We start from the raw sequence: 70,632 nt of genomic DNA, 5'->3' as shown, positions 1-70,632 counted from the left end.
TTTTGATTTTGTTTCTGGTGAAGCAGTGGCCCAAGTGGAGCCTGGGACACCAGCTAATCCTTTCAAATCATTGTGTGTTTCCTTGATTATGCGCATTGTAGCATAGACTCTTCCAACATCTGTCATAGAATTCAAAGTAAGGATCTTACTCAAAAATCTGGGTATGTAAAGTGAGTGCTCAGTGAACAAATGAGGTGTAAGCCCACTCTGCTCATTCAGCATCTGCACATTCTTTCAGAGGTGCCTTAGAAAGTTTCAGGGCTGAGCTTAAACAATATTATCAGCTTCAACTACATGTCTTTTTTCAGAATAGTTTTATTTCTCTTTACTTTCAATGATTTACTTTTATGGTTCTCATTCGCATTTTCAGTTCGTTTCCAAATCACTTTGGTCACTGTTGGCATTCTCTCCTTATCGTTGATGTACTTATGATATGCTGCTATCTTCAGTTTCAATTTTACTTTTCTGTTTGTGTTAGTTGATTTAGCCCAAGTGTGTTCAACTGTTTAATAAAGTCATAGCAGATCTACACCTTCACTCTACCCACTTGCCTTGACTCCCTAACCATCCATTGTGAATCATTATGGTCTAAACTGCTCTTGTTTTGTTCTGAGGAATCTATTTTCACTGGACTTTTTACTCTCCAGTCTATCTACATGGCTCACTTCCACAACAGACCTTGTCTCCAATTGCTGATGAAAGGCTTATGCCCGAAACGTTCGATTCTCTTGCTCTTCAGATGCTGTGCTTTTCCAGCACCACACTCTTGCCTATGACCAGGCCACTTTGTTTCCCTCTCCATGGGTTCTCACCTCCATTCCCCTATAATCCTCTCAGCCACCCCTCAGACTCCTTTCTATCATGACTCCCCATTCTAACCCCACGACCCCTGAACAGAAACTATTCTGCTGGCTCTACCTGGTATTGAAGCTATTTGCTCACTGACCAGCATCACTGGGAGCTGAGTGTGCAGCCTCTCAGTCACTCGGCCTTCTATAAAATGATAGTTTTGTGATACACGACAGTCCTCCCCGCTCCTATTGAAGGAGAGTCCAAAAGGACATTAGTTAAGCTGGATGGGTTTTACAACAATGGTTACAAATAGGTGGACCTTTATTTCCAGCTTTAATTGACTTCAAGCTTTCTATTAGCCATGGAGGGTTTTGAACTCAGGTCCCCAGAACGTTATACTAGGTTTCTGACTGCGAGATCACCCCGATATAGTCTGTCGGAGGGGAGGCAGTTTCCTTATTAATGTTCACTGCAGGGTCTGGAATAATGCAAGGTAGATTAACAGGTGGAGAATCTTTGGAATTCTTGGCCCCAGATTGTAATGAGCTCAGCCAAGTGGACTTCAGGGTCATACAGCATGGAAACAGAGTCTTCTGCCCAATGTGTCCACACCAACCACATTCCCAAACTAAACTAATCCCACCTGCCTGCTCCTGGTCCATATCCCTCCAAAACTTTCCTACTCATGTACTTAGCTCAATGGTGCAACCGCAGTCACATCCACCACTTCCTCAGGAAGTTCATTCCACCCATGAACAACCTTCTGTGTATAAAATTTGCCCATGTCCATTTTTAAAAATCTCCCACATCACCATAAAAATATGCCCGCCAGTCTTGAAATCCTTCAGCCTAGGGAAAAGACACCTATTAGCACGTTTTGAGAAGATTTGAAGCTATGGTTGAGGTTCTGGATCTAGGTTTGCTCGCTGAGCTGGAAGATTCATTTTCAGACGTTTCGTCACCATACTAGGTAACATCTTCAGTGAGCCTCTGGATGAAGCACTGCTGATGATTCCTGCTTTCTGTTTATATGTTTGGTTTTCTTTAAATTGGTGATGTCATTTCTTGTTCTTTTTCTCCAGGGGGTGGTAAGTCAGATCCAAGTCAATGTGTTTGTTCATAGAGTTCCAGTTGGAATGCCATGTTTCTAGGAATTCTTGTGCAGGTCTCTGTTTGGCTTGTCCTAGGATGGATGTGTTGTCCCAGTCGAAGTGATGCCCTTCCTTATCTGTGTGTAAGGATGTTTTAGAGAGAGAGAGTCATGTTGTTTTGGGGCTAGTTGATGTTAATGTATCCTGGTGGCTACTTTTCTCCTTTGTCCAATGTAGTGTTTGTTACAGTCCTTGTACAGTATTATGTAAATGACATTAGGTTTGCTTGTTGTCTGTATAGGGTCTTTCAAGTTCATTAGCTGCTGTTTTAGTGTGTTGGTGGGTTTGTGGGCTACCATGACGCTGAGAGGTCTGAGTAGTCTGGCAGCCATTTCCGAGATGTCTTTGATGTAGGGGAGGGTGGCTCAGGTTTCTGGATGTGTTTTGTCTGCTTGTTGGGTTTGTTGCTGAGAAATCAGCAGACTGTGTTCATTAGATACCCGTTTGTTTTGAATACACTGTACAGATGCTGTGTTCTGAGTAGTTCCTCTGCGCTGCAGTGTGCGGTGGCTCATTGGAATAATGTTCTGATGCAGCTTTGTGTGTGTTGGGATGATTGCTTCTGTAGTTCAGTATTTGGTCTGTATGTCTTGTTTTCCTGTAGACGCTGGTTTGAAGTTCCCCATTGGCTGTTCGCTCTACTGTGACATCTAGTTTGTTGTTGTTGTTGTTGTTTTCTCCCTCTTTAGTGAATTTTATGCCAGTGAGGGTATTATTGATGGTCTTGAAAGTTTTCTCTAATTTGTTTCATTTAGTGATGACAAAGGTGTCATCCATGTAGCAGACCCAAAGCTTGGGTTGGATGGTTGGCAGAGCTAGTTGTTCGAGTCTCTGCATTACTGCCTCTGCTAAGAACCCTGATATCGGAGATCCCATGGGCGTTCCATTGATTTGTCTGTAGGTTTTGTTGTTGAAGGTGAAGTGGGTGGTAAGACATAGGACCACCAGCTTGACGATACTGTCCTTGCTGATGAAGTTGGTGGTGTTTGGTGTATATTAGTGTCGTCAGTGTTTCCTTGGCCAGGTTAATGCTGATTGATGTGATAAGGGCTGTCACAAAGGTGACCATTATTTCATCTCTTCTTCTTGATGGTCTTCAGGAATTCGTGGCAGCAAACTGAAACTAGCAAACTCAAGACAGGTAGTCGCCCCAACATTAAGCAGAAAAACAGAAGAAAACACACTCAATACACAAGAAAGGAAAGCACTAGAAAGACTAAAAAAAATTTTAAAAACATTGTTATCCTACCTGCAGATCAAAGACACTTGACAGTCATTTTAAACCAGAGACTACATTGAAAAAGCGAATGCACTACTTGCAGATACCAACACTTACCAACAGGTGGCGATAGACCCGACCCCACAACAAGAGAACCGAATCACAGCCTTACTCAAAAAACTTCAGAAATCTGGAGAAATAAATAAGACAGACTTCCAAATACGTAACCAGAGGGGATTTGAAATCTCCTGTTTATATTTTTTGACAGTAGTAGCAGCAGGAACACACTGACTATGGTCCAGCCAGCCCCCTATACTGAGGCAATTCTAAATCTCCTGGTTATCTTTTTTCCCCTCCCCCACACTACCGCCTAACTGCGGTAGTGCTTATGTTTTCCCCAGTACCCAGGTTGTTTGCATATGCAGGTGCTAGACACAGTGAAAGACAACGGGTGTACAAGTCTTTGTTTATTTTTCTACCACTAGGAAGAAAGGGAACCCACGAGCGGCCAGTGACAAGCAGGGCTCTTCTCATCAAAGGGCAATGTTGCGTGAAGCTTCCCAGCTTATTTGGGGCGAGCTGAAATCTCCCATGATTGACTAGTTTGTTTTTACTTTCATATTCACCTCCCTGGTCCTCTAGTTGGTCTCCAAAACATTTGGCTGAAGTATTCCCTAGGGAACACCCACCACATGATGTATTTCTAGTTTCACGTTGGTGATGTTATTTATCCTCTTGCCATTTTATCGCAAATAATTACCTCAATCCCATAAGAAACAGAGGAGTTGGAGTACACCATTCTACCAGGGAACCTGCACCACCATTCAATACAGCTGAGCTTGGGCTTCAACTTCCCGGTCCACTCCCAATAGCCCTGCAGTCCCTGGGAAAATCCACTGCAGTCTTAAATCTATTCCATACTGGAGCATCTGCAATCCTCTGGTGGGAAGAATTCCAAAGATTCCCCACCCTCTGAGTGAAGGAACTCCTCATCTCTGACAGCCCATCCTTATCGGGAGACTGCATCCCCAACAACATCCTCGCTTCCCTAGCTCAGAGGAAAATTACCTGTGTAGACCCTTTCAGAATCATTAGCTTTTTCTAACCTGCCTCACTATATTGGGTGACACGGTGGCTCAGTGGTCAGCATTACTGCCTCACAGCACCAGGGACCTGGGTTCGATTCCAGCCTCAGGCAACTGTGGATGCCCCAGCTTCCTCCCACAATCCAAAAGATGCGTGTTAGGTGAATTGGCCAAGCTAAATTGCACAATGTGTAGATAAGGTGCATTAGTCAGAGGTAAATATAAAGTAGTAGGGGAATGGGTTACTCTCTGGAGGGTCAGTGTAGATTTGTTGGGCCAAGTGGCCTGTTTCCACACTGTAGGGATTCTATGATATTAAATCCTGCAATATTATTGACCCAGAAGTGAAACAGAGTTTCTCTCAGTACTTCATCATGAACACACTTGCTGGGGATGTTCCTCAGAGAGGCAGGTGACCAGTTACTGCCACACGGAGGCACCCCTTCCTTCCCAACATAATCACTTGCTTTGTGTGTTAATGGGATTTTCACAGAATCCCTACAGTGTGGGAAACCGGCCATTCAGCCCAACAAGGCCACACTGACCCTCTTGAAGAGTAACCCACCCCAGCCCTATTCCCCCTACCCTATTATTCTACATTTACTCCTGACTAAATGCACCAAACCTACACATCTCGTGGCCAATCCACCCTAACCTGCACATCTTTGATCTGTGGGAGGAAAATGGAGCATCTGGAGGAAACCCACACAGACGTGAGGAGAACGTACAAACTCTACACAGATAGCTGCCCGAGGCTGGAACTAAACTGGGGTACCTGGCACTGTGAGGCAGCAGTGCTGACCACTGAGCCACCGTTCCTTCTCCCTCTGTCCTTGCTTGGGACTCCTGTCAGAGTCATTCCTCAGCTTAGTATATCCTTACCCCAATCGATCTTCATTTCTTATCTGAGGTCCTCTGCCCTTCCAAAACATGAAACGATGCAACAGCATTGATCAACAAGTTACATGGTTTACAAGTGAGGCCCACCAATCTTCATGCAATCGGGATCGTCCGATGTTTGGTTAAACCATCGCCTCACACTGAGGTAAAATTTCCAAAGCGATACAGCCCAATGTGAACATCCCACTGGACTGTCTGCATCAGCAGCAGGCTGTGTTTCTCCATTGGAAGAGTCTCAGGGCAATTTGCCCTTGCCTTGGTGGGACCTTCTGCAGTCTGCTCCACAGGGCAGGGCAGAGCAGAGAAGGGGAGAAAACGACAAACTTCACCACACACGCCACGACCCAATGTCAGGAAAGGCTCGTGCATGCGGAGAAAAACAGGCAGCCTGATTTCCACTTGGATCCTGGGACGGAGCTGACACAGGAAACAATGCCACACTATTTCCCTCATTTCACACACACCAAACCATCAGACACCAAGTCCAAAGGTTTAAACTTTATTTCTACAAGAACTTACAGGGAGAAAGGAAAGAACAGAGAGAAGTGAAAGAAAATAATATATGCACCCAGTCAGAGGTGTACTTGTGGAAGGGGGAATTAACACAAATAAAGTTTTCACACTTCAGTCCCTGGTTAGAGATTAATCGCATTCAAAACCATGCCTGGGAATCAGACAGAATTTCAGAAACTAAGCTTTTCTTTGGGCGAAATAGAATGCCGGCAGCGAATCAATTCGAGTTCCTCAGCTGGGGGCAGGTCACAATCCTTTCCGTATTGAAGGTGGCAATACGTCATTCTGAGTGGGGAAGGAAGCCAGGGGAGACCAGTTCAAAGGCAGAACTGATTTCGAGGCTTTGTCCTCATTTTTTCTTGGGGCCCTTCTCCAGGGGTTGTCCGATATCCTTCCCTCGCAGCTTGAGACCTTTCAAACAAAAACAAAATAAAGCTGCTTCATACCAAGTAATTCCATCTGACACGTGCAAGTTTTTAAAAGGCAGGCTAGTGGGGTAGGTACCTCATAACACAGCATGGGGCCTTCACTGGCCCTTGAAACTGGTGGTGAAATGCCTTTTATTCCCCCGCATGAGTCACGCAAACACTCCGTATTGTTGAATCACAAATCACCACACCACACCACACACTTTTTCTTTAAAGATTAGATTAGATTCTCTACAGTGTGGAAACAGGCCCTTCGGCCCTACAAGTCTACACTGACCCTTTGAAGAGCAACCCACCTGGATCCATTCCCCTACATTCACCCCTGACACTATGGGCAATTTAACATGGCCAATTCAGCTAACCCGCACACCTTTGGACTGTGGGAAGAAACCCACGCAGACACGGGGAGAATGTGCAAACTCCACACAGACAGTCACCCAAGGTGGGAATTGAACCCAGGTCCCTGGCGCCCTAATTGGAGTGTTATCAGTTCAGTAGCTGAGCCAGTCCATGAACACTCTCATTCTGCAAACCACACACACATCTGTTTGGGGCTTCATTGTGTAGAATCCTTTATGGTTTTGTTTAACTTTTCGACATGATAACTTGCGTGAGTCATTCAAACACTCAGCATTGTTGAACCACAAACCACCAGCACTCCCCAGAAACTGAACTGGATCAGCTATTTAAATACTTAGGTGCGTGGCAGGGAACTCTGGCTGGCAGCTCCAACCCCTGATCCCCAATACCTGCTCATCATCATCCGGATTCCTCCCACAATCACAAATATGTGCAGATCAGGTGAACTGGCCATGTTAAATTGCCCAGATAGTGTTAGGTGCATTACTCAGGGATAGATGTAGGGTAAGGTAGGGGAATGGGTGTGGATGGGTTACTCTTCGGAGGGTTGGTATGGACTTGTTGGGCCGAAGGGCCTGTTTCCATACTGTTCGGGAGCTAATCTACTCAGGAGGAGAACAACGTCTGAACAGTTTTTCGTCAAATCGTGTCAAGAGAGGCAAATTCAGAAGAGAGCTGGTGGTCTTTCAGGCAAAATACAGATCTATTGAAATTAATCTGATCCAACATGTACAATAATCGTGCTACTTGAGATAATAGAGCTAGAGGATGTTGGAAAGACAACCAGACTATTTATATAGGAATCTTTGGAGCAGGAGGCTGAGGGAGCAACCAGGGAGCGAGCTCCAGAATCTCGTGCTAAGTTGCCAAGTGGAGGGACATTTCAAGTTTGGAATGGGAGGATTCTGTCAATCACTGTGTGGTCCATATTGGAAACAACATAAGGAAGAGCAGACAAGTGGTTCCATTTAGAATGTACCTGAATTAAGGAGCAAAGTTAACCCTCAGAGATATAGCCTTGTGCCAACTGGATGAAGGGAACATGATTAAATGAGTGATGTGGGAGCACAGGTACGCTTCCTGGCACAACAGGTACAGGGCTCCAACTGAACCAGGCTGGAATAATGAAAAGGATCAATATGATGATAAACAAGAACATTGAACTCCAAGATGTGGGGTGTGGCAGGCCTCAGGTGGAACAGGTAATCATTTACAAACAAACAACAAATACATCATAGAGGAACAGCCAGACATTATGCTGCAGGTAATGGATGCTGTGAAACATGAAAGGGTTCAGAAAAGATTTACAAGGATGTCGCCAGGGTTGGAGGATCTGAGCTACAGGGAGAGGCTGAACAGGCTGGGGCTGTTTTCCCTGGAGCGTCGGAGGCTGAGGGGTGACCTTATAGAGGTTTATAAAATTATGAGGGGCATGGATAGGATAAATAGACAAAGTCTTTTCTTTGGGGTCGGGGAGTCCAGAACCAGAGGGCATAGGTTTAGGGTGACAGGGGAATAATTTAAAAGAGACCTAAGGGGCAATTTTTTCATACAGAAGGTGGTACGTGTATGGAATGAGCTGCCAGAGGAAGTGGTGGAGGCTGGTACAATTGCAACATTTAAGAGGCATCTGGATGGGTATATGAATAGGAAGGGTTTGGAGGGATATGGGCCAAGTGCTGGCACGTGGGACTAGATTAAGTTAGATTATCTGATTGGTGTGGACGAGTTGGACAGAAGGGCCTGTTTCCATGCTGTACATCTCTAATGATTCTAAGAAGTAAAAATTATAAGATGCATAAACCGAGAGGGAGATAGAATTAAGAAGTGCAGGTAAAACATTCGACCAGAATGTCAGGCCCAGTAAACGTGCTTTGTTTAAGGACAGGATCAGGAGCAACAGAATGAGCTGCAGATATAATGTGGCAAGTATGACATGGTAATCATTGAGCTTCAAGACAATAAAAGGTGGGGTGCTCACAAACTCAAGATAAAACTATCCAAACAAGGGGTTCTAATCAGGGCTGAGCAGACCATGAAGATTTTATGGATACAATCAAACAATATTATGATAAAGGGATAGCCAGCTACATCAATCATCTTAATGAAAGTACAAATAGGAGGGTGGAGGCACATCCTGGCAGCAAATACAACTCCTAAGGGTGTGAACAGAGTTGTTAGAGGGGGAGAAAGGAAGGCAGAGAAATACTATTTGTGCAGAGTGAGTAAATAAGATTTGAGAGTACCAGGCACAGATTCTCATCTCGAAATACAATGCTATTGCAATAATGGAGATCTGGCTCAAAGAATGCAGAACTGTGTTCAATATTTCAGGATCAACATAGTCCTGAAAGATGAGTTTCACTCAGCAATACTCTGTCCTCACTCTTGTACAGGTAAACATTATGGCACAGTGGCTCAGTGGTTAGCACTGCTGCCTCACAGCACCAAGAATCCAGGTAGGATTCAAACCTCAGGTGACTGTCTGTGTGGAGTTTGCACCTTCTTCCCGCTGTCTGTGTGGGTTTCCTCCGGGTGCTCCGATTTCCCCTCACAGCCCAAAGCCGTGCAGGCTGGGTGGATTGGCCAGGCTAAATTGCCCTGTAGTGTCCAGGGTTGTGCAGGATAGGTGGGTTAGCCATGGGAAATGCAGGGTCACAGGGATAAGGTTTGGGGGATGGAGGTTTTGAGTCTGGGTGAGATGTTCTTTTGGGTGGAGGTAGGGGGTTGGTGCAGACTTGATGGGCTGAATGGCCACTTTCAGCACGGAAGGGATTCTGTAGAGACATTAACTCACCGAGTACTCTTTCAATCTTGCCAAGGACCTGGTTGTTAGGAATGGCTTTCCCACACTCATAATCAGCAATGACCTGGGGTTTCTCACTGATTCTCTGGAGAGTGGGAGAAAGGAAAGCAGCAAGTTAAGGCTAGACAGAGCTCTGCATTCGGAACAAAAAAAAAGAGTTCTCCTGTATTGAAATTACAGCTTCTATCCCCCTTTCCACAAGCCCAAAGTGGACTGTGCAGATTCCAATCTCCACACTCGGAAACCTGCACCTCTCATAGCCAGATGTTACCCTGACAGCCCTGTTGTGGAACACAATGTGACCAGCTCTCCCCTCCCCCTACAAACCCCTCTGCACCAACAGCACCATACAAAAGGAACGCCTGTAGGAACGCCTGTAGGAACGCCTGGGCACTCACCGTGGCCAGATCCTTCTGGTTCATCCCCAGGTTCTGTCGGCCCTGCTGGATCAACTTGCCGACTGTAAGGGAGACCCGCTCATGGTGCAGTTCCTCAGTTTCCCGGTCCAGCTTCGCGGTGTTCTTAGTGATGCTGTGTTGCTTATTTTGTCCTGCAGACCCTAAGCACAAACAAAAGTGCAAAGTCATCCCTCACCCTGATAGTTAGTGCTTGTTCAATTCTGAGCAGGACTTTACTAAGCAATGTTCAAGCAGGAGGGTTAGAGAACGCAGAGAAGGTTACTGCTGGAAATCCAGCAGGCACTCCGCAGGTAGGGATACTGTGCTTTAACTACTTAAAGTAAAGCTTCCTCTACACTATATTGGCCCATCAAACATATTCTGGGCAGACAAACTCAACTATTTACATCAACCAGTCTCTACAGTAAGGAAGTATTTGCTAACACTGATCCTTTCAGAGTACAGCATTCAGGAGGGACTGCTCTGTGCTCACAAGCCTTTGGTCTGGATTTCCTCTCGGGTGGAATCAACCTTGCTTCATCTTCTCCAAATCTTTCAATTGTTAAATATCTAAAAACAAGTTGTACTTTTGTTTGTACTCACTCATGGGATGAGGGCAGCATAGCTTCTCTCTTTCCAGGGAATACCGCAACCACATGTGAAGAGTTATTCAAGAGCAAATTTGAGAGGTTATGAGCATCACCCTTCTACATTAGCATTTGTGAAATATTACAGCAGCAAGTCTGGTCTCCACAAGATCTACAGAAGTTTAACATGGGTGCACTTAGGTACACTGAGGTCCATTTACACCTCTACCCCAGTTAATCCTTCCCAAACAGAATGTAGCCTCTTTGTTCTTCCTATCTTAATGCAGCATCTTACACTCATCCATATTATAGGTGATTTGACAATTAGACACCCACCCTCAAGCTAATTACTTGTTGCACTCTTGCTCATTATTAATTATTCCTCCAATTTGGGCTCATAATTTGATGTCGTACTTGGAATTTCCAACTCATTTCAGAGAGCAGTGTCCTCCCTGACACCAGCCGTAGAAAGACCAATCACCTCAGGATATCACTTCCCACCTTTTACCGGTCGGAGTTACTTACATTCATCTCTACTCTCCCACTATGTCAGACACTCCAATCTGTGCTATTGCTTTGTATCTCTCCTCATGAATTCCCTATGTACTCCTGCCTGACTGATTCCTCCCCTTCCCCACTTCTCCAGGCACCAGTCTGAATTCACCAACTTCAAAATCTCCCCAAGTTCCTACACCATCGCAGGTCCAGCCCTCCTTCTCTGCCCTGACCCCTTAACCTGACCTAATCTTCCTTCCCACCCATCCACTCCACCCATCCCACTGACCAATCACAATCACCTCCTACCTGCACCTACCGCCATCCTACCTACCTTTCCCCCCAGCCCCTCCCTCTATTTCTTTCTCAGTCCCCCTCCCCCTCATTTCTGATGAAGGGTCATGCCCGAAATGTCAAGCCTCCTGCTCCACTGATGCTGCTGACCAGCACCTGCAGTCCTCACTATCTCCAAATTGATTGTAAAGCCCTTTTGATGTCCAGTGATTATGAAAGTGGTAATATAAATGCTTTTAACTTTTGTCATGGAAATGGACTTCCAAAAGATTGCTGTTAAGTTGGATCTGGACTAAGTAATGGAGATTCATGATATATTTCAGAAAGTGTGAAGTTAAATATTCTGTGGTTCAAGAAAAATGCTGTAAAAATAGTAACTATCTGTTCTACGTCCACACTTTCAAATGTCAAGGTACTGCACAAAACACTACATAGGACAAACAGGAAGACAGCTAACGATCCGCATCCATGAACACCAACTAGCCACGAAACGACACGACCAGCTATCCTTAGTAGCCACACACGCAGGTGACAAGCAACATGAATTCGACTGGGACAACACTACTATGATAGGGCAAGCCAAACAGAGAACAGCCAGGGAATACCTAGAGGCATGGCACTCATCCACAGATTCAATCAATAAGCACATCGACCTGGACCCAATATACCGGCCACTGCAGCGGACAGCTGGAACTGACAACCGGAAGCGGCAGAGACAAACCACTATAAATGCCGGAGGAAACATCACAGAAGCGCTTCACAGGAGGCTCCCAAGCACTGAGGATGTCACCTAGACAGGGGACAAAACGTCTGCAACACAAATTCTCAGCTCAGCGAACACAACCACAACAACGAGCTACAAATCTTCTCACAAACTTTGAATTTCTATTCTTTGTTAGAACAGTACAGCACATACTGGCCCTTGTGCTGACCTTTTATTCTGCTCTAGGATCAAACTAATCTACATATCCTTCATTGTACTATCATCCATGTGCCTAGTCAATAGTCGCTTAAGTGTCCCTAATGTGTCTGACTCCATCACCACTAGCACCGCTTGCAGTGGATTCCACACACCCACAACTGTGGAAAGAACTAACCTCTGACATCTCCCCTAAACCCTCCTCCAATCACCTTAAAATTACACCCCCTCGTGACAGCCAAGTCTGCCTTGGGAAAAGGTTTCTGACTATTCCCTCTATCTATTCCTCCCATTATCTTCTATACCTCTATCAAAGCACCTCCCACCCTTCTTCACTCAAATGCCTTTGCTCCCTAACCTTTCTCCATAAGACATGCCCTCCACTCCAAGCAGCATCCTGGTAAATCTCCCCTGCATCCTCTCTAAGCTTCCATATCCTTCCTATAATGAGGCAACCAGAACTGAACACAATATTCCAAGAGTGGTCTAACCAGGACACTATAGAGTTACAGCATAATCTTGCAGCTCTAAAACTCAATCTCCCTGCTAATGAAAGCCAACACACCATAAACCTCTTTAACAAATCTATCAACTTTGAGGGATCTATGGACATGGACCCCAAGATCCCTCTGTTCCTCTGCACTGCCATGAATCCTGCCTTTAAAGTGTATTTGCATTCAAATTCGACCTTCAAAATTGAATCACTTCACACTTTTCCAGGTTGAACTCCATCTGCCACTTACCAGCCCAGCTCTGCATCCAATGCAGTCAATGTCCCACTGCAACCTACAACAGCCCTCCACACTATCCACAACTCCACCAGCCTTCGAGTCATCAGCATACTTACTAAACCACCCTTCCACTTCCTCAATCCAAGTCATTTATAAAAATTACAAAGAGCAGAGGTCCCAGAACACATCCCTGCGGAACACCACTGGTCACCGAGCTCTAGGCTGAATACTTTCCATCTACCACCACCCTCTGTCTCTATGGGCCAGCCAATGCTGTATCCAGAATGCCACATTTCCCCATATCCCATGCCTCCTTACTTTCTGAATGAAAGAGCCTACCATGAGGAACCTTATCAAACGCCTTGCTAACATCCATATACACCACAACCACTGCTCATCCTTCAATGTGTTTTGTCACATTCTCAAAAGAATTCAATAAGGTTTGAGGCATGACCTGACCCTCACAAAGCCATGCTGACTATCTCTAATCAAACAATGCTTTTCCAATTAATCATAAATCCTGTTGCTCAGAACCCTCTCCAATAATTTGCCCACCTCAGACATAAGAGCGACTCGTCTTTAATACCCAGGATTATCCCTATTCCCTTTCATGAACAAAGGAATAACATTTGCTACCCTCCAGTCATCTGGCACTACTCCAGTGGACACAGAGGATGCAAAGATCATTGCCAAAGGTGCAGCAATCTCTCCCCTCACTTCCTGGAGTAACCTAGGGTATACCCTGTCTTGCCCAGGGAACTTATTTTTCATAAGTTTCAAAATTTTCAACACAACTTCCTTCTCAACATCAACCTGTTCAAGCATATCAGCCTGTTTCACGCTGTCCTCCCAAACAACAAGGTCCTTCTCCCTCAGTAGTGAATACTGAATGTATGTATTAAGACCCTTAACAGGATGCAGAGCTTTTCTGACTTGAAACTAATGCCTTTAAATTTCCTTTTGCCACTCTCATTTACTGACTGTTTACTTAGTTGTGACCTTTTCCTTCAGTTCAACTTGTTCAGCCATTGGTTAGTGGGCACTTTTTCTTTAAAAACAGGGATATTTGTCTCAAACTATTTCTCAATGGTTTTTAATTTGAGATTTTTTCCTCCAGTTTATGTCTCCTAGTCCTAGCCTCATAAGTAGCTTTTTTTAAAAGTCTGATATATTATTACTTTGGTCTTTATCTAACTTACGTTTTTCAAAACTAAGACATTTTAAATCTGGTGATTGCTATTGCCGAACTGCTCCCTTCTGCTTACTTTTCCAATGGTTTCATTTTCCAGTCACTTTCCTTTCAGAGATCTCACTGCACTTTAACTCTTTATTACTGAGTTCCTTATTGTGTGGGTAGAAAGGACATGCCGAAACCTCTTTTCAACACCTCTTCTTGAAAGTTATTTAGCGTTAGAATAATAAATCATGGGAAATTTCAACTGTGTTTTGCACCCTATGGCACTCACACCAGGAGTGCAGCACACGTACCCAATAATGGCTGTACACTCCATATCGCCTCAAAAATAGGTGATGCAGTGAGGGGAGTAATAATCATAACTGGGAGAGATGAGGGAAGGCAGCCCTCAATGATAGCAAAGCCATTAGTTCCATCCAATAGTATTTCTGTAATCTCCAATCATTTCTGCTGATGCTCTTCATTTGTACACACATGTCCCTTCCTGCCACATACTGATTGGGCTTAATCGATGGGAGCTATAGCCTCTACAGTTTAATGTCTCACCCACAGGCAAGTGCCCAATAGCCCACCACAAGGAGTACTGGAGCGTTGGCCTGAAATTCCATCCTGGCCAACAGCTGGCTGACATTCCAGAGTCTAGGATCATAGACAAGGAACAGTAACCTTGATGGAGCAGCTCAGAGAGAAAGAAAAAGGGTAGCTATCACCTCTCAACTGTGCATCGAGTTTCCTTGAAGGATCATCAGCTACAGTAATAAGAAGATGCTTACACTTCTTTGTAGTCTCTACATCGTCTCCTCTGCGTTGGGCCAACGTGACTGCCTAGGAACAAGAGGGGAAAGGAAAGATCAACAGCTGGAAGAAAAACAACGTGAAATCCTCAGGTTACTAACTATCACTGAAATTAACGTACCTCTACCATGGGTTTACATTCAATGTCATGGAATCAGTGAATCTTAGAGACAATTCCTGTGTCTCTGACAGTGCTCCTTCTCACAATCTCACTCAGCATACCATTGAATATTCTTAACTTCTTAAATCATAAAAAATTCTCATCCACCAACCCACTCCTTGTTGAACTTGTTCTCAAATTGGAAACCCTTCCTTTTGCATCATTTGTTTTCTCCAGATCAGACGGTGTTGCCATAATCGTCTCTCCTTCCATTTTATGGTTGGGCAGATGGCTGTGCTCATCAAGTGACATGACAGAATAACACAGCTGCCTCACCCCACCACCTTCCCCAAACTGTTCTACAGCTGACCTCAGCTCCTGCTCCTCTTGTATATATCTATAAAGTCATTTCGGCTGTGCCTTTAAGCAAAAGTTGGAAGTAGATATTGGACCTGGAGCGTGCCCTCAGTCAGAAACACAAAATGGTTACAGAGCAGGAGGGCAGCCAGCAGCCCCTTGAATCAGTGCTAGCTCTCTGCAACAGCAACCTAACAGCCTACCCTTGCTCCTGTAACTGTTTCGGCAAGTGTTTGAATTCATCACATTTTCAATAGTTCCTTCCATAACACAGACACTAGCTGGCTAAAAAGGGGTTTCCATGCATTTTCATAGCTTTAATGCATTTGCAAATCACCTAAAATCTGAGCCTACTTGTCCTCCCCCCAGTGAGAACAGTTTCTCCCATTCCACTCTGTCCAGACCCCTCAATTTTGAAGATCTCAATCAAATCTCCTCTCAATGTTCCCTCCTAGGTAAATGCACAATTTCTCCCATTGATCTACGTTAGAGAAATTCCTCATCCCAGAGGATTCTTCTAATAAATATTTTCTGTGCCCTCTTTAAATTCAGAAACAATAGAAGTTGCAGCGTTGGTGAGTACAAGCTCCTCTGTGGAACACTGGGGCACAATATTGGAGGGAACAGGTCTGTCTCTGTGTAACACTGGGTTAGTGGCAGGCTCACGTCCATTACTGCAGAACTGATCGGATTGCACAGGCTTATGCATTAGGAAAAAATATCACCAAAGTTTCAGGAACCCTTCCTCAACAGTGACCAAGGTAAAAAATGAGCTAAAAATGTGTTGCTGGAAAAGCACTGCATGTCAGGCAGCATCCAAGGAGCAGGAGAATCGACGATTCGGGCATAAGCCCTTCTTCAGCCCAAAACATCGATTCTCCCGCTCCTTGGATGCTGCCTGACCTGCTGCGCCTTTCCAGCAACACACTTTTCGGCTCTGATCTCCAGTATCTGCTGTCCTCACTTTCTCCAAGGTACAAAATGAGACAATAAAGATATATTGCAGCATCCTTGAACACAGGTGAAGTTCCAGTGGACTGGAGAATTGCTACTGTTGTCCCCTTGTTTAAGAAGGGTAGCAGGGATAATCTAGGTAATTGACGTCAATGGTGGGAAGCTGCTGGAGAAGATACTGAGGGATAGGATATCCCTCAGTCTGGGTCCCTGGCGCTATGACATTTGGAAGAAAATGGGCTTATCAGTGATAGGCAGCATGGTTTTGTACAGGGAAGGTCAAGTCTTACAAACCGAATAGAATTCTTTGAAGAAGTGACAAAGCTGATTGATGAGGGAAGCGATGTAGATGTCACATACATGGACTTTAGGAAGGCATTTGATAAAGTTACCCATGGTAGGCTGATGGAGAAAGTGAAGTTCCATGGGGTCCAGGGTGTACTAGCTGATAGATCGAGAACTGGTCGGGCAACAGGAGACAGAGAGTAGTAGTGGAAGGGAGTTTCTCAAAGTGGAAAACTGTGACCAGTGGTGTTCCACAGGAATCCGTGCTGGGACCACTGTTGTTTGTGATATACAGAAATGATCTGGAGGAAGGTGTAGATGGCCTGATTAGCAAGTTTGCAGATAACACTAAGATTGGTGAGGTTTCAGATAGTGAAAGGGACTGTCAGAGAATACAGCGTAATATAGATAGATTGGAGATTTGGGCAGAGAAATGGCAGATGGAGTTCAATCCGGGCAAATGCAAGGTGATGCATTTTGGAAGATCCAATTCAAGAGCGAACCATACAGTAAGTGGAAAAGTCCTGGGGAGAATTGATGTACAGAGAGATTTGGGTGTTCAGGTCTATTGTTCTCTGAAGGTGGCAACGCAGGTCAGTAGAGTGGTCAACAAGGCATACAGCATGCTTTCCTTCATCGTACAGGGTACCGAGTACAAGAGTTGGCTGGTCCTGTTATAGTTGTATAGGACTTTGGTTCGGCCACATTGGGAATACTGCGTACCGTTCTGCTTACCACATTATCAAAAGGATGTGGATGCTTTGGAGAGGGTGCAGAGGAGGTTCACCAGGATGTAGCCTGGTATGGAGGGTGCTAGCTATGAGGACAGGTTGAGTAGATTAGGATTATTTTCATTGGAAAGAAGGAGGTTGAGGCCTACAAAAATCATAAGAAGTGTAGACAGGGTGGATAGCAAGAAACTTTTTTCCCCCAGAGTGGAGGACTCAATTAATAGGGGTCATGAGTTCAAAGTGATAGGGGAAAAGTTTAAGGGAGATATACATGGAAAATTCTTCACAGAGGGTGGTGGGTGCCTGGAATGCTTTGCCAGCAGAGGTGCTAGAGACGGGAATGATAGCATCATTTAAGGTGTATCTAGACAGATTCATGAATGGGCAGGGAGCAAAGGGATACAGATCCTCAGAAATAGGCAACAGGTTTGGATAGAGGATCTGGATCGGCACAGGCTTGGAGGGCTGAAGGGCGTGCTGTAATTTTCTTTGATCCATTAAACACTTGCTCGGCACAGACTGACCAAATAACGCCATCTTTAACAGTTAGGGGAATAAATGCACGATCTAGTAACTGGACAAAGGTACATTGTTGGGATAGCATCGAGTGAGCTTTGTTCTGTATCTAACCTACCCTGGTAGTGTTTGATGGGGACATTGTTGAGAGCTTTACTGTGTATCTATCACCATGATATAGCTCTTCTGGGAGTGTTTTTTGGGTACAATGTGAAGAAGCTTTACTCTCCATTTATGTGAACAATTACTTATACAGTATCTTTAACACTCTCAAACGCATTTCATAGAAATATCAAATAACATTTCTTGTCTTAGTAGTAATTATTAGGATAGGCTGCCAAATGTTTGGCCAGTGATGGAGTTTCTGAGCAGCAGTCTAAAGGAGGCGAAGTAAGCGCCAAGTTTAAGCATAAACAGTCAGCAATTTGGGCCTTGACAGCATATCATAGAGTCATCGAGTCCTACAGCATAGACACGCCCTGGTCCATCCCGACCAAAATCTCCATCATCACTAACCCCATTTCCCTGCACTTGGCCCATATCCTTCTAAACCTTCCTATCCACATATTTGTCCAAATGCCTTTAAATGTTGTAAGTGTTGTAAATGCTTCAACCACTTCCTCTGGCAGCTCATTCCATGTGCGTACCACCCTTTGTGTAAAAATGTTGCCCCTTAAGTTCCCTTTTATTCTTTCTCCTTTAAACTTAAACTAATGCCCCCTCGTCCTCAAATGCTCAACCCCGGGGAAAACAGCGTGCATTCACCCTATCTTATATACCTCTATAAGTTCACCCCTCAGTATCCTAAACTCTAAAGAAAAAAAGGTCCTAATTTAGAATTGAATAGAATTTCTATAAAAGTGTGGAAACAGGCCTTTTGCCCCAAGAAACCCACATCGACCCTCCAAAGCATTTCCCACATAGACCCATTCTCCTACCCTATTACGCTACATTTACCCCTGATTAATGTAAATAACCTACACATCCCTGAATACTATGGACAATTTAGCACAACCAATTCACCCAATCTGCACATCTTTGGAATGTGGGAGGAAACCAGATCACCCGGAGGAAACCCAAACAGACACGGTGAGAATGTGCAAACTCCACACAGACAGTCACCCAAGGCTGGGGTCGAACCCGGGTCCCTGGCGCTATGAGGCAGCAATGCTAACCATTGAGCCACCATTCTGCCAACCAACATTTCATAATGCAGATCATTGAGTCCAGGGAACATCCTTGTAAAATTTCTTCTCCACTCTTTAATACCATCCTTCCCCTAACAAGGTGACCAAAACTGAACACAATACTCCCAAGTGCGGCCTCAGCAATGTCCTATACAACTGCAACATAACTTCTGAACTTTGATACTCACTGGAGGAGAAAGTGAGGACTGCAGATGTAGGAATTCCTGAAGAAGGGCTTATGCCCGAAACATCGATTCTCCTGTTCCTTGGATGCTGCCTGACCTGCTGCGCTTTTCCAGCGACACATTTTCAGCTTGATACTCAATGCCCTGACTGATGAAAGCCAGTGTGCCAAAAACCCTCTTCACTGCCCTGTCTACCTGGGACTCCACTTTCAGAACTGTGAATCTGTCCCTCTGCTCCACTATCTCATTAAGGCCCTATCATTCACCATGAAACTCCTACCTTGACCTGACTTCACAAAATACAAGATCATCTGTACTGTAAATCTCCTGGAATTTTTTGCTTTGTATGACGGGGAAATAAATTTGCTCACACCAACAAACAGCACAAAAATTGAAAACTGACAAGTCTTGTGCTGGAATCAGGCACAGGAATCATAAACACAGTCACTGTGAGATGACAATATAAATAAACAAGACACAAACATCTGCAAATTCAGGGTCACTTAGGCCCAGATAATTCAATCTCAGTGTTGTCCCACATCAGTGTCTGAGAATGGGAGGGAGCACAAGGACTGGAGTGGGCAATACTGACGGGGACTTCAGGAGAAAGCAGCTGACAGTGAGGCAGCACCTCCATCACCTGGGGTGAGGGCCAGCGTCCTCTGGCCACAGTGCCCTCAGGGAGGGGCCCCGACACTGACCCCCAGCGCCCCGGGTGGGCGGGGCCCCGACACTGACCTCAGTGCCCCCGGGTGGGCGGGGCCCCGACACTGACCTCAGTGCCCCCGGGTGGGCGGGGCCCCGACACTGACCTCAGTGCCCCCGGGTGGGCGGGGCCCCGACACTGACCTCAGTGCCCCCGGGTGGGCGGGGCCCCGACACTGACCTCAGTGCCCCCGGGTGGGCGGGGCCCCGACACTGACCTCAGCGCCCCCGGGTGGGCGGGGCCCCGACACTGACCTCAGCGCCCCCGGGTGGGTGGAGCAGCCGCGGCTCCTACCGGAGCTACCCGTTCAGGCGGACATTCGGTGCCGGAGCCTAGGCCTCGGCCGCGGGTAAAGCTGCTCCGCCTGGTCAGTACCTGTTTGCTCTTGGCCTGCGCCGCACTCGGCCCCTTCTTCCTCAGCACCGTCACCGTGTCCCAGTCACTCTCCGCCATCTTCACTCCGCTCACTGCGCAGCCGCACAACAACCCTTCAACTAACTTTATTCAAACAATGGCCATCAGCCAATCAGACGCAAGGGTTGTGCAACCAATCAGAGACCGGGAAGCAGTTGTTTTGGACTGGGACTCCTTAGGCCATTCAGCCCCTCTAGCCAGCTCAGCCGTTCAATAAGATCATAGACAATAGGTGCAGGAGTAGGCCATTCTGCCCTTCGAGCCAGCACCGCCATTCAATATGATCATGGCTGATCATCCTTAATCAGTATCCTGTTCCTGCCGTATCTCCATAACCCTCGATTCCACTATCTTTGAGAGCTCTATCCAACTCTTTCTTAAATGAATCCAGAGACTGGGCCTCCACTGCCCTCTGGGGCAGAGCATTCCACACAGCCACCACTCTCTGAGTGAAGAAGTTTCTCCTCATCTCTGTCCTAAATGGCCTATCCCGTACTTTTAAGCTGTATCTTCTGGTTCGGCACTCACCCATCAGCGGAAACATATTTCCTGCCTCCAGAGTGGCCAATCCTTTAATAATCTTATATGTCTCAATCAGATCCCCTCTCAGTCTGCTAAACTCATGGCTGATCTCACATTCCTTACTTTTCTGTGTTTTTTTTCCCCATAACCCTTGATTCCCCAAGTGATCAAGAATCTCTCAGGCTGAAATAAAAAAACAAGGATTCTGCTCCCACAGCTCTTTGTGACAATGAGTTCTGAAGACTCAACACCAAGTGAAAAAAAATCCTTATCTCAGTCTTAAATTGGTGCCCCTTTATTCTGAGACTATGCCCTCTGGTCCTATACTGTCCTATGAGTGGAACCATCCTCTCAACATTTACCCTGTCAAGACCCTACAGAATTCTAAAGGTTTCAATGAAGTTCCCTCTCATTCTTCTAAACTCCAGTGAGTATAGTCATACAGTATGGAAACAGACGTTTTGGTCCAACCAGTCCATGCCAACCATAATCCCAAACAAATCTCGTCCCACCTGACTGCATTTGGCCCATGTCGGAGTATTTAAAACAGAAGTTGATAAGAGTTCAGGAGCGGCACATTTATGCAAGATAGGTTTGGCAAGCTACGTGAACGTTGGATGACCGAAGATGTTATGATCTTCGTCAGAAAGAAAAAAGGAAGCTAATGTATTTTCTAGGAGGATGGGAATTGATGAAGCCCTTGAAGTACATAAAGAAAGTGGGAAAGAATTTAAACAAGGAATTAGAAGGGCTAAAAACGGTCATGAAAAGTCATTAGCAAACAGGATTAAGGAGAATCCCAAGAATTTATATACATATATAAAAAGCAAGAGGGTAGCCAGGGAAAGGGTTGGCCCATTCAAGGACAAATGAGAGAATCCATGTATGGAGTCAGAAGATGTAGGTGAGGTCCTAAATGAATACTTCGTCTCGGTATTCACCAAAGCAAAGGAATTGGTAAAGGATGATCTCAGGGAAGGAAGCTTTGAGTTTCTAAGCCAGGTTGGTATTAAAAAGGAAGAGGTGTTGTACATCTTAAAAATTATTAAGGTAGATAAATCCCCGAATCTTGAGGGAATCTATCCCAGAATATTGAGGGTGACAAGACAACAAATTACTGGAGCATTGACAGACATCGTTGTATCCTCTTTGGCCACAGGTGAGGTCCCAGAGGACTGGAGAATAGCCAATGTTGTCCCATTGTTTAAGAAGTGTAGCAGGAATAATCCTGGAAATTTACAGGTCTATGGATCTCACTTTGGTGGTAAGGAAATTATTGGAAAAGATTCTCAGGGATAAGATCTATACACATTTAGAAGCATTTATCAGCGATAGACAGAATGGCTTTGTGCAGAGGAGGTCATGCCTCACTAACTTGAGTTTTTTGAGGAGATGACGAAGTTGATTGATGAGGGAAAAGCAGTTGATGTTGTCTGCATGGACTTCAATAAAGACTTTGACAATGTTCCTCATGGCAGACTGGCACAAAAGGTGAAGTCACATGGTGTCAGGGGTAAGCTGGCAAGGTGGATAAAGAACTGGCTTAGTCATCGGATGTGGAGGAGCCGGTGTTGGACAGGGTGGATAAAGTTATAGTACCTGGTGTTGTGTAATTCTTAACTTAGTCATAGGAGACAGAGGATAGCGGTGGAAGGATGCTTTTCAGAATGGAGTGGTGTGACTACTGGTGTACACAAGAATCAATGCTGGGACCTCTGCTATTTGTGATCTACATAATGATTTAGAGGAAAACATAGCTAGTCTAATTAGCAAGTTTGCAGATGATACAAAGATTGGTGGAGTTGCAGATAGTGACGAGGGTTGTCAGAGGATATAGCAAGATATAGATCGGTTGGAAGCATGGGCAGAAAAATGGCAGATGGAGGTTAATCTGGACAAATGTGAGGTGATGCATTTTGGAAGGTTAAGTACAGGTGGAAATTATACACTGAATGGCAGAATCCTTAGGAGTAATAGTATGCAGAGGGATCTGGGTGTGCAGATCCTAGATCACTGAAGATGGCAGCGCAGGTAGATAAGGTAGCATATGGCATGCTTGTTGTCATTGGAAGGGGCATTGAGTATGAGAACAGATAGGTTATGCTGCAGCTTTAGTTAGGCTACACTTGAAATATTGCTTACAGTTCTGCTCATCACACTACTAGAAGGATGTGGTTGCTTTGGAAAGGGTACAGAAAAGGTTTACCAGGACGTTTCCCAGTATGGGTAATTTTTGCTAAGAAGGAAGTTTGGTTAGACTGGGTTTGTTTTTACTGGAGGCATGACCTAATACAAGTTTATAAAATTGTGAATGACATGGATAGAGTGGGAAGTATGAGGCTTTTTCCCCCAGAGTGGAGGGGTCAATTACTAGGGGACACATGTTCAAGGTGTGAGGCAATGTTTTCACACAAAGGGTAGTGAGTGCCTGGAACGTATTGCCAGAGATGGTGGTGGAAGCAGACATGATAGCAGCATTCAAGAAGCATCTGGACGAATACATGAATAGGAAGGGAATAGATGGATACAGATCCTGTAAGTGAAGACAGTTTTAGAACAGAAAGGCAAAATCTGATGATGCCAGCTTGGTGGGACGAAAGGGCTGTTCCTGTGTTGTATTGGACTTTGTTCTTTATATCTCTCCATCATTTCTATGCATGTACTTATCCAAATATCTTTTAAATATTGTAACTATACCTGCATTCACCATTTCCTCTGGAAGTTCATTCCATACACGAACCACCCCGTGTAAAGAAAGTTGCCCCTCATGTCTTTTTTCAATCTTTCTCCTCTCACCTTAAAAAAAATTGCCCATAGTCTTGAAATCCCCTAGCCTAGGTAAGACATCTGCCATTCACCCTATCTATACCTCTCATGACTTTATAAATCAACCTCCTATGCTCTAGTAAAAAAAATCCCAACCTCTTCTTATAACTCAAACTTTCCATTCTCAGTGACATCCTGGTAAATCTTTCCCGAACCCTCTCCAGCTCAATAATATGCTTCTTATAGAAGGCCACGCGGATGAGGTCGTATGAGAGTTCTGGTCCGGAACTGAACACAATACTCCAGAAGAGGTCTCACCAATATCCTGTAAAGTTTCAACATGACATCCCAACCCCCATACTCAAAGGCATCAGCAATGAAGACAAGCCTATAAGACAATCCTTCCACACCAGGGATCATCCTTTTAAACTTTCTCTGAACTGCCTCCAATGAAATGATAGCATTCCTTGAAAAAAGGGACCAAAACCGTTCCCAGTCCTCCAGATATGGGTCATACCAGCACCTTGTACAGTTGCTGTAGGACTTCCCTACTCTTGTACTCCAACCTTGTTGAAATAAAGGCCAACATTCCGTGAACTTCCCGACTACCTGCTATATCTGTGTACTAGATTTCTGAGTTTCCTGCACAAGTACCACCAAGTCCCTTTGTGCTGCAGCTTTCTGTTCTTCTCCATTTAAATAAGACCATAACATAGGAGCAGACATCAGGCCATTCGACCCATCGAGTCTGCTCTGCCATTCAACCATGGCTGATAGGTTTTTCAACCCACTTTCTCCCCTTAGATATCCTTGACAATGAAGAACTTATCTATCTCTGTTTTAAGTATATTCAATGACCTGGTATCTATAGCCTTCTGAGGCAATGAATTCCACAGATTCACCTCTCTATGACTAAAGAATTTTCTCCTTATCTCTGTTCTAAAGGGTCTTCCCTTTACTCTAAGGCTGTGTCCTCAGGTCCTCCTCTCTCCTGCCAATGGAGACATCTTCCATGTCCACTCTGTCCAGGCTATTCAGTATTCTATAAGTTTCAATCAGATTCCCCCCATATCATCCTAAGCTCCATCGGGTATAGTTCCAGAGTCCTCAAATGTTCCTCATATGTTAAGCCTTTCATTCCTGGAATCATTCTTGTGAACTTCCTCTGGACCTGCTCCAGGGCCAGTACGTCTTTCCTGAGGTATGGAGCCTAAAATTGCTCACAATACTCTTAATGTGGTCTGACCAGAGCCTTATAAACTCTCAGTGGTTCATCCCTGCTTTTATATTCTAGTCCTCTCGAGATGCATGACAACATTGTATTTTCCTTCGTAACTACTGACTCAAGTTAATCTTCAGAAAATCCTGGACAAGGACTCCCAAGTCCCTTTGCACTTCAGATTTCTGAAATTTCTCCCCATTTAGAAAATAGTCCATGCCTCTATTCTTCCTAAGTGCATGACCTCACACTTTATCATAGAATCCCTACAGTGTGGAAACAAGCCATTAGGGCCCAACAAGTCCACACTGACCCTCTGAACATTAATCTATCCTGATCCATTCCTCTACCCTATTACTCTATATTTACCCCTGACCAATGCACCTAATCTACACATTATTGAACACTATGGGCAATTTAGCATGGCCAACTCACCCGCACACCTTTTGATTTTGGGAGGAAACTGGAACACCCGGCGGAAACCCACGCAGACATGGGGAGAATGTGCAAACTCCACATAGACAGTCGCCCGAGACTAGAATTGAACTGGGGTTCCTGGTGCTGTGAGGCAGCAGTGCTAACCACTGAGCCACTGTCTCACCCCTTTCCCACGCTGTATTTATTCTGCCACTTCTTTTGTTCTCCCTGCCTAAGTGGACAACTTGACGTTTTTCCATATTATATTCTATTTGCCAACATAGTACTTACTTACTAACCTATCAATCTCTCTCTCTAACTTGTTTGTATCCCTGTCACAACTTGCCTTCCCACCTATTTTTGTGTTATCTACAAATTTGGCTTCCTTCTTCCAAGTCATTAGTATATATTATAAACAGTTGTGGTCCCACAGCATTGATCACTGTGGAACCCTACTGGTTCCCAGGTCACCATCCTGAAAAATAACCCTTATGCCCACTTATCACAAAAGAACTGGTGGCCTGAGGTGCATATACTTTAACGCAAGTATAGTAGGTAAGGCAGATAAACTTAGGGCTTGGATTGGTGCCTGGGAGTATGACATTATTGCCATCACAGAGACTTGGTTGAAGGGCATGATGATTGGCAACTAAATGTTCCAGGATATACACGCTTCAGACAGGACAGGGAGGGAAATATAAGGCGGGGAGGAGGTACATTGTTGGTCAGGAATGATAGCACGGCTGTGCTAAAGGAGGACACTATAGAAGGCTTGAGCAGTGAGGCATTATGGGTGGAGCTGAGAAATAAGAAATGTGCAGTTACATTGTTGGGGCTGTATTCCAGGCCTCCCAACAGTGAGTGTGGGGTAGAAGAACAAATAGGTAAACAGATTATGGTAAGATGTAGAGGCAATAGGGTGGTGGTGATGGGAGATGTTAATTTTCCCAACATTGACTGGGATACACTTAGTGTCAGAGGTCTGGATGGGGCAGAATTTATAAGAAGTGTCCAGGAGAGCTTTCTAGAGCAGTATGTCAATAGTCTGACGAGGGAAGGGGCCATATTGGACCTGGCACTGGGGAACGAGCCAGGCCAGGTGGTAGTAGCTGCAGTGGGTGATTTCTTTGGGAACAGTGATCACAATTCTGTCAGTTTTAGAATACTCATAGACAAAGATGACAGTGGCCCTAGGGGAAGAGTACTAAACTGGGCCAAAGGCCAATTATATCAACATTAGGCAGGAGCTGGGAAATGTGGTTTGCTCACATTTGATATGTGGGAGACTTTTAAAGATTGTGCAGGATAGGCATGTCCCATTGAAATCAAAGGATAGGAAAGGCAAGATTCGTGAACCGTGGATGACAGGAGAAATTGTACGACTAGCCAAGAGGAAAAGCGAAGCGTACATAAGGTCCAGGCAGCTAAAAACAGAATAGGCCCTGGAGGAATATATCTGAACGAGGAATCAAGTGGGCTAAAGGGGATCATGAAATAGTTTTAACAAGCAGAATTAAGGAGAATCCCAAAGTCTCTTACTCTTATATAAGAAGCAAGCAGGTAACTAGAGAAAGGATTGGTCCACTAAAGGATAAGGAAGGAAGACTGTGTGTTGAAACAGATTCTGAATGATTACTTTGCATCAGTGTTCATTGAGGAGAGGGACATGATGAGTGTTGAGATTAGAGATAGACGTTTGATAACTCTGGATCACATTGACATAAGGAGGGAAGATGTGATGGGTAGGTGAGAGGTTATTAAGGTGGACAAATCCCCAGGACTGGATGGGATCTATCCCAGGTTGCTGAGGGAGGTGAGAGGAAATAGCTGGGGCCCTGACAGATATTTTTGTGGCATCCTTAAACACAGGTGAGGTGCCAGAGGACTGGAGGGTTGCTCATGTTGTCCCCCTATACAAGAAAGGTGGTAGGGATATTCTGGGTAACTACAGACCAGTGAGCCTAATGTCAGTGGTGGGAAAGTTGCTGGAGAAGGTACTGAGGGATAAAATCAATTTATATTTGGAAGAGAATGGGCTTATCAGTGGTAGGTAACATGGTTTTGTGCAGGTAGATCATGCCTTACCAACTTAATACAGGTATTTGAGGAAGTGACCAAGTTGATAGATGAAGGAAGGGCTGTAGACATCATATACATGGATTTTAGTAAGCCGTTTGCTAAAGTTCCCCATGGTAAACTAATAGAGAAAATGAAGTCACATGATGCACAGGGTGTTCTAGCTAGGTGGATAAATAACTGGTTGAGCAACAGGAGACAGAGAGTAAGTAGTTGAAGGGTGTTTCTCGAAATGGAGGAAGGTGACCAGTGGTGTTCCACAGGGGTCAGTATTGGGACCACTGTTGTTTGTGATATACATAAATGATCTGGAAGGGGGCACTGTTGGTATGATCAGCAAGTTTGCAGATGACACTAAGATTTGTGGAGTAGCAGAAAGCATAGGGGATTGTGAAGGAATACAGAAGAATATAGATAGGCTGCAGAGTTGGGCAGCGAAGTGGTAGATGGAGTTCTATCCAAGCAATTGTGATGGGATGCATTTTGGGAAGTCTAATTCTAAAGCGAATCATACAGTAAACGGAAGAGACTTGGGAAAAGTTGATGGGCAGAGAGATCTGGGAGTTCAGGTCCATTGTACCCTGAAGGTTGCTGCACAGGTGGATAGAGTGGTCAAGAAGGCATATAGTATGGTTGCCTTCATCAGACAGGGTATTGAGTATAAGAGCTGGTAGGTCATGTTAACATTATACAAGACATTGGTTCGGCCACACTTAGAATACTGTGTACAGTTCTAGGCGCCACATTACCAAAAGGATGTGGATGCTTTGGAGGGTGCAGAGAAGGTTTACGAGGATGTCGCCTGGTATGGAAGGTGCTAGCTATGAAGAAAGGTTGAGTAGGTTAGGATTGTTTTCATTAGAGAAAAGGAGATTGAGGGTGGCACCTGACTGAGGTTTACATCATCATGAAGGATATAGACAGGGTAGATAGAGATAAGCTTTTTCCCAGGTGAAGGATTCAATAACGCTTTCAAGGTGAGATGAAAAGTTTAAGGGGGATATACACAGCAAGTACTTCACACAGAGGGTGGTGGGTGTCTGGAACGCCTTGCCAGCAGAGGTGGTAGAGGCAGGCACGGTAGATTCATTTAAGGTGCATCTGGACAGATGCATGAGTAGGTGGGGAGCAGAGGGATACAGATGCTAAGGAAGTGGGCGACAGGTTTAGACAACGGATTTAGATCGGCTCAGGCTTGGAGGGCCTTACGATGGAGGGAAGGTCATTGATGAAGCAGCTGAAGATGGTTGTGCCTAAGACATTACCCTGAGGAACTGCTGCAGAGATCTCCTGGAGCTGAGATGACTGACCTCCAACAGCCAGAACCATCTTCCTATGTGACAGGAAAGATTCCAACCAGTGGAGTTTTTATTTTATTGACTCATGGGACGTGGGCAGGAACTCAGGTTCCTGAATGTTACATAGTTAAATGCTACCTTGGTGTCAAGAACAGTAACCCTCACCTTCCCACTTGTTTAGAGCTCCTTTAGACCAAGGCTGTAATGAGATCTGGGTCTGGCCAAAATCAAGCTGAGTGTCAGTGGACAGGTCATAGCTGAATAAGTATTATTTGATGGCAGTGTTACAAGACCTTGTTTTATTATATTATATATTTCCATCGTGTTGTAATGTAAAGCATTTGTATTTTAATATCTTTGTGAGCTCAAACTCAGCTGGTGGTAAGATGGAGCCACAAAGAAAAATAATTCTGTAGGAAGATGTCACCATGGGCCTCAAGAGGGAAAGTTTTAAATGAAGTGGGGACACAGACAGCAGAAACCCACCCAAACCCACACATATACACACCCACACGAACCCACACATATACACACCCACACGAACCCACACATATACACACCCACACGAACCCACACATATACACACCCACACGAACCCACACCCACACGAACCCACACATATACACACCCACACGAACCCACACAGAAACACACACCCACACGAACCCACACATATACACACCCACAGAAACACACACATATACACACCCACAGAAACACACCCACAGAAACAAACGCAAAGCTAAGGACACACACAAACCCACACAAACAAACACAAAACCAAGGAGACACACCCCCACAGGAACACACACAGCAAAAACACAATAGCATAGCCTTGTTAGAATATTTCTTTGAGGTGGTGTTCACTACCAGACATTGTGACCACAACAACTAGCCATGGAACTGCAAATGGCCCAGTGGGTATGTCTGGTTGGTATCTTCCTACTGCTGAGATCCACTGATCGTGTCGACCTTGCTGAGATCATTGCATTGACCACACCACTCCTGTTCAGATCCAGTGTTAAGAATCACACAACAGCAGGTGCACTGAGGCTACCTTACAAAAGGAGCAGCACTCAAAGTTTGTACTTCCAGATAAACTCATCGGGCTATAACCTGGTGTTGTGTGATTTTTAACTTTGTCCGTCCCAGTCCAACACGTTGAGATCCAGTGATCACACCCAGCTGCACCAGCAGCGGGCCCCTGCTGAAGGTTACATGAGGTGCAGCACACGGCAGTACAGCTGTGGCTGGTAGCCCAATCTGCTGACATAATTGTAAGGCATTGGCCTGTACGCGAAAGGTCCAAGTCAGACACTGGGCTGAAGCCTCAGTTCACAAAGACATCACCGCTGCAGCCGTGGGACAGAAAACAGAACTGTCGACGCTGGAAATCTGAAACAAAAACAAAGTGCTGGAGAAACTCCGGTCTGGCAGCATGTGTGGAGAGAAAGTAGAGTTAATGTTTTAGGTTTAAGAACTTTTCTTCAGAACTGTTCTCCATAGATGCTGCCAGACCTGCTGAGTTTCTCCAGCAGTTTCTGTTTTTGTCCTCCCTGAGAAACGGGTGGTGTGTACACGTGCTGTTCCTTAGAGAGTTCATAGAGGTTTACTTCATCAAATTACATCCAAACTTTGCTTTGTTCCTTTATTCAGAGAGTACAGGGTCACAGTGAGATGCTCTGGTTGAGAGGTTTACATTGTCAACAACACCTTCCATTGTTTTACTGATGATTGAGAGTAGACGGATTTGGATTTGTCTTGCTGCGTACAGGACATACCTGGGCGAGTTTCTGTCTTGCTGGGTAGATGCCAATATCGTAGCTGTACTGGAACAGCTTGGCCAGTTCTGCAGCACAGGTCTTCAGTACAACTGGAATGCTCTAAGGGCCAGTAGCCTTTGCAGTATCCAGTGTCTCCAATCATTTCTTGACATCATGTAGAGTGAATCGAAGTGGCTGAAGACTGGCATCTGTAATGTTGGGGACCACTGGAGGAGGCTGAGGTGGATCATCTGCTCGGCACTTCTGACTGAAGATTGCTGCAAAAGCTTCAGTCTTGTCTTTTACACTGAAGTGCTGGGCTCGTCTGTCGTTGAGGATGGGGATATTTATGGACCTCCTCCTTCAGGGAGTTGTTTAATTGTCCACCACCATTCACAAGTGGATGTGGCAGAACTGCAGAGTTCCAATCTGATCCATTGATTGTGGGAACGCTTAACTCCATTACTTGCAGCTCATTGCAGGCACGCAGGTACTCATGTTTGGTGGCTTCGCCAGGTTGACACCTCATCTTCAGGCATGTCTGGTGCTGCTCCTAACATGCTCTTCTGCACTCTCCAGCTCTTTATTCAAGGCTCCCTCCACTCAAAGTGAAAGTAAAGCTTGCTCTACACTGTCCTCATCAAACACTCTCAGGTCAGGTACAGCACAGGGTTAAACAAAGAGTGTGGCTTCCATCAAACTCTTCCAGGACAGGGACAGTATGGGAGTCTATCAGCGAATTTCAATCTGTGGTCTGTGCATTCATGTCTCACAGATGGATGGCAGACATGAGGCCCCACCATTAACTGTAAATGGTGTGTGAAGGTGTGCCCTTTCCCTGGCTCTGTGCTCCTGTTCTCCCCTCCTACTGGGGATCTGAAATGCCAAAGCAGGGATATATACGATCCTCGGTTGGGCGAAGAGCTCAAAGAGGAAAGAGGCACTGGTTTCAAAATGGGCGAAGGTCAGGTCTGAGATCACAAGCTAGGCCTAGAATAAGACTTTTTATTTAAATAATTGCGGTTAGCTGATTCGAAGTAGTACATATTGGACGTAGGAGACAAACATTAAAAAGCTGGTATGTCCATCATCCATCTCCAGAGTCTCAGAATGGTGACCATTTGAGAGATTGGAAAGACTGCAGGCAGAATCAGAGCTGGTCCCCTGGAGTGAAATTTGAAATAATGTCTAACAGCAGCAGTGATTTCTAAGGCACACTCGGTATCTGTGTGTCCCGTGGTATCTCTGGTGAAACATGGTCTCTCTCTGTTGCAATGATGCCTCCTCTTCACTGTCTGTAAATAACCAGATTTACAGAAATGGAGTTCATCAGCTAGGGATGACCCAGGGAATAGGGAGGTTGACATAAACCTCTTGCTAAGAGGGTTTGATGTTGTGGCTGGCCCCTCCGCGGGGATGGCTTATACAACAAAGATCGTCACAGGACATGTCGTGGGGAGTGGAGGCTCAGCGTTGAACATGTGAATTTCGCCACAGCATCTTTACATCATTCCTTCAGAGATTAACAACATCAAAGACAATGATCGATCCCGTTTTAAACTCCGATGGGGGGATTTGTTGGAAAACCAGCCAGAATCATTAGGATCGGAGGGGCAGGCTCAGAGGATCACATTCCCAACTCACGTTACTGCTACTTATGTTTGAGATGTGAACCACTATAGCTTCTTTTTGACCTGGATGGGACTTAGCAGAGTGAGATGTCCCATTGCCATAGGATGGTAATTTATCACAGTGACATGTCCCATTGCCCCTTGACTGGAGTGGGGCTTATCAGAGTGAGGTATCCCATTGACCAGCTATGGCCCTGTAAGTCCATGGTTGATGCAGTCTGAGTGAGACAGTGGCTGTGTTGTGTTGGCCCTCTCCAGGGCAAAACCTAGACTCCGGGAACACCCAGCCTCCTGTAGTGGATAAAACCCCAGCCGCTATTTCAAACTGTCGAGTAAAAATTTTTTTAAAAATCAGGAATCGGTTTTATAAATCAACAGTATAAAAGTAAAGGCACTTGATCCAGTTCTTGGTAGAAAATCCTTCTCTTGGCAATGAGCTCCTCCTGCTCACACAAGGCCATCACTGGTGCTGCCCCAGCGCAACCAGTGCGTCCCCAGTTAAAAGCAGTGGGGAATGGAACTCCCGATCCTTCAGATACTCCTCCAAACCCTGCAACCAAAACAAACCGAGATCAGCTTGTGTAGGAGTCATCAAGGGCACATGAACCTCTACCGGATCAAATCCAGTCCTTGGTGTCTTGCTGTACCTCAGCTGAAGCCATTCTTGATGGCACCCTACCCTTTCATCATTCACAGAAAGGATGTAGACAAGGCAAAGCATGAGCCTTACGCAGAGCCGGACAGCACAGAAGGCCATTCAGCCCATCATAAGACATAGGAGCAGAAATTAGGCCATTCAGCCCACAGAGTCTACTCCGCCATTCAATCATGGCTGATACGTTTCCCAACCCCATTCTCCTGCTTTGTCCCCATAACCCTTGATCCCCTTGACAATCAAGAACCTACCAATCTACCTCCATCCTAAATACATTCAATGGCCTGGCCTCCACAGCCTTCTGTGGCAGTGAATTCCATCGATTCCCCACTCTCTGGCTGAAGAGGTTTCTCCTTATCTCCGTTCTACAAGGTCTTCCCTTTACTCTAAGGCTGTGCCCTCGGGTCCCAGCCTCTCCATCAATGGAAACGTCTTCCCAACATCCACTCTGTCCGGGCCATCCAGTATTTTGTAAGTTTCTAATCGATCCCCCCATATCCTTCAAAACTCTGACTATAGACCCAGAGTCCTCAAACATATTAAGCTTTTCATTCCTAGGTCCATTCTTGTGAACCTTCTCTGACCATGCTCTAGGGCGAGTATACCCTTCCTCTGGTATGGGGCCCTAAGCTGTGTACTATACTCTAAAATGTGGTCTGACCAGAGCCTTACAGAGCCTCAGAAGCACATCCCTGTTTTTATATTCAAGTCCTCGCAAAATAAACACCATCATTACATTTGTCTTCCTAACTACTGACTGACCTGCAAGTTTACCTTCAGAAAATCCTGGACTAGAACTCCCAAGTATCTTTGTACTTCAGACGTCTGAAGTTTCTCTCCATTTAGAAAATAGTCCATGCCTCGATTCCTTCTACTGAACTGCATCACCTCACACTTTCCCACATTGTACTCCATCTGCCATTTCTTTACCCGTTCTCCTAACCCATCCAAATCCTTCTGCAGCCTCCCCACCTCCTCAGTGTTACCTGTCCCTCTGCCGATCTCTGCATTGTCTGCAAACTTAGTCAGAATGCCCTCGGTTCCTTTATCTTGATCATTATTATATAAAGTGAAAAGTTGTGGTCCCAACACTGAGCCTTGCAGAACACCACTTGTCACCAGCTGCCATCCTGAGAGAGACCCTTTTATCACCAATCTGTGCTTTTTGCCAGACAGCCAAGCTCCGATCATGCTAGCACCTTGCCTTTAATACCATGGACCCATATCTTACTCAGTAGCCTCCTATGCAGCACCTTGTCAAAAGCCTTCTGGAAGTCCAGGGTAGATAACATCCATTGGCTCCCCTTGATATAACTTGCTCATTACTTCCTCAAAGAATTCTAGCAGGTTTATCAGGCATGATCGCCCTTGGTGAAACCATGCTGACTTTGCCCTATTTCGCCATACACTTTCAAGTATTCAGAAATCTCATCCTTCACAATGGAGTCCAGGATCTTACCCGTGACCGAGGTCAGGCTGATCAGTCTGTAATCTTCTGTAATTAGGGTCCTGCAGCTTCTGTTAAAAAAAAAGCTCCCCAATTCTTCCCATTGTCGTACTCTTGCCCAACTTTCAAGTACTATCCCCTTCCCTTTTTGAAGGCTCTTACTGAAGCTGCTGCCTTCCTTTCAGGCAGTTTGTTTTGGATCATCACAAATCACCATGATCATGAAAACGTTTCCTTCCTCATGTTTGTTAGCTTCTCAACTCTTCAGCCAATGAAACATTTCTTCATTACTCGATCAAGACTGGCATCTAACAGTGTTTATTGAAGCTTCAGTCTATTTCCTTGCTTTTATACTCTGTCTGTATTCATGGCTCTATACTTTGTGAATGTCTACACTCTCTTTCAAATTCCATCAGTTACTTTGTATTGTTTCTGAGCTGTCCTCCTGCTAGACGAACCGTTTCTCACTGCTTGCCATTAAATGTCATGTGTCATATCTACCCGTTTCGCCACCCTCTCTATATCCTTCTAAGCTCCTTCTTCATTGTTTATTATTTTTCAATAAACTTTGTATCATCTCCAAGGTTTCCAATTATTCACTACGTACTCATGTCAGGGTTATTTGCTTTTAGCTGGGGCTCAAACAGTGCATACGTGCAGAAGATGGGACTCTCAAACCCAGAGTGGGCCATGCAGGGAGTTGGATGTTTGGGACTACTGGCTTCAAATGTGTTGCTGGAAAAGCGCAGCAGGTCAGGCAGCATCCAAGGAGCAGGAGAGTCGACATTTTGGGCATGAGCCCTTCTTCAGGAAACCTTCAGATTTCTGAAGAAGGGCTCATGCCCGAAACGTCGACTCTCCTGCTCCTTGGATGCTGCCTGACCTGCTGCGCTTTTCCAGCAACACATTTTCAGCTCTGATCTCCAGCATCTGCAGTCCTCACTTACTACTGGCTTCAACTCCATGAGTGTGTAAGTTTCACGTGTCCCTGATGAAATCACCATAATTCACAGCCAGCCACTTACCTCTCCTTCAGAAGAGACCAGCGGAGAGATCTCACAAACTGCAGGTAGTTCCTCAGCCTCCTGGAGCCTGCAGGAATACACAAGAGTTTTAGGAACGCCGCTGTTCACCTGTCTCCTCTCCATACTCGATTAAATTCTCCATTCTGGGTACAGTCACTTCATTAAAGCACACAAACTTCATTTCTGATTGCACCCTCCTTGAAAATTTGGAGAATTTACTATCAAGAATGGGACACGCATGGCAAAGGCCCAGGGGAAATGATCTGTGGAAGTGGGTTCAAATCCCACCATGGCGGTTGGGGAATTTAAATTAATGAATTAATCTGGAAACTGAAGCTCACCTCAGTAATGGCAACCATGAAATCATTGTTGTTTGTTGTGAGAACCCATTTGGTTTGCTAATGTCCTCTAGGCAGGGAAATCTGTCACCCTTCCCCTATCTGCCCTACATGTGGCTCCAGACAGCAGTGTGATTGACTCTTAATGTTCCCTGCCGTGATCTAGCAAGTTACTCAGTAGACAGACAATTAGGGAATAGGCAAATGCTGACCCAGTCAGTGACGCCAACACCCCACGAATGAACAAAACTTCTTAAAAAAACGTTTTGGAAAATTAGAATTTAAAAAGAACTTGAGAGTCTAAGTTAATGTGAATGACCCCTGTATGTACAGCGACTGCACTGTATTTTATAATTCTGGATCAGTGGTGCTGGAAGAGCACAGCAGTTCAGGCAGCATCCAAAGTGCAGCAAAATTGAGGTTTTGGGCAAAAGCCCTTCATCAGGAATAAGGGTTTTTGCCTGAAACGTCGATTTCGTGCACTTTGGATGCTGCCTGAACTGCTGTGCTCTTCCAGCACCACTGATCCAGAATCTGGTTTCCAGCATGTGCTGCCATTGTTTTTACCCCCGTACTTTATAATGCTTACACATGACAGTAAAAAATATTCTTATTTTACTGGAAGGAAACCTGCCAGCCTTACCTGTTTGGCCTACATGTGACTCCAGACCCCCATTAACATGGCTGATTCTCAACTACCCTCCAATACTAACAGACAAAATCCCAGCTGACCACATCCGGCCAGAGTCACCCAGGCCTCAAAGTAAAATGTTGAGCATGTAACCGTTGCCAATTGTGGCAAAAACCCATTTGGGTCACAAATGTCCTCTAGGCAGGGAAAACTGCCATCCTTCCCCTGTCTGCCCTACATGTGACTCCAGACAGCAGTGTGATTGACTCTTAATGTTCCCTGACATGATCTAGCAAGTTATTCAGTAGACGGGCAATTAAGGATTGGCAAATGCTGACCCAGTCAGTGACGCCAACATCCCATGAATGAACAAAACTTAAAAAATAACTACTTTTGAAAGCAAGGACTTATTCTTGGACTTATTTACGGGCGGCACGATGGCACAGTGGTTAGCACTGCTGCCTCACAGCGCCAGAGACCTAGGTTCAATTCCTGCCTCAGGTGACTGACTGTGTGGAGTTTGCACGTTCTCCCCGTGTCTGCTTGGGTTTCCTCCGGGTGCTCCGGTTTCCTCCCACAGTCCAAAGATGTGCGGGTCAGGTGAATTGGCCATGCTAAATTGCCCGTTAGGTAGGGGGTAAATGTAGGGGTATGGGTGGGTTGCGCTTCGGCGGGTCGGTGTGGACTTGTTGGGCCGAAGGGCCTGTTTCCACACTGTAAGTAATCTAATCTTGGTGTCCTGACCAACATTAATGCTGAACCATCATTGCCACAAACCTGTTTGTCAGATTGTTGTTTGTGAGACTTGCTGCGCTCCATTCAGCTACCGCATTCCTACTTTACAGCAGGAGCTACACTCCAAAGGCACATCACTGATGAGTAAGCAATTTGGAAAGAACAGAGGTTGTAAGAGCTGCTATAAAAATGTACATCACTCTCCTTCATTGCTGTGTTGACAGCACCATCCGTTAACCAAGCAGACAGACAGTTTCAGTGAGAGGAAGTAGGAGATGCAGGTAGTTACAACATTTAAAGGACATGAATAGGAAAGATTTAGAGGGTCAAATAGGCAAATAGGACTTGGTTAGTTTGGGAACCTTGGTCAGCATGGACCATATGGACCGAAGGGTCTGCTCTGTATGACTTGGTGACTTACTGGCTGAGATGGGGGATCCGCATGTTGTTGGAATCCAGGAAGTGGGCACCGGCTCGCACTGCCCAGCGATAGTGCTGCCATAGCAGGGCTCGCCGTGCTGTTGACGGGGTATCTTTACTGCCAGCACTGTCGGCATTCTTCAGGGGAGAGAACTCATCCTCCCTCAAAACCTCAAACGCAACAAAATTCCTGCACAGAAACACCAACAGTACTAGGGAACAACGTTTCATGTTAACCAATGGGAACAGAGGGTAGGTGAGAGGTCAATCGATGGATAGAAGGCAGGGCATGGGGTAAACCAATGGAAACAGAGGAAAAGGCGTAGCGTTGACCAATAGGAACAGACAAAAGGGTGTGGCATTAACTAACATGTACAATGGGCAAGGCATTAGGTTAGCCAATGCAAACAGACGACAGGGCGTGGGATTAACCAACTGGTTCAGATGGCAGGGCAATGGATTAACCAATGGGTATAGATGACAGGGTTTGCAGTTATCCTATGGTAACAGAGGCAGGACATGGGTTTAGCCAATGGGAACAGTGGGCAGGGTGTGTGCTTAACCAAAGGGAACGGCAGGCAGGGAGTGGGTTAATCAATACAAACAGTGGGCAGGACGTTGGGTTAACCAATGGAACAATGGGCAGAGCGAGGGTTAACCACTGGAAGAGTGGTCATTCCTTTTGACTCCTACACACAATGGTACCTTTCAGAATCTCAATGTGGCTCCCAGTCAGCTGCTCCCACACAGGCCTGTATTTCCAAGGCACACGCCCGAGGGGGAGTAAGCTGCACTCACTCAACGCTGGGTGCTCCTTGTGACCTTCTGCAAGGAGCCTATCCTTCTCCAACCTCTGCTCAGTTCACTGCAGCCAATTTCAAACCCACCATTGAGCCCACCAGGATTCAGTACCAGCTGAGACTCTGCAGCAGCGAGTCCTTGTAGCAGGGATTTAACAAACTATGCTGCTATGCTCGTACAGACAACACAGTAACTCACTGGTTAGCACAGCTGCCTCACAGAGTCAGGGACCCAGGTTCAATTCCAGTCTCGGGTAACTGTCTGTATGGAGTTTACACAACGTCCCCTTGCCTGCGTGGATTTCCTCCGGGTGCTCCACTTTCCTCCCACAGTCCAAAGATACGCAGGTTAGGTGGATTGGCCGTGCTAAATTATCCAGGGATGTAAATGTTAAAATACAGGGATAGAGTAGGGGTCTGGGTGGGATGCTCTTTGGAGGGTTGACGCAGACTCGATGGGCAGAGTGGCATCTTTCAGCATTGTAAGGATTTGAAGAATCAATATGACTGTCACTGAGGGAGATAACTGCCTCGGGGGGACTGGAGACGAGGGACTGAGCTGAGCTCAGGATCCTGAAGGCGATGAGGCCATTTGGGCCCTCAGCATTACTGGAGCAGGGGGAGTTACCTGTCCTTGGGGTCAGTAAAGGGGCAGCTGGGTGACCTGTCCTTGGGGTCAGTAAAGGGGCAGCTGGGTGACCTGTCCTTGGGGTCAGTAAAGGGGCAGCTGGGTGACCTGTCCTTGGGGTCAGTAAAGGGGCAGCTGGGTGACCTGTCCTTGGGGTCAGTGGAGGAGCAGCTGGGTGACCTGTCCTTGGGGTCAGTAAAGGGGCAGCTGGGTGACCTGGGTCAGTAAAGGGGCAGCTGGGTGACCTGGGTCAGTAGAGGGGCAGCTGGGTGACCGAACATTCCCAAGGCACTGAGCGCCTTATGCTCCTCTTTACTGTGGTTGTATGTTTCTCCCTGGTCCCCTGTTCAGTTGTTGCTATTTCCTACTCCCCTGGATCCCTACACATTTTCCTTACGCGATTACCCCTTTTGTTGTTTTCCACCTTCACTTATTTAGTCTCTCCTGCCTTCCAGCTTTTGTTCTCGTGTCCCTTCTCCACCTTTACCAAGCCTCTACACTCGCTTAAAAAACATATTACGGAGGAGGAAGTGCTGGATGTGCTGAAACACAAAGGTGGATAAATCCCCAGGACCTGATCAGGTGTACCCGAGAACTCTGTGGGAAGCTAGAGAAGTGATTGCTGGGCCTCCTGCTGAGATATTTGTATCATCGATAGTCACAGGTGAGGTGCCAGAAGACTGGAGGTTGGCAAACGTGGTGCCACTGTTTAAGAAGGGCGGTAAGGACAAGCCAGGGAACTGTGAACCAGTGAGCCTGACCTCGGTGTTTGGCAAGTTGTTGGAGGGAATCATGAGGGACAGGATGTACATCTATTTGGAAAGGCAAGGACTGATTTGGGATAGTCAACATGGCTTTGTACATGGGAAATCGTGTCTCACAAACTTGATTGTGTTTTTTGAAGAAGTAACAAAGAAGATTGATGAGGGCAGAGCAGTAGATGTGATCTATATGGGCTTCAGTAAGGCGTTCAACAAGGTTCCCCATGGGAGACTGATTAGCAAGGTTAGATCTCATGGACTACAGGGAGAACTAGTCATTTGGATACAGAAGTGGCTCAAAGGTAGAAGACAGAGGGTGGTGGTGGAGGGTTGTTTTTCAGTCTGGAGGCTTGTGACCAGCGGAGTGCCACAAGGATTGGTGCTGGGTCCTCTATTTTTTGTCATTTATATAAATGATTTGGATGCGAGCATAAGAGGTACAGTTAGTAAATTTGCAGATTACACCAAAATTGGAGGTGTAGTGGACAGCGGAGAGAGTTACCTCAGATTACAGCAGGATCTTGACCAGATGGGCCAATGGGCTGAGAAGTGGCAGATGGAGTTTAATTCAGATAAATGCGAGGTGCTGCATTTTGAGAAAACAAATCTTAGTAGGACTCTTACACTTAATGGTAATGTCCTAGGGAGTGTTGCTGAACAAAGAGACCTTGGAGTGCAGGTTCATAGCTCCTTGAAAGTGGAGTCGCAGGTAGATAGGATAGTGAAGAAGGCGTTTAGTACGCTTTCTTTTATTGGTCAGAGTATTGAGTACAGGAATTGGGAGGTCATGTTGCAGCTGTACAGGACATTGGTTAGGCCACTGTTGGAATAGTGCGTGCAATTCTAGTCTCCTTCCTATCAGAAAGATGTTGTGAAATCTGAAAGGGTTCAGCAAAGATTTACAAGGATATTGCCAGGGTTGGAGGATTTGAGCTGTAGGGAGAGGCTGAACAGGTTGGGGCTGTTTTCCCTGGAGCATCGGAGGCTGAGGGGTGACCTTACAGTAGTTTATAAAATCATGAGGGGCATGTATAGGATAAATAGACAAAATCTCTTTCCTAGGGTGGGGGAGTTCTGAACTAGAGGGCATAGGTTTAGGGTGAGAGGGAAAGATATAAAAGAGATCAAAGGGACAACTTTTTCCATGCAAAGGGTGGTACATGTATGGAATGAGCTGCCAGAGGATGTGGTGGAGGCTGGTACAATTGCAACATTTAAGAGGCATTTGGATGGGTATATGAATAGGAAGGGTTTGGAGGAATATGGGTCGGGTGCTGACAGGTGGGACTAGATTGGGTTGGGATATCTGGTCAGCATGGATGGGTTGGACCTAAGGGTCTGTTTCCGTGCTGTACATCTCCACGACTCTATGATACATCGCCAACTCTGACCAAACATCATCGGGCTGAAACATGGTGAAATGGTTTCTCTCCACAGATGCTGCCTGAACTCCTGAAGAATTCTACCCCTTCCTTCAGTATTGCTGGATCAAAACTGTGGAAATCTCTCACTAACATTATCATATCTCGCCACTCCAAAGGCTGCAGCAGCTAACACAGTCATAGAACACAGAAACGGACCTTAATCAGTCCAACTCGTCTGTGATGACCAAGGTTCCCAAACTAAACTAGTCCCACTTGTTTGCATTTGACCAGTATCCCTCAAAACTGTTCCTTCCCATGTATCTGTTCAAATATCTTTTAAATGTTGTAATGGTACCACTTTCTCTGGCTGTTCATTCCACAACTGGATAGGGTGCAGAGCCAAGATCTTTTTCCCAAGGTAGGGGAGTCCAGAATTAGAGGGTATAGATTTACAGTGAAAGGGGAAAGATTTAAAAGGAACCTCAGAGGCACATTTTTCATGCAGAAGGTGGTACGTGTATGGAATGAGCTGCCAGAGGAAGTGGTGGAGGCTGGTACAATTGCAACATTTAAAAGGTATCTGGATGGGTATATGAAGAGGAAGGGTTTCAGAAGGATATGGGCCAAATTTTGGCAAATGGGAGAAGATTAATTTAAGATATCTGGTCAGCATGGATGAGTTGGACCGAAGGGTCTGCTTCCATACTGTACAACTCTATGCAAGCCACCCTGGGTGTAAATGTCGCCCCATCGGGTTTCTTTTAAATCTTTCTCCTCTCACCTTCAAAATATGCCCCTGAATTTTGTACTCTCCTCTCCTCGGAAAAGGTCTTTGCTATTCACCCATCAATGGCTCTCACAATTTTACCAGCTTCTCTCAGGCAATTAGAGATGCTGGCCTAGCTGGTGACAGAGGAGGAAAGGGAAACTTGCAGTATTGTGTGGTTGTTTGAGAGCTGAAGAGTGTTGTGTGTAAGGCTCTGGGATGGCGCAGCAGTCGGTTCAGTTGGGGGGGACGGGGGGGGAAAGGACAATCAACGGGATAGCTATCATTGGAGGAAAGCCTCATGACAGAAGGGAAATGTAGATGAGCAGAGCCTCAAGCAGTCCCTCTTGCTTAACATACTCACTTGGAAAACTGGAAAACGTCAAAAACAAACTTCTCCATCTTGATGCCATTGGGCATGTCCGGTCTCACAGTGTTTCCTTGCTCATCAACATAGGGAATCTTCTTCACGGCTATGTGACGCTTCAGCTGAGGTTCAAACTCCCTGCAAGGAAGAGAGGATGTATCACACCGCACAGGAGGCCAGTCAGCCCATCATCATCTGGGCAAGCTCCTTTTTGAAAGTTCTGATTGAATGTGCTTCCACCACCCTTTCAGGCTCCTGCATTCCACACCACAACCTCTCACTGGGCAAAGGATTCTCACCTTCCTACGGGCTTTTTTCCCCACTTACCTTCGATCTATGTTCTGTGATGACTGACCCTCCCATCCGCTGTGGCTCTCTCTCTCACATTGCCTCACACTCCTTCAGCTGCTCTGTGGCAGAGAGCCTTTCAACACTCACCATTCACTGAAGTTAACATGCTCTTGTACCACTAGCAATGGGTCAGGATTGGTAAGGGCTGGAACTGCTCCAGAGGGATGGGCATTTGACACCAGGCAGACAGCAACTAAGAGCTCGAGACCACCTTCTCGAGGGCAATTGGGAATGGGAAATTAAACAGCCTTTCCCACATTCCAAAGGCAATAAAAAGGATCAAACATTGACAGCAGGTCCCTGTATTGTGTTAGTGTGGATGTAAAACTGGAGCTGTGCCCTTGGATTACTGAGTCACTGACTGGGAGCAGCAATGGACCTTACACTGAAGGATATTGGACCGGTTACCTAGCGCACAAACATTTCAAACAATCTTATCTACCCTTATTGCCCTAATGCAAAACAGGTAATCAGAAACTAACTGATATGGAGAATAGAATGCAGGTTAAAAGCAGTGGTTAAAGGTCGCTACCAATATGGAGGAAACAGTGGATAGACTGGTCAGGTAACACAAAGCCAAGGGTGGGATGAACAAAGGCCCTTCGGCCCTCCAAGCCTGCGCCAATCCAGATCTCTCTCTAAACCTATCATTAATTTCTTCGGATCTGTATTCCTCTGCTCACTGCTCATTCATGGATCTGTCTGGATACATCTTAAATGATGCTATTGTGCCCATCTCTGCCACCTCCACTGACAATACATTCCTCTGCATAAAGAACTTTCTGCACGTATCTCCCTTAAACTATCCCCCTGTCACTTTGAACTCATGACCTCTATTGAGTCCCCCACTCTGGGGAAAAACTTCTTGCTGTCCATCCTGACTATACCTTTCATGAATCTTGTAGACCTCAGTCAGGTTCCTCCCTCAACCTCCGTCTTTCCAATGAAACTAATCCTAACCTACTCAACCTCTCTTTATAGCTAGCGACCTCCATACTAGGTAACATCCTGGTGAACCTCCTCTGCACCCTCTCCAAAGCATCCACATCCTTTTGGTAATGTGGTGACCAGAACTATACGCAGTATTCCAAACGTGGCCGAACCAAAGTCCTATACAACTGTAACATGACCGAGGCAAAAGTGAGGATTGCAGACGTTGGAGATCAGAGTCGAGAGCGTGGTGCTGGCAGGTTAGGCAGCATCCGAGGAGCAGGAAAATTGATATTTCAGGAAAAAAGCCCTTCATCAGGAATATGACCTGCCAACTCTTGTACTCAATACCCTGCTTGATGAAGGAAAGAACGCTGTATGCCTTCTTGACCACTCTATTTACCTTCAGGGAACAATGGACCTGAACACCCAGATCTCTCTGTACATCGGTTTACCCCAGGGCTTTTCCACTTACTGTATGGTTTGCCCTTGAATTGGATCTTCCAAAATGCATCACCTCACATTTGCCCAGATTGAACTCCATCTGCCATTTCTCTGCCCAACTCTCCAGTCTATCTATATTCTGCTCTATTCCATGACAGCCCCCTTCACTATCTGCTACGCCATCAATCTTAGTGTCATATGCAAATTTGCAAATCAGACCGCCTACACCTTCCTCCAGATCATTTCTGTATATCGCAAACAACAGTGGTCCCAGCACGGATTCCTGTGGAACACCACTGGTCACGGATCTCCATTTTGAGAAACTCCCTTCCACTACTACTCTCTGTCTCCTGTTGTCCAACCAGTTCTCTATCCGTCTAGCTAGAACACCCTGGACCCCATGCGACTTCACTTCCTCCATCAGCCTGCTGTGGGGAACCTTATCAAATGCCTTATTGAAGTCCATGTCTATGACATCTACAGCCCTTCCCCCATCAATCAACTTTGTCGCTTCCTCAAAGAATTCTATTAAATTGGTAAGACATGACCTTCCCTGCACTAAACTATATTACGTATCACTGATAAACCCGTTTTCTTCCAAATGCAAACAGATCCTATCCCTCAGTGTCTTCTCCAGCAGCTTCCCTACCACTGACGTCGGGCTCACCAGTCTATAATTATCTGGATTATCCCTGCTACCCTTCTTAAACAAGGGAACAATATTAGCAATTTTTCAGTTCTCTGTGTTCAAGTATGCAGCAAAGATATCCTTTAAAGTCCCAGCTATTTCCTCTCTTGCTTCCCTCAGTAACCTGGGATAGATCCCATCCAGACCTGGGGACTTGTCCACATTAATGCCTTTTAGAGTACCCAACACTTCCTCCCTCCTTATCCCGATTTGACCTACAGTAATCAAACTCCTATCCCTAACCTCAATATCCGATAAGCGAAAAGGTCTAAAAGTTGATAAGTCTCCTGGCCCCGATGAGCTACATCCTAGAGTTCTGAGGGAGCTGGCTGAGGAAATAGCAGAGGCGTTGGTTGTAATCTTTCAAAAATCACTGGAGTCAGGGAAAGTCCCAGATGATTGGAAAATCACTGCTGTAACCCCCTTGTTCAAGAAAGGAACAAGACAAAAGATGAAAAATTAAAGGCTGATTAAAGGTTGTAGCTAAGATTCTAGAATCCATCGTTAAGGATGAGATTTCTAAATTCTTGCAAGTGCAGGGTCGAATTAAAACAAGTCAGCATGGATTTAGTAAGGGTTTGTTGTGCCTGACAAACCTGTTAGAATTCTTTGAAGAGGTAACAAGTAGGTTAGACCTGGGAAACCCAGTGGATGTTATCTACCTAGACTTCCAAAAGGACTTTGATAAGGTGCCTCACCCCCAGAGGCTGATGGGTAAGGTGAGGGCCCATGGTGTTTGAGGTGAGCTGTTGGCATGGATTGAGGATTGGTTGTCTGACAGAAGGCAGAGAGTTGGGATAAAAGGTTCTTTCTCAAAATGGCAAAGAATTAAGGGATGTGGGGAGAGTGTGGGTAAGTGGTGCTGAAATGTCCATCATCCATGATCGAACGGCGGAGTGGACTCGATGGGCCGAATGGCCTTACTTCCACTCCTATTTCTTATGGTCTTATGTCTCTGTCCTCGGTGAATACCAATTGTTGGGATATATATCTATACCCCTAGGGAGGGCAGACCTGTAGTTGCTGCTTGGGAAATCGGGGGGCGCTGCGGAGCTGCTGTTTGGACTGTTTACTGAAACTGCCTGTGCAGCTGGACTACCAAGGTCAGACCAATACAATGGCAGCCTTTACTCGGAGACCTTGTTTACAAGACAGACCATCTCGTGGATACCTGCCAAGGCCGAGGCCTGTTCACAGGAAGCCTTTGTCTGTGAGAGATCACGTGTGTGTGAGTGATTACGTAGCGTTAGCTTAGCAAACAATATATCAAGCAGGGGTTTTTGGAAAGATTTCAGAAGGCGTTTTCTCCAGTGAGCAGTAAATATCTCACTGTATTGCGTACGTCTCTCTCTCAGTAAAAGCTTATATTTTGAATCAGATCCAGTGTCTCTCTCCTTCAAACGAACACCGGGGACGGTAGCTCCATCCTAACACAATGCAAAGTCCTCTTAAAGAGTCTCACCCATTTTCTCTGACTCCACACATAACTTTCCTCCTTTGTCCTTGAGTGGGCCAACCCTTTCTCTAGTTACCCTCTTGCTCCTTATATATGAAAGAAAGGCTTTGGGATTTTCCTTAACTGTTTGCTAAAGATATTTCAAGTCCCGTTTTAGCCCTCTTAATTCCTTGTTTCAGATTGGTCCTACTTTCTCGATATTCTTCCAAAGCTTCGTCTGTTTTCAGTCGCTTAGACCTTTTTCCTCTTAGTCTCTCAATTTCACCTGTCATCCATGGTTCCCTAATCTTGCCATTCCTATTCCCTATTTTCACAGGGACATGTCTTTCCTGCTCTCTAATCAACCTCTCTTTAAAAGCGTCCCACATAGTGAATGTGGATTTACCCTCAAACAGCTGCTCCCAATCCACATTCCCCAGATCCTGCCAAATTTTGCTATTGTTGGCCTACTCCCAATTGAGCACTCTTCCTTGAGGACCACTCTCGTCTTTGTCCATGAGTATTCTAAAACATACAGAATTGTGATTATTATTCCCAAAGTAATCCCTTACTGAAAGTTCAACCACCTGGCCGGGCTCATTTCCCCATACTAGGCCCAGGATGGCCCCTTCCCGAGTTGGATGCTCCTTACAAATTCTGCTCCACCTAGACCTCTAACACTAAATGAATCCCAGTTCAACGTTGGGAAAATTAAAATCTCCTATCACCGCTAATCTGCTGTTCCTGCATCTTTCTGTAATCTGTTTATGTATTTGTACCTCTATCTCACGCTCACTGTTGGGAGGCCTGTAGTGCAGCCCCAACATTGTTACGGCACCATTCCTATTTCTGAGCTCTGCCCATATTGCCTCACTGTTCGAGTCCTCCATAGTGCCCTCCTTCAGCACAGCTGTGATATCCTCTCTGATCAGTAATGCAACTCCTCCACCCCTTTCACCTCCTTCTATCCTGCCTGAGGCATCTAAGATCCTGAGATATTTAGTTGTCAATCTTGCCCTTCCCTCAACCAAGTCTCAGTAATGGCAACAACATTGTACTCACAGGTACAAATCCAAGCTCATCTGCCTTACCTACTATACTTCCCACATTAAAACAAATGTACCTCAGGCCACCTGTCCCTTTGCGTTCACCATCTGCTCCCTGCCTACTCTTCCCCTTAGTCACGCTGACTCCCTTATCTAGGTCCCTACAGGCTTTAGTTACTACCTCCTTACTCTCCACTAGCCTCATTTGGTTCCCAGCCCCCTTCCACATTAGTTTAAACCCTCCCCGACAGCGTTAGCAAAGGGTGGCAAAGGGAGGGGCAGTGGCGCCAGGGAGGAATCAAGATAAATTCTGGTGGTGTGGCCATAGGAAGAGGGGCTGCAGGAGGTCATTCTTCACTGACAACTGGCTCAGCAAGTATGGGAAAGGAGGCGAGCAGACCCTCTGAATAGCATAAGGGAGATGTGGTGGTGGTGGCAGCATGGTAAGTTGAATGGGAGGCTGCAGACACATCGAGGAACATGGTGGGGCGTCTCCATGGTCACCTGGAATGTGGCGTGTGATCTCAATGAGGGCTGGTTTGATACTGCGGCACGGTGGGAAACTCTTTGCAGGAAATGATGTCATCAGAGTAACAGGAAAGGAGATACATTCTGAAGCAGAAAACATTTTCGTAGATTTGGGACATGACAACATATTCAAAGACTTCGTATAGTTACGTTGGCCTTTCTAGCGAAGGAATTTGAGCAGGGATATCTTTCTGCAATATATACAGGGCCGTGGTGAGCCCATATTTTGGGGAATTGTGTACAATTTTGGTCTCCTTGTCTGAGGAAGGATGTACTGGCTATAGGGGGAATGCAGCAAAGGCTCAGCAGACTGATTCTGGGAGGGGACTGACATATAAACAGTGATGGCTAGGCAAAGGTGAGGACTGCAGACACTTGGGCATGCTGAAATGTTGACTCTCCTGCTCCATGGATGTTGCCTGACCCGCTGTGTTTCTCCAGCGCCACACTGCCACCATACAAACAGTGATGGATTGGTTAGGACTATATTCACTGGTGATTGAAGGGGCTCTCAAAAGAATTTTATTCGGACTTTATTAGGTTAACACAGGAAGGATGTTCCCAGGGAGTCCAGAACCAGTGGTCACCATTTAAGGATGCGGAGGATGCCACTTAGGACTGAGATGAGGAGAACTGTCTTCACCCAGAAAGTGGTGAGACTGTGACATTCTTTGCCACAGGAAACAATTACAGCTAAAATATTGCCTGTATCGAAGATGGGGCTGAAGAGATGAATGGGTTTGAGACCAAGGGAGGAAGAGTATTGAGCAGGATGATCAGCCATGAATGTGCTAGCAGGCTCTAAGTGCTGAATGGCCTACTCCCTGCATCTATTTGTTTATGTTTCTATGTTGAGGGGAAGGGCCAGGTAGGGGGGAGATGGGTATTTGTGAAGACAAATGGGGTTTTAGAACAGTTAGCTTGAGGAGGGGGGGGGCAGGGTCTGATGATAGAAGGTAGAGGAGGATGTTACCAAGGAGGTTGAACCATTAAAACAGCCAAGACGGAGGCTGGGACGGGGTGTATACATCTACGAGCATAACACGTCAATCTGGAGTCTTACTCTGTCACTGATTTCAGGAAGTCCACAGTGAAGAAGTGGTTGCAGATGTTGCCAGCGTTGAAGGTGAGTTCACCGTCAGGGTTCCTCTGCTCCACAGTCTCCCGGCTCACCTCACTGTACTCCACCACCTGATAGATCCCGTCCACAAGACACACCACCCCAACTGGCTCAGTGGGGTAAGCCTTCTCAACAACCTGCAAACGCAAGGAGCAACAGGGTGAGCGCCACCGGGGAGGGGCTCATGCAACAGCCCAACACTCCTGGGTCCGTGCCCAAAATCAGAGGTCCTGGTGACTCCCGTCCCAGAGAGCAGTTCTCAGCTCAGCTCAGAGTGCACATAGGAATGGAAAGCTCTCAGGCAGGTGCCACCTAGTCAGCTGGCATTCCCTCTGACAGCTCAGAGAGCCAGCTTTCCAATGGGATGAGTAAAGTCTCTAGTGGGGCCTCAACGGCGAGTCTCCGACATTCCCAACGCCTACACCTGAGCATCACCAGCCAGAGCCACCCTCCTCTCACGGTGCAAGGACACAGTGATGGGGATTCCCCTCTCTGAACCCAAGCTCAAGCTAGTGCACTACCACACTGTAGGGGGCATCGCATTCAGGGCTGACTCCATCTCAGTCTCTGTTTGTCGTCTTTTGGAATTAAGAATACTTGAGCAGGCCAGGTTAGTGCAGGGGATGCAGTCCAGGCACCGAGGGATACCAACACCCAGCCCCCGGCGCCAACACCCAGCCCCCGGCGCCGTGTGCGCAGGGCTGTGGGCAGTAAAAGCAGAATTTGAGCAGCTGACCTTTGCCCCACAGTCCGCTCCTTTCTCCACACAGAATCCAATGAAGACCGGGTCTGCCAACTTCACCAGGATGTTATCCACACAGTACACGTGGACAAAGCAGATTCCTCGCCGGTCCATATCCTCCAGAATCTTGTTGTTCATCAGAGCACGATACAGCCCGCCATTTCCATCTGCCACACAACCAACACAGGATGCTCAGTAACCAGGAGACCCTCAGGGGCAGGTAGGGAGACTCCCAAGGAGAGGAGCCTCTGGGAACAGGGTGGGATGAACAGACCCTCTGGGACAGGGCAGTGCCTTCAGGGTCAGGGGTGGGGAAGGAGGGCAGCGTTCCCTTTGGAATGGGGGTGTGGGGAGGTCTCTAGGGATTTGAGAATGGGGGAAGGAAAGAGAGGATCCTTAGGGATTTGGGGTTGGGGGTGTGGGGGAGGGGTGCAGTTGGAAGGACCCTTAGGAACAGTGGGAGGAGAGAGGTCCAGGAACAGGGCACAACAATGACTGACTGATGCTGTTGTAATTGGATGTAAAACCAGCAGGGGTGGGGATATTAAGGACAGCATCACACTGCTGCAGAAAGAGGATAATCCAGAGGGCCTGAAGTCAGAATCCAATCTGCTGGCACTGGTATTAAGGCACAGTTACATATTAAGGTGCAATTATATTCCTTGATCTAGTCTACCAGGCACTAACAACAGGGAGAATACAGGAGAAATAAACTTGCAAGGAAATGACCTACAAATGCCCAAATCCTACCACAGTTACAATGGGAACTCATGAGATATAGGTGTCATATGAAGGCCATTCAGCCCATCACATCTGCTCCACCACAGCTGATGTGATCATCCTTTTTGCCCCCACAACCCTCAACTCCCTCACTGCAAGTATCTGAATAGAGACTGGGATAGCAGCAATGTAAAGGCAATCAAAGTTTGTGAGAAGATTTGTAGCTCGGGTGCTCGTTGTGGTTCTGTTCGCCGAGCTGGGAGTTTTTGTTGAAAACATTTCATCCCCTTTCTAGGTGACTCCCTTAGTGCTTGGGAGCCTCATGTGAAGCTTCACTGGAGGCTCCCAAGCACTGAAGATGTCACCTAGAAAGGGGACGAAACGTTTGCAACAAAAACTCCCAGCTCGGCGAACAGAACCACAACAGTGTAAAGGCAAGAATTGGGCAGTACGGTGGCTCATTGGTTAGCACTGCTGCCTCACAGCACCAGGGTCCCAGGTTCGATTCCAGCCTCAGGCGACTGACTGTGTGAAGTTTGCACATTCTCTCCATGTCTGTGTGGGTTTCCTCCCACAGTCCAAAGATTTACAGGTCAGGTGAATTGGCCATGGGAAATTGTCCGTAGTGCTAGGTGCATTAGTCAGAGGGAAATGGGTCTGGGTGGGTTACTCTTCGGAGGGTCGGTGTGGGCTGTTTGGGCTGAAGGGCCTGTTTCCATGCTGTAGGGAATCTAATCTAATTCCTGAAGTATGTCAGGAAAACCTACAGCAGCATGTGGCCAGTCATTAACCTGGCTCTCAGGCTGAGGACAGTGATTATTGCATTTCAAGGTTTAAGAGGCGATGGGAGGGGTCAGGAAGCATCCATAAGTAAGAACAATTAAATGGAAAGAGCTATCTTCAATGGATAAGCATGGCTCTGACCCAGTAAATTAGGAACAGAGGATCCAGGCAAGATTAGAACTGAATTATGATAGATGTCAAGTGGACAATACAACCCAGACTTAGGTATTTCAGAGGAAAAGGGAGAGAAGCAAACAGAATATAAAAGAAGAGAATGGCAACAAACAGTAACACGAATCCCAAACTATTGGACAGGAAAGTATTATGAACGGTGTAGAGGACAAAGAAGAACTAGAAAAGGACAAACAAATTAATGAATGTGAGGTGACAGATGCAATTTAATGCAGAGAAACGTGGAGGTTAGATTCCCTACAGTTTGGCCCAACAAGTCCACACCGACCCACCCAGACCCATTTCCCTCTGACTAGGACTCTGGGTAATACAAGATGGAGGACGGGAAAAATTTCTGGCTGTAAGAGCTGCTCCTTTTTTGTTGAGGTATTTTAGTTGCTGGAGGTGGTTTCCTCAAATTCCAGAAGCAGCAATTACTGTTTTATACGCTGTTGCATTGTTTTGGAACTTAGAAATTTTAAAAAATCAAAACAATAGTAGTTTTAGAAGGGAGAAGAGCAGACAAAGGAAGCACATGGTGAGGACGGTGCAGGAGAGAGAGAGAGAGAGAGAGAGAGAGAGAGAGAGAGAGAACCTGCACAGTTACTGCCTTTGCTGTTTGTGAATTCATGTGTCGCTGGACATCAGAGAGCATCTGGGAAAATTAACAAACAGTGAATTTCACAACCAATCTTGGAGGAACTGGTTCACAACACAGAATCAGATGAGTTAATTGTTGTTTTAAGTCTGTCCAAGATAAAAGCAGTATTAGTGAGTACAGTGGGTTCTTTCTTGATTTTATGTTTTTGGAGATAAGTCTCTTGATTAAACTTAAAATATAAGCCATAGCTATGAATTTAACCTGGGGCAGTGTTTGTAGAGGAATAAGACGGTGTTATTTTCTGGGTCTGTAGATTGTGAAGGAGCAAAAATGGCCTTTGCAGTGATATGTACTTCTTGTCAGATGTGGGAGTTTAAAGAGAGTTTAAGGATTACTGCAGATTATATCTGCCATAAATGCTGTTGGATGCGAACCGTATCAGATTGAGTGGATCGGTTGGAGAGACAGATAGAAGCGATGAGGAATTTACAACAGCAACAGTATGTGATGGATGGCAGTTATGGGGGGGGGGGGGGGGGGGAGAGAGAGAGAGAGAGAGAGTCTCAGATACAGCCACATAGATGAGTTAACACCAGGAAGGGTGAGAGGTCGGAACCTAGGGCCGGAGTCTTTTGTGGATATATGCATTTCAAACAAGTATGCTGTTTTGGAAAACGTAGGGGGTGATGGATTCTCAGGGGAACATAGCACGAACAGCCAAGTTTCTGGTATTGAGACTGGCTCTAATGCAATGAGGGGTATGTCAGCTTCCAAGAGATCAATTGTCTTAGGGGATTCTGTAGTCAGAGGTACAGACAGAAGTTGCTCTGGCCAGCAGAGAAAAAGCAGAATGGTGTGTTGTTTCCCTAATGCCAGGATCAAGGATGTCTCAGAGAGGGTACAGAATGTTCTCACATTCTGGGGAGAGGGGCCAGCAAGAGGTCATTGTCCACACTGGAACCAACGATATAGGAAGGGAAAAGGTTGAGACTCTAAAGGGAGATTACAGAGAGTTAGGCAGAAATTTAAAAAGGAGGTCCTCAAGGGTAGTAATATCTGGATTACTCCCAGTGCTACGAGCTAGTGAGGAGAAGAATAGGAGGATAGAGCAGATGAACGTGTGCCTGAGGAGCTGGTGTATGGGAGAAGGATTCACATTTTTGAATCAATGGAATCTGTTTTGGGGTAGAAGTGACCTGTACAAGAAGGTGGATTGCACCGAAATTGGAAGGGAACTAATATACTGGCAGGGAAATTTGCTAGAACAGCTTGGGAGGATTTAAATTAGTAAGGTGGTGGGGTGGGACCCAGGGAGATAGTGAGGAAAGAGATCGAACTGAGACGGGTACAGCTGAGAACAGAAGTGAGTCAAACATTCAGGACAGTCAGGGACAAGGTAGGACTAATAAATTAAACTGCATTCATTTCAATGCAATGGGCCTAACAGGGAAGGCAGATGAACTCAGGGCATGGTTAGGAACATGGGACTGGGATATCATAGCAATTACAGAAACATGGCTCGGGGATGGGCAGGACTGGCAGCTTAATGTTCCAGGATACAAATGCTACAGGAAGGATAGAAAGGGAGGCAAGAGAGGAGGGGGGGTGGCATTTTGGTAAGGGACAGCATTACAGCTGTGCTGAGGGAGGATATTCCCAGAAATACACCCAGGGAAGTTATTTGGGTGGAACTGAGAAATAAGAAAGGGATGATCACCTTATTGGGATTGAATTATAGACCCTCTAATAGTCAGAGGGAAATTGAGAAACAACTTGTAAGGAGATCTCAGCTATCTGAAAGAATAATAGGATACTTATGGTAGGGAATTTTAACTTTCCAAACATATACTGGGACTGCTATAGTGTTAAAAGTTAGATGGAGAGGGATTTCTTAAGTGCGTACAAGACAATTTTCTGATTCAGTATGTGGATGTACCTATAGAGGTACAGTTAGTAAGTTTGCAGATGATACCAAAATTGGAGGTGTAGTGGACAGCGAAGAGTGTTACCTCAGACTACAACAGGATCTTGACCAGATGGGCCAATGGGCTGAGAAGTGGCAGACGGAGTTTAATTCAGATAAATGTGAGCTGCTGCATTTTGGAAAAGCAATACTTAGCAGGACTTATACACTTAATGGTAAGGTCCTAGGGAGTGTTGCTGAGCAAAGAGACCTTGGAGTGCAGGTTCATAGCTCCTTGAAAGTGGAGTCGCAGGTGGATAGGATAGTGAAGGCGGCGTTTGGTATGCTTTCCTTTATTGGTCAGAGTATTGAGTACAGGAGTTGGGAGGTCATGTTGCGGCTGTACAGGACATTGGTTAGGCCACTGTTTGAATACTGCGTGGAATTCTGGTCTCCTTCCTATTGGAAAGAAGTTGTGAAACTTGAAAGGGTTCAGAAAAGATTTATAAGGATGTTGCAAGGGTTGGAGGATTTGAGCTACAGGGAGAGGCTGAACAGGCTGGGGCTGTTTTCCCTGGAGCATCAGAGGTTGAGGGGCAACCTCAGAGGTTTACAAAATTATGAGGGGCATGGATAGGATAAATAGACAAAGTCTTTTCCGTGCGGTCAGGGAGTCCAGAACTAGAGGGCATAGGGTTAGGGTGAGAGGGGAAGATATAAAAGAGACCTTTTCACGCAGAGGGTGGTACATGTATGGAATGAGCTGTCAGAGGAAGTGGTGGAGGCTGGTACATTTGCAACATTTAAGAGGCATTTGGATGGTATATGAATAGGAAGGGTTTGGAGGGATATGGGCCGGGTGCTGGCAGGTGGGACTAGATTGGGTTGGACCGAAGGGCCTGTTTCCATGCTGTACATCTCTATGACTCTATCATGCATCTAACACTATGGGCAATTTAGCATGGCCAATTCACCTGCACATCTTTAGACTGTGGGAGGAAACCGGAGTGCCCGGAGGAAACCCACGCAGACACGGGGAGAACGTGCAAACTCCACACAGACCATCATCCAAGGCCATAATCGAACCTGGGTCTCTGGTGCTGTGAGGCAGCAGTGCTAACCAATGAGCCGCTGTGCCGCCCTGATACTTTTTCACGGGATGGGGAGGAGCTGAGAGGGAATAAAATGAAACACTAACTGAATCTAAAGGGGGTGCAGGAGCAGAGGAAACGAAGTGTACATATACAGATAAATACTGAAGGTGGCAGGAGAGTTGGACAAAGGGATTAATAACTCAAAGCATCCTGTATTTTATTGATAGGAACAGTGTGTTCACGGCCAAGGTGGTGATAAAAATCTTGCACAGACCATGGGGGTTTCAGCCTCAGCTGGAATATAGTGGACAGTTCCAGTAAGAATATGAAGGGATTAGGGCGAATGCAGAAAATATTCAGGAGTGAGTCACACAGACAGGCTGTGTCTGTTCTCTTTGGGAAGAACAGGACAAGAGATTTGATGGTGATGAGGGGCGTTGGACAGACTGGATAGAAAGAAACTGTTCCCACTGATGGAAGGATCGAGAACCAGATGGTACAGATTTACAGTGATTGGTAAAAGCAGTGGAGAAATGAGATGAAATGTTTTCACACAGCAAGTTGTTTCGGTCTGGAACACACTGCCTGAAAGTGTCCTGGAGGCAGGTTCAATCGAGGGAATGATATTGTTACCTGAAACGGAAGAATTCAGGGTTTCGGGAGAAAGTGGGAGTGACTTCCACAAGGAAGCAATGAGCCAAAAGACATCCTTGTGCGCTGTAACTATTCCATGATTCAAAACAGACTTGCCTACATTGTCCCTAAACTTGGAATCCTGAGGCCCAGGAAATGAAATTCAATTCTGTGACTGTTTAAAAACTCAGGTGCCTCTCTGGTGCCCTTCGGGGAAGGAAATCTGCTCTCCTTACCCTGTTTGGCTCGCATGTGAATCCAGGTTGACTAACTCTGAAAGGGCAGAGCAAATCACTCAGTTCAGAGGAAATTAGCAATGGACAATAAACACTGAAAAGAGAAAACACCCACACTTAGCTCCTCTACATCTTCCTGCTCCCTCTGCTCCAGTGACCATATCTCCATCATCGTACCATTGGATGACTTTAGTCAAGAGTGTGGCTCTAGAAAAGCAGAGCAGGTCAGGCAGCTTCGGAGCAGGAAAATCGACGGACAAAAGCCCTTCATCAGGAATGAAGGAAAGAGCCTCTGGTGTGGAGAGATAAATAGGAGGGTGTGGGGCTGGGGAGAAGGTAGCTGAGAGTGCAATAGGTGGATAGAGATGGGGGTAAAGGTGATAGTTCAGAGGGGAGGGTGGAAGGTGGGAAGATGGACAGATGGGACAGGTCATGCGCCTAGCAATTCCATCATGTGTCTAGCCAGTAACCTCACTGCAATCTCTCAACACACAACCAGTCACAAAGCTTCTCACAAGCCTTTCGCTAATTCCATGCACTCGCTTTCTTCAGTCATTTGACAGGATTCTTCCCAACCGAAAACAATGGAGCTGTCACAATCACCCCATTAGGTGGATGGTTTACTGATCAAGGCAGGAACTTTTACTCTGTATTTAACCCTGTGCTGTCCGTGTCCTGGGACTGTTTGATGAGAACAGTGTAGAGGAAGCCTTACTCTGTATCTAACCCTGTTTAATGCATACTCACACCTTTATGGCGGTTTGTGGATTAACAAATAACGACATCCTTTTCATGACTGACTTGTGACAATCCATTCCCTCCCCTCAAGAATGCCAGAAGATGGCACTGCTGCTCACGCCTGATGGGCTGAATGGACTCCTACCTGCACTGTGATACCTTGATGAGTTTATAATGTCTTCAAACAGAGAGTGTGCAATGGAGCAGAGCCGGAAGGTCTGTGTGCAGTGGAATAGGTGAGAGTCTCTGGTGATTGGGAAGGTGAGCAGTACAGGCTGCCTGGTGCTCCAGCTCTTGCCCTGCTCAGGCCCAGATGGCTGAGCCAATGGGGACAGTCAGAAAAGAGGGAGTGGAAGGGATCTGAAAACAAGTGCATCCACCTGGTGCCATGGCAATCCTCCCCTTCTGTTCCAGAATGATCTTCCCGTTGAAGTCAACAGCTGGTAGCATCTGCTGTTCAAACATGACAACGTTAGACTCGACCAGACCAAAGTAGTTATGCTGAGCGAAGAACTTCTTAGTGGGTTCCAATGTGAATTCACTGGTCATGATGTACCTGGAGATTGTAGAGGAGAGAGAGAGAGAAATCATTGACCAGACAGAGAGCTCCCCGTGGCTTCCCCAAAGTAATGGTCTTCTTATGACACTCAGCAGTGGTTAAAACACTCTGCCCCTCACCTCTTGACATTTTCTTGTGGTTACTTTTCAGAGAGTTCTTTTGTTACTTCTCACCAGCTCCTTTATTAGGACATGCAGTCATAAAGTAAAATTACCTTCTATATCTGGTGTTGACATATCAGGTACTTGGACTTGCACGTGACAAAAATAAGTCATCAAAATCCTTCAGTGGTCAACTCTCAAATAAAGGAGAAAGTGAGGACTGCAGATGCTGGAAATCAGAGCTGAAAATGTGTTGCTGGAAAAGCACAGGTCAGGCAGCATCCGAGGAGCAGGAAAATCGACGTTTCGAGCTGGAGCCCTTCCTGATGGAACGGCTTCTGCCCGAAACGTCGACTCTCCTGCTCCTCGGATGCTGCCTGGTCTGCTGTGCTTTTCCAGTAACAAACTCTCAATTAAATATTAACCCATATCACGCAAGGAAAGCATGAATTTCCTGGACACCTCGGTGTTTAAACTGGCACAAGACAACAGGCGTAAACTAGCAATTTTTTTTCAAAACACCAAAACCCATCAGCATAGAATTATAGGCACACAGTTGCACATCTGTGTCTAATACAAACACGGTATCTCAAGTAATTTGCAGGATGTGAGACACTTTGAATTTTGGTATAAAAACAATATAAATCTTTAGGAAGAAAAACTTTCAATAATAAATTATCTAATTCTCACAGTCTTTATTAAAATAGGAGCTACTCCGAAACCTCTGCAGCCTTAAGTGGAGAGACTCCAAGTTCATTTGAGAGTAATTTGTTAGCTTGGGTTTCTGTTTAATACTGATGTAACACAGTTGTCAATCCTTTGCAGCGTTCCCCCCACCAACCTGTCACAAACTCCTACTACCAACCTCCAACTGAACAGGCTCAGGTCTCAGCCTAGTAGGCCATGGCACCCACATGCCGTAGCAACATGTGACCTTGGGCCTACTGGCCTCATTTCTTCAACCACAGATTATCTCTCTGCATCCCTGGCTGATAGCTTCATCGTGAGCTGATTCATTCTACTAAGGGGGGTGGTTTTCCCCAAGGTGATGGACGTTCTGTGTGCAGGATTTCAGGGCTGGGCAGGGGCACAGTAATTAACCTACACTGATATACAGACAGTAACCATTTAGTTTTCCAATGAGCAAACAGATACTCACCAAGGAACAACACATTTCTTGCCCAGCCTTTCCTCAGCGAGTTGCTGTACTTTGCGAATCCGCTCTGCTTGGATTTGGTAAAGGGTTTTTCCACTTGGCAGCCCAACATCATACATTCCCTTTGGGTACGACACACCCAGACGTGTGCCCTGTCCTCCAGCCAGTAGAAGAACAGCTACACGGTTTTCAGAGATCTCGTGAAAACCTGTAAAGAAACACAAAGACTTAAAGCCACAGCCAAAGATACACACAACTGAAAAGACCAGCTGGAACCACTGGTCATGCTGCACATTTCCCTGTTATAGATACATTCCTGTTCCCACCAGAATGGTACACCGGTGTTATACAGTGACAGACCTGTTCCACCAGTACTGTACCCCAGTGTTTTACAGGGACAGACCTGTCCCCACCAATACTGCACCCCAGTGTTATACAGTGACAGACCTGTCCCCCCCAGTACTGTACCCCAGTGTTATACAGTGACAGACCTGTCCCCCCCAGTACTGTACCCCAGTGTTATACAGTGACAGACCTGTCCCCCCCAGTACTGTACCCCAGTGTTATACAGTGACAGACCTGTCCCCCCCAGTACTGTACCCCAGTGTTATACAGTGACAGACCTGTCCCCCCCAGTACTGTACCCCAGTGTTATACAGTGACAGACCTGTCCCCCCAGTACTGTACCCCAGTGTAATACAGTGACAGACCTGTCCCCCACCAGTACTGTACCCCAGTGTTATACAGTGACAGACCCGTTCCCCCCCCAGTGCTGTACCCCAGTGTTATACAGGGACAGACCTATCTTTACCAGCACTGGTTCCCACTGACAGATTGGAATTGAATAGTCGGTCAGACAGACAATTTTATTTTTGCGAAGTGTTGTGTTATTGTTTCAGAAGGATTTGTTATTGGAACACGTATACGAGTGTAAACTGATGACTTACGTACATTTACTGGACAAAACAGGTAGGTGATGACCTTGTCGTATCAGCACAGGCCTGTTAATCCAGAGACTCAGATAATGTTCTGGGGACCTGTATTCTCATCTCGCCACAGCAGATGATGGAATTTGAATTCAATAAAAATCTGGAATTAAGAATCTAATGACGAAGAATCCATCGTTGAATCTCGGGGAAAAAATCATCTGACTCACTAATGTCTTTGAGGCAAAGAAACTGCCATTCTTTATCTGGTCTGGTCTACACAGGACTCCATACCCACAGCAACATGGTTGACTCTTCACTGCCCTCTGGGCAATAAATCCTTCCACATCAGCCAGTGATGTCCTCATCCCACGCATGAATAAAAAATATCCAATCCAGCTAATTACTTCCACATTAGTCTACTCTCATTCATCAGCAAAGCTGTGGAAAGTGCTGTCAGCAGTATTATCATTCAACATTCTCTTCAGAAATATTCTGTTCACTGATGCTCAGTTTGGGTTGCGCCAGAGCCATTTGGCTGCAGACCTCATTACAACTTTGGTTCAAACATGGACAAAGAAGGTGAATTCCAGAGGTTAGGGGAGGTGAGAGTGATAGGCCTTGACATCAGGGCTGCATTTGACTGAGTGTGGCATCAAGAAGCTCTGGCAAAACTGGAATCAATGGGAATGGTGGAGGGGGGCAAACTCCCCACTTGTTTGAGTCATACCTGGCACACAGGAAGATGGTTGTGGTTCTTGGAGGTTAGTCATCTCAGTTCCAGGACATCTCTGCAGGAGTTCCTCAGGGCAGTGTCCTCGGCCCAACTATCATCAGCTGCTTCATCAACGACCTTCCCTCCATCATAAGGTCTAAAGTGGGGATGTTCATCGACGATCACACAATATTCAGCACTATGTGCAACTTCTCAGATAATCAAGCAGTCCATGTCCAAATGCAGTAAGATCTGGACTATATCCGGACCTGAGCTTCCAAGTTGTAAGTAACAAGTGCCAGGCAATGACCAACTATAGAAAATCTAATTATCGTCCTTGACATTCAACTGCATCGCCATCACTGATTTCACCACTATCAACATCCTGGGCGTCACTACTCACCTCTCATCTGAGGCTGACGTTGATGTGGAGATTTAACATTACATCCAGTCCTTCAGACACCAAAGGATGAATGTCTTCAATGACCGTGACATCAGTGCTGATACCAAGATCGTTGGGTATAAGATAGCTATGTTATAGCCTGAAAGTTGAAGCCCCTCCGATAACTAAATCCAAAACACTCAAAGGCTCACCTCACCTTATAATCTGTTAAAGAAGTGGGAAAAGCAGTATAACTTACCTCTCACCCCCAAGCTGTTATAAAGGAGTGGTTAAATGAAACCAAATCCTTTCACTCACTCTATAATCAACAAGTGACAATTTATCTAACTCCAACAGTGAATAAATTAACTGAACCACTAACAAACCAAAGAATTTGCCCTCTAACTACAAACAATTCCTGAATAAAACAAAATCCTAAAGGCATGCTGTTCCAAAAAAAATACAAGTTCCACTCAACAAAACAACAAAATTTAGTTTCTCAAAATTACAGCTAGGATACATCTTCTGAAATGCTCCTTAACCACTCCGCTAATTCTTTCAGGAACACCTCCTCCTTCGAATTGTTACGTAGGGTTCTTCTGTCAGGAATGTTCTCTCTCTCTGTGAATTCTGCTGTTGGGAATATTAACTAAGAGCTCTGCGGTACCTTTATTAATTAGATGGTGTTTTCTCTGACATCTGAAAGTTGTTATCTCTTCAGGTGGCAGCCTGCTCTCTCCAATTTTCCAAATGCCCTCATCTTTTATACCCTTGATGACCAATCAATTTCCTTACTATCAGATTGGTTTTAGGTAGCCAAAACCATCATATTTAAATTTAATTGGTATTTAATAACTAAGGGCTTGATTTAAATTGATTGGTTACATTTTTTTAAAAAACTTGTGGTCTTGGTAAAAATGCCGCTTGCCTGTTCAATACAGAATGTTTCAATTCAATCGCTGTGTACCTGCAGTTTAAACTCCTGTTCAGACATCCATTTTAACTTAAGCAGTGAAGAAATCTTTTAAAGGGAACAGGCAACACTTTCCCCCATCTTACAATTTTACAAACACCAACTTCGCAACAGCTATCCTTCCATCTCTTTTATATTGCTCCAAAACCTGTCCTACACTTTACAAGGCCCCTTGAGACATACAATCAAGCCTGTTTGAGATGGATTCTCTGCATTCGTTGGGAAGATAGGCATCCTTGAAGCAGCCAAAAACACCAGCACGGAGGTCAATATCATCCAAAACCAACACCACTGGACAGGCTACACGCTTTGGATGCCTGGGTTCCCACTACCCAGACAAATCATCTTCACCCAGCTCAAAGAAACAAGAGGAGAACAAAGGTGCAAAGATTCCCAAAAAGGCTTCCCTCAACACATATAACACAGATTCTGGATCAGTGGTGCTGGAAGAGCACAGCAGTTCAGGCAGCATCCAAAGTGCAGTGAAATCGACATTTCGGGCGAAAGCCCTTCATCAGGAAAACCTTCATCAGGTTTCCAGCATCTGCAGTATTGTTTTTAACACATATAACACAGATGTCAACATACAGTAGACCCTCATTCAGAAGAAACTGACTTGAGTGAAGATGCTGTATGGAGGAACACGGTTTTCAAGAATCCCCTGCAGTAAGAGGGAGCACAGAGAAGGAAGTAGAGAAAGGAAGGCCGATGATCACAAGGCCAAGGACTAATTCCACCTCCTGGGAACTCCTGCCAAACGTGTGGCTCTAGAATTGGGATCATCAACCACATTAGGATCCACAGATCCCATGACCAGTGGTATGGAATTACCTCAGTGGATAAGCATAGTTGTTGGTGAGCCATTGGTGACAATGGCGAGCATTAACCAGAGTCTAAACTGCACTAGACATACAAAAACAATGAGTACAGGGCAAGTTAGATGCTGAGAGGCTTGCGGAAAAATCCCTGTCCACTGATATGCAGACTAGCCAGGGTAAGCTTTAGGGCTAGGTCCGGGTGGGATCAGCACAGACTCAGTGGGCCAAATGGCCTCCTTCCGCACTGTAGCAAGTCTATAACTCCTGACTCCCAAAGCCTATTCACCACCTACAAGGCACAAGTCAAAGATGTGATGGAATATTCCCCACTTGCCTGTTGAGAGCAGCTCCAACAACACTCAAGGAAAGCTTGACACCATCCAGGACAAAGCAGCTCACTTGATTGGCACCACGTCCACAAACATCCACTCCCTCCACCACCGATACATGTAGCAGCAGAGTGTGTTCAATCTACATTGCAGCAACTCACCAAGGCTCTTTCAACAGCAACTTCCAAACCCATGACCAGAACCATTCTGAAGAACAAGGGCAGCAGATACTGGCAAGTTGCCGCAATCCACCACCCAACCATCCTGAGTTGAAATTACATAGCTGGCTAAGTGGGCGGCACGATGGCACAGTGGTTAGCACTGCTGCCTCACAGCGCCAGAGACCCGGGTTCAGGCGACTGACTGTGTGGAGTTTGCACGTTCTCCCCGTGTCTGCGTGGGTTTCCTCCGGGTGCTCCGGTTTCCTCCCACAGTCCAAAGATGTGCGGGTCAGGTGAATTGGCCATGCTAAATTGTCCGTAGTGTTAGGTAAGGGGTAAATGTAGGGGAATGGGTGGGTTGCGCTTCGGCGGGTCAGTGTGGACTTGTTGGGCTGAAGGGCCTGTTTCCACACTAAGTAATCCAATCTTTGTAATCCAAACTCACAACCCATGAATATATAAAAATACATGGGATACAGGCTTCTAGGGACCAACCAGTGAATATTTAAAAGTTCAGGACCGATTAATAGAGAGCAAGTTTTGAGAAGATTTTTAGAGACTTTTTTTGAAAAACTCAAAAGAATTACATAATTCTATCAGAGAAAATCTCTGGCAGAGGAGTACACAACAATGAAAAGTTTTGACAAGAAAGTCTGAAGAAAGCATTTTTACTGGCTGACTTGTGAAAGGAAATGGGTGACACACTGGCTGAACAGGTGCCACAGCGGCTCAGTGGTTAGCACTGGTGCCCCACAGCACCAGGGACCCAGGTTCGATTCCAGCCTCGGGCGACTGTCTGTGTGTGTTTCCTCTGGATGCTCTGGTTTCTTCCCACATTCCAAGAGATGTGCAGATCAGGTGAGTTGTCCACGGCGTTCAGGCATGTGCATGGTTAGGTACATTAGTCAGAGATAAACGTAGAGTAGAGGAATGGGTTTGTGTGGATTACGCTTTAGAGGATCAGGTTGGGCCGAATGGCCTGTTTTCACATTGTAGGGATTCAATAATAAAATGCTTTTTCACACAGGGTTCTGCAGTCTAGATCTTTCTATCAAAAACAAGATTGTCGGCAAAATATAGAACTTGGCAATAAAACGGAAAAGTTGCAGACAGCCAATATCCACACCCTGTTTATTAATTCAGGACCTAGGTAGGAATCAATCCTACTGTGGCTGAGCCAGTAGTGCATGTCAAAGCTGATGGCAGCGGGGTGGGGGGATTGTGAGTGGGTTAGTGCTGAATGTTCAGCTTTGACAGAACCACCAGCACAAGCCAAGCTGAGCATTCCTGGGTGAGCAGCCTGTGAGAGATCCATGTAATGTGCTGGAATGGAGCAGTTTCCTGTTGACTTTCCACAGTCACGAGAATATCACACAGTGAACACACAGTCCTGTTTCAACCACAAGAACCAGTCTTGTGGAAACACAGTGCTGTTACTACGGCCATTTCACAACTGAATAGTCCACAATTGCACCTCCCCCCTCCTCAACAAAGTCTAGAACTCCCCCCAACAGCTCCTGCTCTCTCACACCAACATCCTGCCTGTCCCTATTCTCTCCCTGAAACCTTGCTGTCACTTAAATCTTCTGTATCTTCTCTCCAATTCCCCTACGTCCTTGAAACTCCCCTAAACCTTTAAGCCTCTCTCTGACACGCCTCCCTCCCTGACAGGAAACTCTCTCCTTGGCTTCAACCATCAACATCACTCTGTCACACTCACCCCACTCCCACCTACCCCTCTCCTCCCCCATCCCTCTTCCACCCTTCCCCCACATCCCTCTTCCACCCCCCCCCCCGCATTCCCTGAGCACCCCTTCCCTCTCCTCCATTTCCATTCCTCTTTCTTACTGCCTCGTGTAGAACCCCTTCTCCCTATCCCCACCGCACCCAATGCTCTTCCCTCCTGGTCCCCAGCCCACACCCCCTCACCCACAGGCCCATTTCTCCCCCCGTCACACCCTATTCCCCTCTCCCCCCTCACATCCATCCCCCCCACCCCTCTCCCCCCTCACATCCACCCCCCCACCCCTCTCCCCCCTCACATCCCCCCCCACCCCTCACATCCCCCCCACCCCTCTCCCCCCTCACATCCCCCCCCCATCCCCCTGCCCTCCCTCACATCCCCCCCACCCCACACTCCTCCCCATCCCCCTGCCCTCCCTCACATCCCCCCCACCCCACACTCCTCCCCATCCCCCTGCCCTCCCTCACATCCCCCCCCACCCCTCACATCCCCCCCCATCCCCCTGCCCTCCCTCACATCCCCCCCCACCCCTCACATCCCCCCCCACCCCTCTCCCCCCTCACATCCCCCCCCCACCCCCTCCCCATCCCCCTGCCCTCCCTCACATCCCCCCCACACTCCCCCCCCACCCCCTCACCGCGGTCCCTCCAGGTGTCCAGTCTGTGGGGTTCAGTCCGGGCGGTGCTGCCGGTGACCTCCCCGGGAAGGGGCTGCATGTTGCGGTGTGTGCCGGCGGCCCCCTGCCCCTGCCCCTGCCCCCGGAGCCGGGCCGTGGCGGCGGCCGCCTCCTGACAGTGATCCCGGAGCGGAGCCGCCTCCAGCTGCTGCACCGCCGCCTCCAGGAGCCGCCGCTCCTCGGCCGACAGCTGCTCCCAGAACCGCAGCACCTCCGGCTGTCCGGCCCGGTCCAGGAGCTCCCGGACACGGGCAGGGGGAGAGGGAGAGGGCGGCGGCAGCAACATCCCGGAGCCGGAGCCGAGCCTCACACACACGGACAGGGCGGGAGGAGGACCCGAGGCCTGGGGCCCGCCCACACACACATCACCCGGACCCGGGGGAGGGGGCGGAGTCCCGGGCCCCGCCCCTAGCCCCGGCTGGGCCCCGCCCCTAGCCCCGGCTGGGCCCCGCCCCTAGCCCCGGCTGGGCCCCGCCCCTAGCCCCGGCTGGGCCCCGCCCCTAGCCCCGGCTGGGCCCCGCCCCTCCCAGGCCATAGCCCCGCCCCCGGCCCCGCCCCGCGGCGGCTCCTAGAGGTAACATGTTTCATCCAGCTGTTCAGTCATGTTCTGACATGCCCAGGTAGTAGTGGGGACTTGTCCTTCTTGTCCAGTGTTAAGGACATTACCATGGCACCATGTCTCGTTACCAGTGTTTAAAACAGTTAAATGGAATCACTTTTAGACAATAACAAGAAACTTGCAAGGACATTCAGCAAAGCGAATTGAAATGACATTCATTGGAACAATGACACATTCTCATCCTTCTAGCCGGTCTCAAATCTACAAGCAGACACTGTCAGCTTCATCACCTGGGTCACTCTCATCAGGCTTTCAGTGAGTGAGACCTGACATTCTGCCTTTTGTGAAGAAGACATTTGTGTCAGACACCATTCCTATGCTCATTGACCTGTATCGGCTCCTAGTCAGGCAGTGCTTTGGTCTTAATATGTTTCAAATCTGTCCATAAATTTGCCCTGCCTAGCTCTGTAATTTTCTTCAGCCTCAATTTCCCCCACAATACCCACACTCCTCCAATTCTGACCTTTCTTGGGACCCCTGTTTTAATTGTTGCACCGTTGGTGGCCATGCCTTTAAGCTGCTGGAACCTAAGTTTTGAAGTTCTGACCTGCAATTCTCATCTCTTACTCCTTCTTTACAATACTGTTTAGAAAAATACCTTTTTGACCAAGATTTTGATCATCTCTCCTGATGTTTCCTGTATGCTCCAGTATCAAATTTTGTTTTGTAATAAGGAGCTTCATTAGGGTGTAGGTTTGTTCGCTGAGCTGCAGGTTTGATATCCAGATGTTTCATTACCTGGCTAGGTAACATCATCAGCTTCATTTTGTTAATGGCACCCTTATAAGTTTTGCTGAAAGTTCAGGAACAGCAACAGTTTCTTTGTTTCCCTTTCTATATCTGATCCACTGAGTATTTCCAGGATTTCTGATTTTTAATCTATTATTACTGCATGTTGTTACATCATCAATGAGCATAAGGACAGAGATTGACTAAAAAGTGATCAATTCCATTAACAACTTCACAGATAATGAAGCAGACTGCACATGATCTGTGACAATGAAACTGGACAAGCTCAGATTGATAGGTGGAAAGTGTCGTGAATGGTGAACTTTGTTGAAGCTTATATTTTGAAGAGTCCCTTTAGCCCAAAGGAGGAAGCAGACAGCTGGAAAGTGAGAAGCCCTAGACTGTGAACGCAGCCCACTTGGCCCATTGATGCTCCAAAGCACATTCCACCCAGACCTACCCATGTATCCTTGCATTTCACATGGCCAATTCACCTAACCTAACCTGCATATCTTTGGACTGTGGGGGGAAACCTCACACAGACATGGAGAGAACGAGCAAACTCCACGTAGTCAGCCGAGGTTGGAATCGAACTTGGGTCCCTGGTACTGTGAGGCAGCAGTGCTATCCACTGAGCCACCGTGCTGCCCCGGATTCCTGGCAAACACCATTTCTGAGAGGTACCCATATCCCCAAGAATGCTGTGGAGATGAGAATTGGAATGGGTGAACAAAGAGAAGCTAATTTGGAAATAGAGCTACAGTCAGGGGAGAGAACAGTAATTACCCAGGCTAAACCTCCACTAGGAAAGGAGATTGAGATAAAAACGCTTACATTAAGGGGGAAAAAAAAGCAGAATTTTTTCTCAAGAAGCAGTTACCGGTTGGAAATTGTGAGTGTGCAGGGCCAACATGTTCCTGTGAGGATGAAGGTGGGACCAAACATTCCAGAGTACCTGGATTATTGTTGAATGTACAGGGTTAGATGAGGGATAAAAGGGAAACTTATGGCAGATAGCAATGGTCCAGAAACCAGAACTCCTAGAGATGTACAGAAACTGCGGAGACTTATTTAAAAAAAAGACATTTGGGGAGCAAAGAGGGAAATTGAGAAAATACTGGTGAATCAAATTAGGAGCAAGAGGTTAACCAGGAAAAGAGTGGGACCATTAAGGACCTAAGAGGCAAATTGTGGGTGGAGACAGAGACATAGGTGAGGTTTTAAATGAGTACTTTGCATTCGTGTTCACTGGAGAGAAGGATGATGTTGGCATATAAATCATGTGATGAGCTTGCACAAATTGCAATTTAGAGGCAGGAGGTGTTAGCATTTTTAGCAAGCTTAAAATTGGATAATTCCGCAGACTGAACTGAGATGTAGTCGAGTCATCCCTTCACCAGGAATGAGGCTTGTTGGGCCGAAAGGTCTGTTTCCACACTGTAAGTAACCTAATCTAATCTTAATCGTCACCTAACCTTCTGTATAAAACAGTCAGAGAACTGAAATCCTATTCTCTTTGGTGGTGAAATATTCTCTCAGGGGATTCACCTAGACCCTCACAATAACCAGGGAAATTAAAATCTAGCTCAAAGGAAATGTATCTGAGGAGATGAGGAAGAAGGTTGACTAGTTTTAAATGATACTTGCTTTCTTCCCTTGGGTGAAGAGCTGACTGGACTCTACAGGCCCAAGTTCCATGTCCTGGATTCTCAACTGCTTTTGGTTGAAGTTGAGAGAAAGTAACTGAGGGATAAGCCTGATTCTAATGGCTCCAAGTAAGTAGTTACAACCAAAAAAAAACACACTGCAGCAGAATCACAGCAATGCGCCTTCCCTCTGAAATTACGGAGCAAATCACTCAGTTCAAGGAGTGTTAGGTATGGCACATGCTGGCCTTGACAGTGATGCCTACATCCCACAAAGTACGAAGAAACAAGGCTGACCTGATTCTGACCTCAGCTCTCCATTTCTGTCTCCCTCAATCCGCTTCAACTCCTTCATGAGTCAAACATTTCCCCACCTCCGTCTCAAAATGATTCAATTAGTCCACCTCTGAAGCTCTCTGGAAAAGAGATTTCCATGGACGAACAACCCTCTGGGCGAAAAGGTACCTCATCGCCTTCTAAAATGTGAGATCCTTCTCGTCTCTCCCACAAGAGGGAAGATCCTCTCAGCATTCCCTCAGTTCCCTAATGTGACAATAAACCCATTCTCTCATTCTTAAACTCTAATTAATGCAGGCCAAACCTAACCAACTGTTCCACACAACACCCTCACCTCAGGAATCTAGCGAGTGAACTTTCTGTGACTGCTTCGAGAACAATTATGTCTTTTCTTAAATAAGGAGCCCGAAATTGAACACAGACGGTGGTCTCACCAATGTCCTGTAAAGTCATCAGAGGATCATAGGGCTCCTCTCTCATTCGAGAGAGAGATGACGGAGAGTGAGTTTAACCTGGGGGGGTTACCACACCTCGGGTGAGGGGTGAGGTTGAGAAGGAGGGACCTTCAAGGTGACATCAGCTGGTGAGGGTGATGAAACCACCGTCTGAAACCGCTCTGCATTGTAAACTGCAAACTGAGCTAACCAACACCTATTACCAACGCCCCGTATAACTGTCACAAACACCTTCATTTTTACATTCCAACCCTGATACAATAATTGACAGCATTCCACTTGCCATCCTAATCACGTGCTGTACCTGCACACTAACCTTTTGTCATTCTTGTATCTAGACCCCAGATTTCTCCTTTTAAGTTGAATGCTGACTTCCTTCTACTTCTGTCAAAGTGGACAAGACCACATTTTCCCACATACTAATTAGGGTGGTATGGTGCCTCACAGCGCCAGGGACCTGGGTCAAATTCCAGCCTTGGGCAACTGCCTCTGTGGAGTTTGCACATTCTCCCCGTGTCTGTGTGGGTTTCCTCTGGGTGCTCCGGTTTCCTCCCACAGTCCAAAGATGTGCAGGTCAGGTCAATTGGCCATGGTGTCCAGGGATATGTAGGTTAGGTGGGTTAGCCATGGGAAATACAGGGTGATAGAGTTGAGTCTGGGCAGGATGCTCTTCAGAGAGTTGGTGTGGGCTTGTTGGGCTGAATGACCTGTTTCCACACTGTAGGGATTCTATGGAGTTAGCCCACTCGCATAACCAATTGAAACCGTTTCATTTTCCAGCCCTCTTCAGTTCCTTAAAAGGAGTCATATTGCTCTTGAACTATCAACTCCGTTTAAATGTTGTGTTTTTTTTGGCTAAGTGCCAGTTGTATCTTGCTTTTTAGTGTATTTTTGTCACAAGGCCTAATGTGCTTTCTCATTACATTACATTATTACGGTGTGGAGACAGGCCCTTCGGCCCAACAAGTCCACACCGACCCTCCGAAGTGCAACCCACCCAGATCCATATCTCACCAAATCTCACCTCATTAACCACCTACCATGTCCCTATGCATCCTTCACATCTGAATCTAGCCCCATCTATCACACGCTGTTCCTGGAACATGATGTGGTGGAGCCAGTGTTGGACTGGGGTGGACAAAGTTAAAAATCACACAACACCAGGTTATAGTCCAACAAGTTCATTTGGAAGCACTAGCTTTTGGAAAGCTGTTGTGTGATTTTTAACTTTGTTCCTGAAACAAATCGCCACTGCCAAAATACCCTGGAATTGACTGGTATTCCTGGCATTAGTCAGAAGTCACAGGACACCAGGTTATAGTCTAACAGATTTATTTGAAATCACAAGCTTTCAGAGCACTGTTTCTTCATCGGGCACCTTCACCTGTCTGAATGTTTGTGATTTCGGATAAAATTGTTCGACTATAACCTGGTGTCATGTAACTTCTGACTTTGTGCACCCCAGTCCAACACCAGCACCTCCCCATCAGCACATTAGTCTCTGAAAGCCCATGGTGCACCCAGACAAGTCCTGTCACTCAACAGCTGCCCTGCATTGTTCCTGACACTTCAGACAGACAGAAATTAGTGCCCTACTTTGTAGGCAGACACCATCTGGATAGGAGAAAGTGAGGACATTCCTGATGAAGAGCTTACGCGCGAAACGTTGACTCTCCTGCTCCTCGGATGCTGCCTGACCGGCTGTAGTTTTTACAGTGCCATACTTTTTGAGTCCAACCTTCTGGATAGGCTCGTGCACAGGTATTTGCTCCACTGTGTCCAGGCCATGACACCAGACCTTGCCGGCCTGGTTTGAGGTTGTCACTTGGGTCAGTGCAGTCCCAGGTGTCTGGAGGAATGTCCAGGTCTGTTGGAAGGAGATCAATGACCTTCTCCACTAGGAGTGCCACATCTTCTTTCTGATACCTCACACTCACTCTATCTCTGTGACTGTACCCACCTTCTACAACTCTCACTGGCTATCGACCACCCCAACTCCCAACATCGCTAACCATGCAATGTGCTGCCCACTCACTCAGTCGGGACACCTGCCCACATACACCAGCAGCAACAGCCGTCACTATTTTTATTCCCAGTCGGGACACCATTTTTATTCCTCTCTCTCATTCCAAATGAACACATTTCCCAAGATGGATGAGTCTGACATTCAACTCCTCAGCTCTTATGAAGAGAGGATTCCATCTCTGAGTGTGTCCAAGCCCCTTGATTTGTATCAAAAGCTGCCCTTGACTTGCTGTACCAGGACCCCTGAAGTGAAGGCCACCACCTTTGACTTGAATGAGGGTTGCTGAAAAGCTTCACTCCTTTGTGTCTGTGTTTAAAGGTATGGTAAGGCAAAGCTAACAGGAACCTGGTGTTCCTGGCCTAAGGGGCAAATCAAATGCGATGCAAGGCCATTCAGGGCATGGATGCTTTGAGCTAGACTCAGAG

General features: G+C 46.3%; 2 protein-coding genes across 4 annotated transcripts; both read right to left on the bottom strand.

Moving 5' to 3' along the window:
* Positions 1 to 5,630: 5,630 nt before the first annotated feature.
* edf1 (endothelial differentiation-related factor 1) lies at positions 5,631 to 20,173 on the bottom strand. 2 transcript variants are annotated; one of them, XM_060841729.1, is made up of 5 exons: positions 20,065 to 20,173; positions 14,647 to 14,698; positions 9,653 to 9,813; positions 9,246 to 9,339; positions 5,926 to 6,071 (listed from the first exon to the last, which is right to left on the bottom strand). In XM_060841729.1, the coding sequence occupies exons 1-5, from the start codon at positions 20,140 to 20,142 to the stop codon at positions 6,010 to 6,012; spliced, it is 447 nt and encodes a 148-aa protein (XP_060697712.1). In that variant the 5' UTR covers positions 20,143 to 20,173; the 3' UTR covers positions 5,926 to 6,009. The 2 variants fall into 2 exon arrangements, with proteins under 2 accessions (XP_060697711.1, XP_060697712.1); XM_060841728.1 differs by lacking the exon at positions 9,246 to 9,339 and having other exon boundaries at positions 5,631 to 6,071.
* Positions 20,174 to 30,023: 9,850 nt separating this feature from the next.
* On the bottom strand, positions 30,024 to 64,833 carry LOC132825781 (UDP-N-acetylhexosamine pyrophosphorylase-like protein 1). Of its 2 annotated transcripts, XM_060841248.1 has the most exons (9): positions 64,397 to 64,833; positions 57,715 to 57,919; positions 56,276 to 56,451; positions 49,011 to 49,183; positions 48,218 to 48,411; positions 41,730 to 41,870; positions 37,048 to 37,236; positions 34,923 to 34,989; positions 30,024 to 32,345 (listed from the first exon to the last, which is right to left on the bottom strand). In XM_060841248.1, exons 1-9 carry the CDS (start codon positions 64,719 to 64,721, stop codon positions 32,256 to 32,258), a joined length of 1,560 nt encoding a protein of 519 aa, XP_060697231.1. In that variant the 5' UTR covers positions 64,722 to 64,833; the 3' UTR covers positions 30,024 to 32,255. The 2 variants fall into 2 exon arrangements, with proteins under 2 accessions (XP_060697231.1, XP_060697232.1); XM_060841249.1 differs by lacking the exon at positions 37,048 to 37,236.
* Positions 64,834 to 70,632: the final 5,799 nt, after the last annotated feature.

This window comes from Hemiscyllium ocellatum, chromosome 21, assembly GCF_020745735.1.
Source record: "Hemiscyllium ocellatum isolate sHemOce1 chromosome 21, sHemOce1.pat.X.cur, whole genome shotgun sequence".
Classification (NCBI taxonomy): Eukaryota; Metazoa; Chordata; class Chondrichthyes; order Orectolobiformes; family Hemiscylliidae; genus Hemiscyllium; species Hemiscyllium ocellatum.
The sequence above is the reverse complement of the archived record's forward strand: the minus strand, read 5'-3'. Positions and strand labels throughout refer to the sequence as shown.

Excerpts from the sequence above, each read along its gene's own strand:
- LOC132825781 (XM_060841248.1), bottom strand. The coding sequence starts at position 64,721 with ATGTTGCTGCCGCCGCCCTCTCCCTCTCCCCCTGCCCGTGTCCGGGAG. Across the intron at positions 48,412-49,010 it reads GAGCGGACTGTGGGGCAAAG|GTTGTTGAGAAGGCTTACCC; the intron begins GTCAGCTGCTCA and ends TTGCGTTTGCAG. Across the intron at positions 41,871-48,217 it reads TTCCTGAAATCAGTGACAGA|GGAGTTTGAACCTCAGCTGA; the intron begins GTAAGACTCCAG and ends TCTTCCTTGCAG.
- edf1 (XM_060841728.1), bottom strand. The coding sequence starts at position 20,142 with ATGGCGGAGAGTGACTGGGACACGGTGACGGTGCTGAGGAAGAAGGGG. Across the intron at positions 14,699-20,064 it reads CGCAGGCCAAGAGCAAACAG|GCAGTCACGTTGGCCCAACG; the intron begins GTACTGACCAGG and ends TCTTGTTCCTAG. Across the intron at positions 9,814-14,646 it reads TGTAGAGACTACAAAGAAGT|GGTCTGCAGGACAAAATAAG; the intron begins GTAAGCATCTTC and ends GTTTGTGCTTAG.